The 72,089-nt window shown below is 39.6% G+C and overlaps 2 long non-coding RNA genes and 2 pseudogenes across 4 annotated transcripts; 3 read left to right on the top strand and 1 right to left on the bottom strand.

Moving 5' to 3' along the window:
• Nucleotides 1–15,976: 15,976 nt before the first annotated feature.
• On the bottom strand, nucleotides 15,977–29,133 carry LOC309860110. The gene is made up of 3 exons (XR_014309159.1): nucleotides 29,057–29,133; nucleotides 27,452–27,535; nucleotides 15,977–16,784 (listed from the first exon to the last, which is right to left on the bottom strand). It is a non-coding gene; the product is annotated as an uncharacterized lncRNA (long non-coding RNA).
• Nucleotides 18,573–18,840, top strand: LOC309860106 (meiosis expressed gene 1 protein homolog pseudogene; annotated as a pseudogene). The gene has a single exon. The product of its transcript is annotated as a meiosis expressed gene 1 protein homolog pseudogene (transcript).
• LOC309860104 (large ribosomal subunit protein eL31-like) lies at nucleotides 27,934–70,961 on the top strand (annotated as a pseudogene). Its single transcript, XR_014316669.1, has 3 exons — nucleotides 27,934–28,238; nucleotides 28,550–28,691; nucleotides 70,251–70,961. The product of XR_014316669.1 is annotated as a large ribosomal subunit protein eL31-like (transcript).
• LOC309860113 lies at nucleotides 28,723–58,707 on the top strand. Its single transcript, XR_014309162.1, has 2 exons — nucleotides 28,723–29,148; nucleotides 58,305–58,707. It is a non-coding gene; the product is annotated as an uncharacterized lncRNA (long non-coding RNA).
• Nucleotides 70,962–72,089: the final 1,128 nt, after the last annotated feature.

Here is a 72,089-nt window from a genome sequence, read left to right as displayed (position 1 = left end):
CATTTCTAACAAATTCCAAGTGATGCTGATGCTTCTGCTCCAGGCACTGCATACCTTGAGGGCAGAGGGAAAAGCCCTCCAAGTGACTAGGATAGGGGCGGTGTCCACTTAGTGCAGAGCCACTGGTTGATTTCCCCTCCCCCTGCAGACAACAGTATCTTTTGATAAGTTCCATCTTAAGAGCAATGCCAGCTAAGGTTGAAAAGGGCTATGAGAAAGTTTCCAGATGTTAGGAAACAAAGGTGGGCTCAAAAAAAAATTATTTATATATATATATATATATATAAGCGCACACACACACACGCACACACAAACACAACACTACAACTCCTATGCATTTCAGGTGCTCAGACAGGTGAATTTCTACCTGCATGGGCTTTCAGAGGGCTGTTTTGCCATGCTCCTTCCATGAAAGAAATAAGATTTGCAAGCTTACAGACTTACAGACATTTATTAAGCAAACGAATTGCATTGAGAGTTGTCTGAAGAAATAGAGGAGAGAACATGAGGCTTGGAGTGTAAACATCGGGGCTCTCTAGTCTGGTTGAATAATCTGGGCAAGTTACTTCATGGCATTTTGCAAACACTCAGTCTTATCTCTTAGATAAAGGACCTCGATCTCCTTCACAGTGATCGAGTGCTATGATTCTAGAAACTCTCTTCCTTATGAAGGAACCTTTTAAGATCCTGGCCCTGCAACTGGAACATACCTAACTCGATGTGACTGGTCTCCCTTGGTAGGCTCAAATGTCTCTGTCTCAAACCTAAAAATGAAGCAGTACATGCCATTTTTTTAAACATAACCACTCTGGTAGGCTGAGAAATGGCCTCAAAAGCTATCTCGATCCTAATTCCTAGAACCTGTGAATGTTACCTTACCTAATGGGAACTTTGCAGATGTGATTAAGTTAAAGAATTTTGAGATGGAGAGATTGCCCTGGATTATCCACAAGCTGCCCCAAATGTAATTACAGGTGTCCTTATAAAAGAGAGGCAAAGAGAGATTTGACAACAACAGAGGAGCCCAAAAGAGAGGGAGAAGAGGCGATGTGACTCAGGGCTGTCAATCAAGGAATGTCGGTAGCCTCCGGCATTTCTTGCTGGAGAAGGTAAGGGACAGGCTTTCCCCTAGAGCATCTGGAAGGAACCACCTGCTGACACCTTGATTTTGGCAACATAAGACTCATTTCAAACATCTGCCCTTTAAAACTGAAAGAAAATAAATTTATGCTCCTTTAAACCATAAAGTTTGTGGTAATTTTTCACAGGCAGCCATAGGAGACACCAAACTTAGGCCAGTATGACGTGCCCCAGTTCCCAAATTGGAAGCCTTTGGCAGAGCTGACCACAAGTGGCAAATTGCAGGCTTGTTCCAATGAATCACATCGCCTGCCTTTTGACATGAGAGCTGCCTTTCTTTAGTTCAGACAGTCTCTTGATTCCCTGTTCAAACGGCAATATCTCTGACAGGAACTCTGCCTCAGTCACTCACAGGCTTAGCCCCAGACATGGTATAGTGTGGGCATTTCTTACATGTTATTACATATAAGAAATGTAATGTACATGTTATTACATGTACAGGCTCCCAGCTGAGTGCCAAATACCATGAAAACTAGTGTTGGGGGCAGGGAGAGGGAATTGTCTGGAAGGAAGTTGAGTCTTTGTTCAAGCTCACTTCCTGCATTCCCTGAGTTCCTGCCAGGTCCACCCTCTGGCCAGGTACTCTTGTCAAGGCCCCAGAAGGACATTTTTTGTTTTTCTTAGGAGTAAGTGGGGGGAAAAACATATGCATGGAGAGGCCCTTAAGCTGAGCCCCTATTTACCTGGCATCCTGCCAAATTGATTCCCTGTCTCACTCCCTTTAGTGGCCTCATACTGTTTTTTCTTTTTATTTTTTAAGATCTTATTTATCCAATTGTCAGAGAGAGGAAGAGAGAGAGAGTGCAGCAGGCAGAGTGCAGCAGTCTCCCTGCTGAGCAAAGAGCCCCATGCTGGACTTGACCCCAGGACCCTGAGATCATGATCTGAGCTGAAGGTAGACACCTAACTGACAGCCACCCAGGGATCCCTTTAGTGGCCTCATACAGACCTCTCTGGCTGTGTTAGAGGCACAATCTAGAAACTTCCACATTCTCACCTTCAGCTACACACAACCTGCTGTCCAGGAAGCAGAGCAGTTGAAGGGTGGTGGACTTTGGGGAGAACGTGAAAAAACCCTTTCCTGAAAACAAACACCCATTCTTATTTTCTTCTCCCATCTTGGTAGTAGAACACCTCAGAATTGGCATAACTTAAGGAGAAGGTATTTTTATGTGAAAATACATAAAATTTGAATTGGGACAAAATGTTCTCATTGTGAGGTGGAAAAACAGGTCCCTGGGAGATGTGAGCAGGTAAGACAAGCGTGTGGTACACACGGTTCCTTTCCCCCTTTCCCCCGTCTCTGATCTCCTCACCAGCTGATTATGACAGTCTTCTCCAGTGAACCCAGACCGATCAGCTAGAGACGGCACTCTGGAGAACCATCATTTGGCGTGCCTATAGTACCCCATGGCTTGGAAGACAGGGCTGCCCTGTGAACTCTTTCCGAGTTGTGAATTCACTTAAACAATTTCTGAATTCTATTCCCCCTTTATTCTTTTTATATAAGTCTCATTCTGCTTTTTGTTTATGTGGGTTTTTTACATCTCACATATGACTGAAATCATATGGTATTTGTCTTTGTCTTACCTATTTCACTAAGCGTTAAGACTCTCTAGTTCCATCCATGTTATCTTAAATGCCACAATCTCATCTTTTTTTGTGGCTGTGGAATATTTCATTTTATGTATGTTGAGGGTTTCTTTTCCTTTAGTGCCCATGGTTCTTGGTCATGCCACTTTGTTAACATATAATGTATTATTCGCTTCAGGGATACAGGTCTGTGAATCATTAGTCTTACACAATTCACAGCACTCACCATAGCACATACCCTCCCCAATGTCCATCACCCAGCCACCCTAACCCTCCCCACCCTCAGCAACCCCCAGTTTGTTTCCTGAGATTAAGAGTCTCTTACGGGGGCACCTAGGTGGCTCAGTGGGTTAAGCCTCTGCCTTCGGCTCAGGTCATGATCTCAGGGTCCTGGGACCGAGCCCCACATCGGGCTCTCTGCTCAGCGGGGAGCCTGCTTCCTCCTCTCTCTCTGCCTGCCTCTTTGCCTACTTGTGATCTCTGTCAAATAAATAAAAAAAATCTTAAAAAAAAAAAGAGAAGAGTCTCTTACGGTTTGTCTCCCTCTCTCGTTTTGTCTTGCTTCATTTTTTCCTTTCTTCCCCCATGATCCTCTGCCTTGTTTCTCAAATTCCACATATCAGTGAGATCATATGATAATTGTCTTTCTCTGATGGACTTATTTCATTTAGCATAATATCCTCTAGTTCCATGCACGTCATTGCAAATGACAATATTTTATTTTTTGATGGCTGCATAATATTCCACTGTATATATACACCACATCTTCCTTATCCATTCATCTGTCAGTGGACATCTGGGCTCTTTCCATAGTTTGGCTATTGTGGACGTTGCTGCTATAAACATTGGGGTGCAGGTGCCCTTTACTCACCCTTTATTTACTTATTTATTTTAATTTAAAGATATTTTATTGCTAAAAAATGCTTACAGTGAATCATCATCTTTTTAATGGTATTTTACACTTTTATTTTTTTAATTTTTTTATTTCATTTTATTTTATTTTATTTCTTTTCAGTGTTCCAGAATTCATTGTTTATGCACCACACTCAGTGCTCCATGCAATTAGAGCCCTCCTTAATACCCACCACCAGGCCACCCAACCCCCCACCTTCACCCCTCCAAACCCCTCAGTTTGTTAAAGCCCACATCTCATCCTACCCACTCTGAGAAGCCTTCCCTAATTATACTGATGTTTGTCTTCCCTAAATTATTCTTCTACTGATAAATCCTGGGAAGAATCTAGATTTTGTGGAGACTGAACACTGACAACAGCTCTGTAAAATATTCTGTAGAGAAAATGGAAAGAATTCAATTTTTCCCCAGGTTGATCTGAATTTGTTTAGAAAAGTTTATGTTGATGTCCTGTAAATTTTTCAGGATGTTCTCTACTTTGGGAAAACCACTATCAATTTTCTTTCATACATGAGCTCTCAGATTTCAGGGCATTTCAAGCTTCCTGTGTGACGTCTAATCAGAAATAGCCTTATAATTGATGATGTTTGTTGACCAGTTGTCCCCATTGCCCTCATATCATTAAATTTCATTTCTAGTAAGGATACATCTAAATATCGAAGATGTTGTGGCTGATGCAATCACATCCTGGCAGGGGGAACTGGGCAGCTTCTGTGGAGTACCAAGTTAGGAATGTTTCTTTCTGAGCTCTATGGACTAGATCCAGGTGTATATACTCCAAGCCTTGTGCTTTCTTTCCTCTTTCTTTAGAAAGCTTAAAATGCACTGGGTATTTAAAAAATATCTCCAGGATTCATTCCTCTCACTACATCTAGAAAAATATCTGTGACATTTCAAAAATGTATGTCTGAAGGAGTGAATGTAGAAATGAGTAAATGAAGAATGGAAGTCCAAGTATCTTCAAATATTCTGATTGCTCTATTTTCCCCCTACATTTCTCATACTAATGTGTTAATGGCAATGTGTCTTATTTAGCTGAATCTCAGGCCCAACTTTTCAGCTGCTGGAATTAAAGTCTCGGTGAAATTGCAGAATGCTGACATTGGAAAGGACCGTACAGATTTCATAGTTTAATCCTTTTTCGTTTTTAATAGAGGCAGTCAAGGCTGAAAAAGTTATATCCAGGGCCTCAGAGTAGTGAAGGGAAGGGGTTCAGGACAGACGCCCCTCACCCCCTGCCCCAGTTCCTGGAATGTGCCACTTTGGCATGTGGATTATTTTGAGCTCAAGGCACTTGAGACCCTGTGGGCTCAAGGGAAATTTTGTTCCTTCCTTAACCACACAAAGAATCTAGTTTGGAGGTCTTTCCCAGAGTAAAGGCTATTAACCAAAAGATCAGTTTTATCTGAGTGACCCATCTGTACGGCAGGGCAAACGTCTAATTACCGAACATCTGCTCTTCTTATCACCCTGTGAAATGCATTCCTCTCCTCTGAAATCCCGGACCCCAACCCCCTTCTCCTTCAGGATGACATATATACCTCAGTCAGCCTGACTGTCTTTGGCATTTCCATGTCTAAGTGGATTCCCCGTCGGTATGCCTATTACATTTGATTTTTTTTTCCTGTTTTGTGTCTCATGTCCATTGGATTCTTAGTCCAGCCAGAAGGACCCATGAGGGAACAGGAGTTCTTGCTCCCAGCAGTTGGCATGGTTGGCAAGATACTTGAACTCGCTGGACCCTGCTTGCCCCGACCTTGCTGCAGCTGAGACCCTGGGACCTCTAGACATACAGCCGGCAGGAGGTGAGGTTTCTTACCAGGTCAGTCTCCTGGAATCTTCTCTTTGCGGAGCCTAATGGAGTGAGAGGGGTAAGAAGCTTTTCTCTCTTTCTACATTTAGGTTAGCAGGAGAAAAATATTTGTGGAACTAGTCTGGTGACTTGTTGGTTAAATCTGGCCCAGCACTCTGGATACTGATCCATTTCCTCCCAGAGAAAGTTTTTGTTTTTCTTTGTCTGTGTCTTTTATGTTGTTTGTTGCTAAGGGATAGCTTGGAAGCCAAAGCCACGAAATTGGTGGTCACAAGTTGGCCACTGTAAAGCTGTAAGAGGTCTCGTCACCTCAAGAAGACTTCCCTTCAAGAAGACTTAACCAACTTTAAATTGGTTACAGAATGGGTTAGATTGACACTAGGTCACTTGCTTATTTCAAGAAAACTTCCGTGCAGTGAGGTCCGCTGTAGAACAACACACAGCCTTCGAGTGCCTGGGGGGCTCAGGCAGTTAAATGTCTGCCTTCGGCTTAGATCATGATCCCAGGGTCCTGGGATCGAGTCCTGCATAAGACCACCCCCCACTTCCCCACTTGTGCACGCTCTCTCAAACAAACAAACAAAATCTTTCTTTTCTTTCTTTTTTTTTAAGGTTTTTTTGTTTATCTGTTTGACAGAGAGAGGTAGAGAGCGAGAGAGGGAGCACAAGCAGGGGAGTGAAAGAGGGAGAAGCAGGCTCCCTACTGAGCAGGGAGCCCTATGCAGGGCTCGATACCAGAACTCCAGGATCATGACCTCAACAGAAGGCAGATGCCCAATGACTGAGCCCCCCAGGTGCCCCCAAATCAAATCTTTAAACACACACACACAGTCTCCCACCCTGTGGTACCTCCCTTAAAGTATTAGTGTGGCTCCAAGAGATCCAAGGCTTAAATAAAGCTGCTAGACTTTTCCTTTCATCTTCTTCTTTGTGACCAATGAGAATATTCTTTGCCATCTCCACTATTCAGAGAGTGCACTTACTGGGGTGCCCTTTGGTGGTCAATCAAATAGAGTGGGATCCTAGTTTCTCTCTGCATTTGGCTACGCCAGCTCTCAGGGGCCTTTGTCATGAGAGTTTCCAGCCCATAGAAACCTTGGTTATCTAACCCTTTGTTACTTATTATTGTTAAAAATTCCAGAAGCACATGCCTGATGTCACAGATTAGTGGGTCTGTGACTGCAGACATCACACGTTTTCGTGGGAGACTGTGGACACTGATTTCATTGCACGGTCCTACTACCTGTGCAACGAAGGTCTTTGCTTTCTTAGACTCATAGCAGGAGTAAACTTTTGGATCACAAGGGCTGGATCATCTATGCCTTCTCTGGACACCTCTTACGTCTTTGGTTAAGCCTTTAAAAGGCTTAGTGGTTTGAGTTACTATTAAGAGATCCTACTTGTCAATGGCCAGAAAATGGATCCCTTAAACTGGTTATATTTTTTAAAAAATACAGACACACACATATATGTATATATATTACGAAGAGTTCTTAATTGTCTTATTAGTGTAATAGCTTGCCTCAGGGACTCCTTGACAAGATAAAAGAACAGAAATTAGACATTAGACAAAAAGAAATGTCCACATCCAATATAAATTCCCCTTATTAAAATCAGGTGGCGTCTGTCTGCTTGAACTTCTGTTTCCCTACAAGATTTACAGAGATCAGGGACGCCTGGGTGGCTCAGTTGGTTAAGCAGCTGCCTTCGGCTCAGGTCATGATCCCAGCGTCCTGGGATCGAGTCCCACATCAGGCTCCTTGCTCTGCAGGGAGCCTGCTTCTCCCTCTGACTCTGCCTGCCACTCTGCCTGTGCTCGCTCTCTCTCTGACAAATAAATAAATAAAATCTTTAAAAAAAAAAAAAAAAAAGATTTACAGAGATCATTCTGACCTAAACTCTAGGTTCCAAGTGTATAGGTTGCTCACATAAATGCTAAAAGCCAGAAAATGAATTTAACGAAAGCACTTGAAGCTGGCTCACTTTGCTCCTGCTTTCTGGGGCTCTAACATCAGGCTGTGTCTACCCTCAGGCATTCTTATACAAAGTCCTTTGCAAGAGTACCAGAGACCTCCCCACTACAAAAAAAATTTGTGTCCCTTGGACAACGGTAGAGCTTTTAAATTATAAAGCCCTTTTACTTTCCAAAAGATCCTACTAAATTTAGAGAGCAATTAGAATAATTATTTGGCCATATTCACTACCTTCCCTTCTGAGGAAATAGATAACCAAAATTCCTCCTGGGCCCTCCTACAACTGATTTGCCTAAGGTCAATATTCAAGGGCCAAGGTTAAATTGTGTACCCAGAAGAAGGGCTTTTAGTAAAATGCTCTATACAGACTTTACAGAGGCATAAATCTTTTGGCTCTCATTTTAGTTATAATTCTCCCTCATATAAAGAAGTAAATTTAGGGACCCCTGGGTGGCTCCGTGGGTTAAGCCGCTACCTTCAGCTCTGGTCAGGATCCCAGAACTCTGGAATGGAGCCCCACATTGGGTTCCTGGCTCAGCGAGGAGCCTACTTCTCTCTCTGCCTTTGCCTGCCACTCTGCCTGCTTGTGCTCTCTCTCTCTCTCTCTGATAAATAAATAAATAAATAAATAAATAAATAAAATATTAAAAAAAGAAGAAAGAAGTAAATTTAGTTTCAAAAATCAGGTAATCCTTTGATACTCATTGACATTCAAGGTATAATCCAGTTCTTTGGGGAATTAGGAACAACTGTCGTTATCTTATAAATCTGTACAAAACCAAACTACAACCTTAGAAACAAGTTAAAGCCCACCCATCTGATTAATCTCTAAACCTTGGCTATTTCTCTCAAGATGTTTGTGAATAAAATAATCCAGATAATGGATAAGGAGGATGTGGTATATACACACAAAGGAATAATACTTAGCCATCAAAAAAAAAAAAAAAAAAGAAACCTTCCCATTTACAAAAACGTGGATAGAACTATAGGTTATGATACTAAATGAAATAAGTCAGAGAAATACAATTATCATATAAACTCAATTGTATGTGCAATTTAAGAAATAAAACAGGGGATCATAGGGGAAGAGAGGAAAAAATAAAACAAGATGAAACCAGAGAGGCAGCCAAAACATATGAAACTCTTAATCATAGGAAACCAACTGAGGGTTGCTGGAGGGTTGGGGTGGAGGGATGAGGTAATTGGGTGATGGGCATTAAGGGAGCACATGATGTAATGAGCACTGAGTTTGGTATAAGACTGATGAATCACTGACCTCTACCTTTGAAACCAGGAAGGCCTTATATGGTAATTAATTACATTTAAATAAAAAAACCAATCAGGATATGGGTCAATGGGTCAAAATTGCCTGTACTTTAAGAAGAAGGGAAAATTTTAAATAGCTTTTACCCCAAAACTCTGAAAATTTTTTTTCTTTACCTTCTTTTTCTGTCCCTTGAAGTGATAAATCTTATCATATCTTTGAAATGTAAACACAGCCCACAATTTCCTGAGATTGAAGAAAAAAAAAAGAGGGAAAGACGTCTTCTAAAAATACAAATTGCCAAGAAGACTCTTATGCCCAGATTCTAGCACCTCTAATAACAGGCAGATAAGCTATAAGCATGCACCTTGCAAAAAATTTAGATTTTCTCTCTGTCTTTGATAACAATTTTGGTATAAATATCTTCTCTAGGACCTAAGAGTCAGTCTTTGATATGCAAACTTTAGGGAAAAGTTTTTCATAAAAATAAATAAATAAATAGAGGGACGTATTTAAAAATTGACCCTATACTGTCCTTTCCACAAATATTAGTAGAAACAAAATTAAGATTTTTGTTTACATCTTGTCTGAGTTTGTGTGTCTGTGTTTGTGTATGTGTGTGTGTGTGTGTATCTATGTATTTTGTAAATATGAGATATTTTCTCTACCTCTGGGTGGAATTGCTAAAATTAGTATGTAAAAGAGCTCTATTTAGTTGGCTTGAAGACGGGCACTTCTAAGGATTGGGCATTCTAAAATTCAGAAGGGTAGAAATTAACCCAAATGTTTTTCAAGCTCACATGATCTGGGAAAATATTTGGTATTAAAGCTCAATTAAGGATGCTGTTTTAAATAAAAAAGACATGTCTTTAGAGTTACCAGCATTAAGTACAAAACTTTTATTCTCTTTGTGTTTACTAAAAGTCAAGTAAGTTCATGGTATTTTTGTTGCAAAATTTGTCAGTAAAAAAGAAACTTAAAATAATGTTGACTTGCCTAATGCATCATGAAGTTTTTGTGGGTAGTCTAACTATTAAGAACAAATAAATTAAATAGATGTAAAAAGTAAAAAGGTTTGTAGCTAAGCTTTCAAATAGCTTCCAAAATCTTTGGTAACCTAAAATTTTAAAGTTTTGCCAAGTTAAATGAGAAAAGTTAAGTTTGTTGATAATCTAGATTATTTCTGAATAAGATAATATTTTATCTTATCTAAACATTAAGTACTGAACAGGGTTTATCTACTTTTGTCTTATTACAGAAAAACTACAGATAAATTTGGGTCTGTTAATAAACATATTTTATGCTTTAGTGGAATATTGTACTATGAAAAAAATACATGTTTCCAAAAATTACAAAATGAAGCATATCAATAAATCTGCCTGTCTAAAGAATTCTAATGTAACAGACAGTTCACAATTGGTTACTTCTTAGTTTTCACTGGAGACTGAGGTTTCTAAAAACAATATTCTTTTTTAAAAAATGTTATTTATTTATTTGAAAGAGAGAGAAAATGAGAGGGGGGAGGGGTTGAGCAGGGAGCCAGACAGTCTCCGATCTTGAGCCCCAGGACCCTGGGATCATCACCTGAGCCAAAGGCAGACACTTAACTGACTGAGCCACCCAGGTGCCCCTAAAAGCAATACGCTTATACATGTAATTGAGACTGCTAGAAATGATAAGGGAAGCAACTCTATGCAAGGAAAATAAGATGTGTTTTGACAAGAAAGGTAGGAGGTATGGGAATACATTTTTGTTGAAGGAAAGAAAGTAATTTTGTCTTAAAATGAGGCTGGTTATTTAGAGAGAAGGCTTAGGGCAAAATCTCAATGAAAAAGAAAGTTGTGGAAGGTTTGTCAAGGGAAATCTTTGAAAAAGAATTTTATGCATGATCAGGTCTAAGATTAGAATTGGAAGAGTTTTGAAGTATGCTGGTGTAAGATGGAGATTCAGCTTTTCTCTTCATAAGAAGTACAAAAGTTTTCTTAAACTATTGGTCTGCTCTTCATAAGACACTGTAAACAAAAGATTTTCTTTACTTTTTGTCTGCCTAAAAAACAATAACTCTAGGTTTGCCAAAATAATTTCATATATTTATCTGGTCTTTTTTTTTTTTAAAGATTTTATTTATTTATTTGACAGAGAGAGATCACAAGTAGGCAGAGGGGCAGGCAGAGAGAGAGAGAGAGAGGAGGAAGCAGGCTCCCTGCTGAGCAGAGAGCCCGACGTGGGACTCGATCCCAGGACCCTGAGATCATGACCCGAGCCGAAGGCAGAGGCCTAACCCACTGAGCCACCCAGGTGCCCTATCTGGTCTTTGATTACTTAAGAAAACAGAGTCTTAATATTAAAAGCTAAATTTTACTCACAATTATATGACCTTCTGTATTTGCCTTTGATATCCTTTATTGTCACTTTGATGAAATAGATAATTAAATATTGTTTCTAATCATGATTCTACTTAATCAAATGTTCAACTCTTTTGGTTTTTTTCTTTTTTTAGACATAGTTTCCAATCAAATTCTAGAAAGAAGTCTTTTCACCAAAATCTAACTGAAATTTTCCAGCGGGTCCCTGGAACATTTCGAGAGGAAAAAATTTGGTGAGAAATTAAACTAACTAGGCTTATTCGGTATGTTAAATAACTTGGAAGCATTGTCAAATAAGTGGTATCAAATACTGTTAGATTATATTTACAGAGGTATATTATCAAAACATGTGTTCTACAATTAAATGAAATTCCTAGAATTCTGATGTCCTGGTATGCTGCTGCTGCTGCTGTTGTTGTTCTTATTTTTTTTTTATTTTTTTAAATGATTTTATTTATTTATTTGAGAGAGAGAGCATGAAAGGAGAGAGGTCAGTGGGAGAAGCAGACTCCCTGCCGAGCAGGGAGTTCAATGTAGGACTCGATCCCAGGACTCCAGGATCATGACCTGAGCCGAAGGCAGTCACCCAACCAACTGAGCCACCCAGGCACCCCGGTTGTTGTTATTATTATATTTTTATATTACATTATTGTATTATATTTTTATTAATATATTTTATATTTAATCAAATATATCTTTGTAAGCAAATTAAAACATTTATCTTTTCTCCCTACCAGATCCTTCTAGAATTCAGAAACTCTCAGTGAGAATTCTCAGTGAGTACTTTTACGGCAATATATTATATTATATTTTTATTTTATTATTACTATATATTATATTATTATTTATATTTTATCATTATATTTTATTATACATATTTATATTTATATATTTTATTATAGCTTTATAATATATAATAATATATTATTATATTATCATTTTTATTTATCATTATATTTTATTTATTTATATATTTAATATATAATATTATAAATATTTTAATTATTGTATTGTTGATATAATATTATATTTATATTATTATATTTTTATATTTAATTTATATATATTTTTATTTTTATATATTATATTTTAGAGAGAGCACACACACAAGGTGGGAGGGAGGTGAAGGGCAGAGGGTGAGGGAGAGATGCCCAGGGTGGAGCCCTACATGGGTTTCGATCTCATGACCCTGAGATCATGACCTGAGTCAAAATCAAAAGTTGCAGGCTGAACCGACTGAGTCATCCAGATGACCGTATCCTGGTATGTTACTATCTTGAGGTGTTCTATGCCACAAAAATAACCATATTTCCTTGTCAGTTGCATTATAATGAACTCAAATCAGATGTATTTGTGTGTGTCTTTGTGTTCTATTTGTGTTCTTGTATGGATTGTGTATGGTATATGTGTAAATTGTACGTGTGTGCTGTGTATGTTGTCTGCTGTGTATGTTGTGCTTTTTGTTACTAAGTTTTTAAATTTTAATTCCAGTAGAGTTAAAATAATAATAATGTTATATTATTTTCAGGCATAGAGTATAGTCAAATCAGATATTTGGGGCGCCTGGGTGGCTTAGTGGGTTAAATAAAGCCTCAGGCTTCAGCTCAGGTCATGATCGAAGAGTCCTGGGATCAAGCCCTGCATTGGGTTCTCTGCTCAGCAGGGAGCCTGCTTCCTCCCCTCTCTCTACCTGCCTCTCTGCCTACTTGTGATCTTTGCCTGTCAAATAAATAAACAAAACCTTTTTTTATTTTTTATTTTTTTATTATTTTTTTAAGATTTTATTTATTTATTTGACAGAGAGAGATCACAAGTAGGCAGAGAGGCAGGCAGAGAGAGAGAGAGGAGGAAGCAGGCTCTCTGCTCAGCAACTGACTGCGGGACTCGATCCCAGGACCCTGAGATCATGACCTGAGCTGAAGGCAGTGGCTTAACCCACTGAGCCACCCAGGCGCCCTAAATAAACAAAATCTTAAAAAAAAAAAATCAGGTCTTTAACTATGGCTATTTTCAAGTCTTTTATCATTAATAGTTATACTTTTACTCAGATGCCTCTATTCCTGCAAGTCTGCTTCATCTTCAGTGAGACCCATGGAAAAAAAAACCTCTGAGTACAGTTTTCTGATAAGCTTAAGATCATAAAACTGAACCAGCTAAAAATTTCCAGAAGGAGTGAAAAAACTGGATTCACACAGAACAAGAATTAATAACATGAGACTCAATGAACTGAGGAAGATAATTATACTTCCAGTGACTTTTTGTTTGAGATTTTGCTGACCTTTTAAAAAAGGTTTTCTTCAGATTTAAGAAAATATGTTCTCTTAAGCTAACTCACTTATAGCAATTTAATCAAATATACCTTTGTAAGCAAATTAAAACATTTATCTTTTCTTCCTTCCAGATCCTTCTAGAATTCAGAAACTCTCAGTGAGAATTCTCAGTGAGTATTTTTATGGCAATATATTTATTTTATTTGTCAGAGAGAGGGGATGATTACAAGCAGGGGGAGCAGCAGGCAGAGGCAGAAGCAGGCTCCCTACTGGGCAAGGAGCCCAATGTGGGACTTGATTCCAAGTTCCTGGGATCATGACCTGAGCCAAAGGCAGATGCCCAACCAACTGAGCCACCCAGGCATCTTCTATTTGTGTAAGTTTCAATAAGAATCTGTTATCCTTATGACATGATACAAATGATAACACTGGTTATATTCCCAAGGCTTTGATTGGAAGGTCATATCTGAAGGACCTGCATAGGCTAAGATATAATCAGACAGTTTTAAAGAACTAAGATTGGCTTTATGGAGCCAATAAAGCCTCCTTAGAAATATCAGACTTATATCTTGCTTCTAGAGTTCCTAGAAGCCTTACTAGGGAAGTAAAGAAGGTCACTTCCTGGCAGGGCAGGAACCTCAGGATACTGGGGACTTCGAGAAGAGAGAAATTCACCCAAATCTGTAGGCATTGCAGGTGAAATCTGATGTCAACTATGTGGCTTGGCTTCTGGCCTTAAGAGGCTATTAAAAGCTCAATCTAGCAATTCCTTATGAAAAGTTCCAACAAAGCAAGTTCTAAAGCGTCTATATGGTCAATTACTGTTCTTGATACATTTATGTAAATAATTAGGCTGAGGTTTTTTTGAAACTAGACTTATTTTGCAAGCAAATTAGTGCTAATCTGGCTATCTTTGGTGAAAATGAGAGTGCTTATATAGAGAAAATACATGTCATTGGCACTTCTTTGTAGATCCTACATTTTTATTACAATTCATCATAAAATGGACTAGATCTTAATTTCTTCTAGTGTTCTTCAATGCCTAGCTACAAATCTCCATCTAACATTTTGATTTTTCTCCTACGTTTCTGACTTAGAATCAGTTGAGGACTAAAACTCTCTTTTTCCTGAAACCCTGCAAGCTAAATATAAACGGCTTGATGCGAAGCAATCACCGTAAGAACTCACTCATAGACAGTCTTTGCTCTATTGCTCTATGAGCCACTCAGAAAGATCACTGGAGACATTTGAACCATAAATCAGGAAGATCTGCCAAATTGCACTACCCACCCTTACTCTGTCTTAAGATTCTTCAAGTCTGATATCTAGAAGTCTTCTCAACTGGCAGCCCTCAGAACTCAGAAACTGTCTTACATTTGATCTGGTCATTAACCATTGTTTTTCTTTTGTTTTTCGAGAAATGCCTCTTTTTAAATACTTGAGTACTTGAACCATAGGTCTAACTTCGAGAATGTGCCTACATTGTGCCTCCCGAAATGAGTTTGTCTGAACTGATCTATTGTCAGAACTAAGAGACTGGATCAGTAAGATGAAACAACCTACCACCTCAACTTTTTTTTTTTTTAAGATTTTATTTATTTATTTGACAGAGAGAGAGAGACAGGGAGAGAAGAAACACAGCAGGGTGAGTGGGAGAGGGAGAAGCAGGCTCCCCGTTGAGCAAGGAGCTAGTTGTGGGGTTCAATCCCAGGACTCCAGGGTCATGACCTGAGCCAAAGGCAGATGCTTAACCAACTGAGCCACCCAGGAGTCCCCAGCTCAACTTTTAATTGTGAAACTCCTATGGAAGTTTCAGATGAGGGAGCTGGAGGGGTTCAGACCCTTCACCCTCTGAACGTGGCACTTGGACATGCACATTATTTCGAGCTAAAGGCATTTGAGACCCTGCTGGTTCAAGGAAAACTTTGCCCCTCACTTAACTACACAGAAGAATCCAAATTGGAGCTCTTTCCTCAGATAAGAGTTTTTAACAGAGATAAGTGTTATCTGAGTGACCTACTGGGGATCGCAGGGCAAACATCTAATTACCAAACATCTGCTCTTCTGTTGCTTGGAAATGCAGTCTTTTTCTCTGAGGTTCCAGATCCTTACGTCCTTCTGCTTAGTTCAGAATGACATGTATAACCTCATTTGCCTGACTATCTTTGGCATTTCCATGTCTGTGTGGATTCCCCATACGTATGCCTATTAAATTTGATTTTTTCCTGTTAATGTGTCTCATGTCAATTTGTTTCTTAGTCCAGCCAGAAGGACCTGTAAGGGGACAAGAATTCTTGCTCCCTGAGAGGGGTCCCTCTAAATCCTGATCCTAACTTTTTTTTTTTTAAATCACAACTATGCTCTTCAGTATCCCAAATCAAAGGGTTTTTGCTTCCTTTTAACAGGCTGGTGATTCAGAAGACTTTCGACTGCCTTGAAATCAATCACTTCCACTGTTTCCTCCCCTTCCTGATTTTTTATTTAAGACATTAAGTATTTATTAAATGTCTGTGTGTTGAACATTACAGGAATGAAATGAAATGTGGTCCCTACTTGTGAAGACCTGTAATCAAGTTAAGAATTGAAATACATATGATCATATTCATGGTAAGACATAATTATGGAAAAAAATTCTGAACTTGGTCTGAAATGAAAGTTTCTTTATTCCATACAGACCATACCTTTTTCATTTTTTAATGAGACCTTTGAAGAATGGCATTCTAGGGTTAAACTGCACAGAGAGGCTGCTTATCTAAACAATAGAATTTAAGCGCTATTAAGATGAGGCTGTCACTTTCAACAGTATTGTTCTTTAAAGGGAGCATAGCATCATCTTTGCATTGTACTAACTGGCCAATGTAGTTGGCATGGTTTGTTTTTGTCTGCTTATGTTCATGGGGTAATAAATATAAGTTAAGGAATATGGATGGAACAACACAAACCAAATGGTTTCCCAACCGTTAGAATGTGACTCATGAGAAATAGCCTCGGCCAGTCATGGGAAGTAGTAAATTGTGAGGAAGAGCATGGGATTTTTGTTAATAAACTTTCATTAAGCAGATGTTTATAAATATTTCTTGAGTCCTTAATAAATATCATGCACCACTGGATGTTCTAATCATATAACAGTGAATAAAAAGGAAAAAGACTATAGAACTTACATTCTAGAGGGACAGACAGGCAATGAACAGAGAACTAGAGAGTTGGCATAGGAATGAACACTGTACAAAGAAAAACATGATTGATGAGGAAGCGTAGGCTGCAGGATCCTGGAAGGCTTCTGGGGAAAACAATCTTGAGGTTAACATCTACTTGACAAGAAGGAGGAGGTAGCAGGAAGACCTGGGGGAAGGGCCTGGAAGATGCTTCCGGCAGATGGTGCATCAGGTAGAGAAGCCACGAGCCGAAGGGTTCTCATTTCAGAAACAGCATTTAGGCTGGTGGGGCTGGAGCCTGCAGAAGAGTAATAGGGCACTGGGTGAGGTCAGAGTGTCAGGCAGGCGCCAAGCCAATGGCAGGCTTCATAGGCAGGATAAGGAGTTTAGTTTTAATTCCAAAGGCAATAGAAGCCACAGGAGGGTTTTAAGTAGAGGAGTCATGTGTTCTAATTTACGTTTAAAAAAAGAACATTCTCGCAAGCTGGTGCAGCCACTCTGGAAAACAGCATGGAGGTTCCTCAGAATGTTGAAAATAGAGCTACCCTATGACCCAGCAATTGCACTACTGGGTATTTACCCTAAAGATACAAACGTAGTGATCCAAAGGGGCACATGCACCCGAATGTTTATAGCAGCAATGTCCACAATAGCCAAACTATGGAAAGAACCTAGATGTCCATCAACAGATGAATGGATCAAGAAGATGTGGTATATATACACAATGGAATACTATGCAGCCATCAAAAGAAATGAAATCTTGCCATTTGCGACAACATGGATGGAACTAGAGCGAATCATGCTTAGCGAAATAAGTCAAGCAGAGAAAGACAACTATCATATGATCTCCCTGATATGAGGAAGTGGTGATGCAACATGGAGGCTTAAGTGGGTAGGAGAAGAATAAAAGAAACAAGATGGGATTGGGAGGGAGACAAACCATAAGTGACTCTTAATCTCACAAAACAAACTGAGGGTTGCTGGGGGGAGGGGGTTTGGGAGAAGAGGGTGGGATTATGGACATTGGGGAGGGTATGTGCTTTGGTGAGTGCCGTGAAGTGTGTAAACCTGGTGATTCACAGACCTGTACTCCTGGGGATAAAAATATATGTTTATAAAAAATAAAAAATTAAAAAAAAAAAAAAGAACATTCTCGATGTTGTGACAAGGGTGAATTTTAGGAAGGAGGAGGGAAGCAAGAAGACCAGTTAGGATGCAAGGGCAGGTATTCTGGGTCAGAGATGGTGACTTCTGAGCAAGGAGAGACCTATGATCTAGACAGACCCAACTACTTGATTCACCAGCAAAGCAAAGCTGGTAAAGTCAGCTTGCTGAGCGCTAATTTCCTCACCCGTTTTACGGAGTTTGGAGATTTGTTTGGGGGATTACCTGAGATGAAACAAAGTGCCTACTACAAAGCCAAAGGATAGCATGCTGGCAGTCTAGATTGGGAGTCAGCAAACCGGCTCGTGTGGCCCACCACTTGTTCTCGTTAGTACATGGGAGCATAACCATGCCCACCTGGTAGGTATGACCGCTGTCATTGTACAACAGTGAGGTTGTACCCAACTTGTTGTATCAGAAATCACATGGTCTGTAAGATCTAAAATACTTAATCTCTGGCCCTTTACAGAAAAAGTTTACTAACCCTGGTCTACATTGTAACGAAGACTAGAAGGAATGTAAGACGGATGTACTCTATCTATATACCTCGGAAGCAGTGCTTTCAGAGAAATACTAGTGGCACGTCATGTGGTATATTTTTCAAGTACTCTGCCAAAGAGGAGACCCACCTGTAAAGAAGTGATTAACAAGAGCAAGCTTTTAAAATAACCTTCACATGTCATTGTCCTATAAACCAACAAATAACATCACATTATTTATATAATGTCTTTATTTTTCCATTCTATTTATCAATAGTTTTGTTGATACTAACAAAGACCAAGATGAGGAAGCCAGTCATGGGGATAACTGGAACATGACGATTCCAGGCAGAGGGAAGCAGTCGGAACTGAGATCTCGATGTAGAAGCTGGACCAGGAATAGCCAGGAGAAATAATTGGAAGTAAGACTTCTTTCTTTAGCCATGGCTAGTTCTGACGTGAAACCGAAACCAGTAAGTTGTGCCAAAAAATGGTCAGAAGACATAGGAAATCTGTACAGATTTCAGCAAGCAGGCTCTTGGGATGAAATTGAATACAAACAGGTGAAACAAGTTTCTATGGTAGATCAGTTGGCCAGAGACAGGATACGTGAAGAAACTCCAAAGAAGGGACAATACTTTCTATTACTACAACAAACAGAGGGAGTGTGATGACAAGGAAGTCCACAAAGTGAAAATGTATGCGTACTAGCCTTTGTTCTTTGTGTTACTTGTCATTATTTCTTAAGAATTCATGGCTTTGTTCTATATCATGTAAATGTCATTTTATACAATGATTCAAAATGCAGACTACAATGGAATGTTTTGAAACACAAAAGCCATGAAACCTGGTATCAATCATCCTGTTCTGTTCTAAAAGAGAACTGCAAAAGCATGAAAGTTGAAAAAAAACAGTCTTGTTAAAATCGTTCACTACAGATTTATAAATTCAGTGTAAGAGAGGATAAGTAATGGAGAGACCAAGTAATATATTTCTTTATTTTATTTTATTTATTTTGATAGAGAGAGAAGGAACACAAGCAGGGGGAGTGGGAGAGGGAGAAGCAGGTTTCCTGCTGAGCAGGGAGCACGATGCAGGGATCGATCCCAGGACCCTGGGATCATGACCTGAGCCGAAGGCAGGCACTCAACCAACTGAGCCACCCAGGCATTCCTACCAAGTAATATATTTCAATGAACTGGAAAATCCATATGGAAATAGAGTTCAGTCAGGCAGTCAACAAGTATTAATTTAGCATTAAGCCTGCGTTGGAGCCAGTGCTAGCTGCTGGGACCTGTGGGGATAGACATATACCTCTTCCTGCTTTCTTGGTACTTTGAATTTGATGTTCCCTTTTGGAGAAGACCTGCCGGACAGCATGTGAGTATCTTCGTGTGGAGAAAGGAAGACCCTGGGATGCCTGGGTGGCTCAGCTGGTTAAGCGTCTACCTTCAGCTCATGTCATGACCCAGGGTCCTGGGATAGAGCCCCACATCGAGCTCCTTGTTCAGTGGGGAGCCTGCTTCTCCCTCTGCCTCCTCCACTGTTTGTTCTCTCTCTCAAGTGAATAAATAAAATCTTAAAAAAAAAAAAGGCAGCCCCTCTTCTTTATAATACTGTATCTCCATCTGTAGTAAATATATTTAAAAAAAAATTTTTTTTTTTTAGGGCTGTCTGCCAAAACCATGTGATAGAAATATTCAACTCTACTCTGTGATGTGAATGGCTCCTGGGTGCGGCACCCTTTTGCAGTAGAGAAACTTGCTCAATTATATGTGGAAGCACCAGTTTTCCAAAGGGGAAACCGATGAAAATACTATAAAGAAGGGATAGGACTGAACTGAAGATCGTGAAGACTGTTTCAGTAGTTATCCGTTTTAACTAAGTCAGTGATCCCTGAGTCTGGTTCTATAGGATCCTGAGTATCCACAAGTATTTCATACGGCTCTCTAAAACTTTCAGTATAAAATTTAAGCAAGCTACACATACTGTTCTTGAAAGAGTGGACAAAGGGGAGAGTGGGCAAAATCAAATGATCAGTTACAGGATTGACCTAGTGACCAAAAAGTTTTGGTGGTCTCAGGAGGGTGCAGAAGTTGGGGACAGTGTTGGGGAGTTGTGCTGGTGTGTTTCCATTTTCAACAAATTGAGTTTAGTTATTTCCCTATTTTCTTTCTTTCTTTCTTTTTTTTTTAAGATTTTATTTATTTATTTGACAGAGATCACAAGCAGGTGGAGAGGCAGGCTGAGAGAGAGGGGGAAGCAGACTCCCTGCTGAGCAGAGAGCCCCTTGCGGGGTGGGATCCCAGGACTCTTGGGATCATGACCTGAGTGGAAGGCAGAGGCTTTAACCCACTGAGCCACGCAGGCACCCCTATTTACCTGTTTTCTTTTTTAAAGAAACTCAGATTTGAAGTGCAAGGTTTTATATCACACCGTGGTATACAATTAGAATACCTTGATGCAGAAGTCCCAAACGAGGCCATTAGAAAGAGTTTATAAAACACAGGTAATTCTAGGGGAGCTGGGAGCAAAGAGTGCATGGAGTAGGTCAAGGAGCTCCTTGGTTCTTTTTTCCTTTGGCTCAGGACAAAGATGAAAACACCTGAATTAAGAGAGCTTGGTTTTGATTTAGCAGAATCAGGACTGAGAAGAGCAAAGGAAGCGAGAGAGAACTAAAGAGAGAATGTCGGGGAAAGAGAAAACAATGTAAACGAAAGTCTGTTCCTTTTTATTTTCCCACATCTGGTTCTCAAGTGTCATTTCCTTTTTTTTCTTTAACTTACCTAATTCTTTCCTTCCTTCCTTCCTTTTCTCTTTCTCCTTCCTTCTGTCCTTCCTTCCTTCCAAGATTTTATTTACTTATTTGTCAGAGACAGAGAGAGCACAAGCAGGGGGAGGGGCAGGCAGAGGGAGAAGCAGGTGCTCCACTGAGCAAGGAGCCCTACGCTAAACTTGATCCCCTGGGATCCTGACCTGAGCTGAAGGCAGATGCTTAACTGACTGAGCCACCCAGGCGTCCCTCAGGTATCATTTTCTTTTATTATCTTCCTCTTGTGACCTAGATGCTACACCAATGAACAATTCAAAGTCTTCCTTTCCTTTACTTTCCTAAGCACCCTCAACTAGAATCAACACAGATCATTTCAGTGGGAAGTTGGGCAACAGTAATAAGGAAAGCTTGCCTTCTTAACATGGGGCTGAAAGTTACCAATTTATCTCCTACTGTTAATTAGTTTTGCTTTATGGAAACTTTTTCTATCTATTCTTTCTTTTAATTTTCAATTTTTTTATTAACATATGATGAATTTATTATTTGTTTCAGGGGTATTTCTATGGATTCTTGAGCAATGATGTTAGCATCATTCATATTACCATCACTTTATATGTTTTTGAAATCCCAGACCAAAGCTAAGAGGAATCGATGAAAAGTTGTCATACTCAGAATGTAATGAGAAGGTAGAATTTACCACACTGGTCTTTTCTCTTCTGCAACTCTACTATGAAGTTTATTATAATTATGAAACTTATTATTACTATGAAGTTTATTATCCCATTTTGTAAACTACTATGTAATTGTTTTTTTTAAAGATTTTTTATTTATTTGAGAAATTTATGTTATTTATTTATTAGAGAAAACAAGAGAGCACAAGCAGGCAGAGCAGCAGAGGGAGAGAGAGAAGTTGGCTCCCCACTGAGCAGGGAGCCCGATGCGGGGCTCCATCCCAGGACCCTGGATCATGACCTGAGCCGAAGGCAGTCGCTTAACCAACTGAGCCACCCGGATGCCCCAAGATTTTATTTTTAAGTAATCCCTACACCCAACCGGGGCTTGAACTCCCAACCCTGAGATCAAGAGTCGCATGCTTTACTGACTTGAGGCATCCAGGCATCCATGTGATTGGGTTTTTTAAATCAATAATTAGTTATCTCAAATACTTTGTTGAGTCAAACAGTATTTCTCATTCCATAGGGGATACCCAAATAATTTCTATTTCCTTTCAAATGTTAAAGAAATTTAAGGAATTAAGTACTGGAAGTGGACACTAAAGTAAGTTATTTAACCATATTTTACATGGGACTGCAAAACTTACTCAATAAATAAACATTGCCTTCTCATTCCAGTTGACCTTGATAAAAATATGGCTAACCCATCATCTTTATTGTATATTAGGGGGATGAATTTCTACACTGTTGAAACCATAAATAGGGAGAAAGGCCAAAGACCGCAAGAGGGAAAATATTTTGGTTCAACCTTGTGCTTGGTGAGCCACTTTCTCTCATAAAATTTACAAATTAAGGGACATATTTTTATACACAGTCACAGTCGCCATGGATAGCGGTAACCAAATATGTTTTTTATTTGAGAAATGTTTTTCTGTTACTTGCTAATCTTAGGAAACAAACACATATTCACTAACCATAATCGAACTTAAAAAAATTTTTCTCACAGGCAATAGTTTCCTGTAGTAACTCTTATTTCCCTGTTTGTTTGTTTGTTTTTAAGATTTTATTCATTTATTTGACAGAGAGAGACACAAGTAGGCAGAGAGGCAGGTGGAGAAAGAGAGAGAGAAGCAGGCTCCCTGCTGAGTAGAGAGCCTGATCATGACCTGAGCCGAAGGCAGGGGCTTAACCCACTGAGCCACCCAGGTGCCCCTCTTATTTCCCTGTTTATTGCAGATTTTGTAAAACCGTGTAAGAAATCAACTTTTCTCTTTTGCTAATGCCCAGGTGGGAAATTCCTACTGCTTAACCACAATTGTGAGTTTGAATCAAACCGCAGTAGAAATTGCTCTGGAAGGAACAGAGTGTCTAATTGAGGTTGTGGAGAAATATATAAATGTGGAAGCAGAGTGAGGATAAGAAAGTTCATATCATCCTTACAATGGTGGTTCTTGAGGTAACTTTAGGTGGCTTAAGGACAAAGTATTAAATAATGTCGAATTGTATAAGATTGTCCCTTTTCAGTTCTTTTTCACTCCTTCCATTAACATTGAGGAGAAAGTTGACATATAGTGCCAGTGTTTGTGTCCTCTTAACCCTTGTTACATATTTTTTTAATTGATGAGAGAGGGCCTCAGACAGAATATAGAATAAATCAGCAAATCTACAATATTTTTTTTTATCATATCTGTTGGGTGCAAGTGAAAGTGATTTTCCATTAATTCGGTAAGGTAATATTTCTTTTAAAAATAAATTTGTTATGGGGCGCCTGGGTGGTTCAGTGCGTTAAAGCTTTGGACTTCGGCTCAGGTCATGATCCCAGGGTCCTGGGATGGAGCCCCACATCGGGCTCTCTGCTCAGCAGGGAGCCTGCTTCCTCCCCTCTCTCTCTCTCTGCCTGCCTCTCTGCCTACTTGTAGTCTCTGCCTGTCAAATAAATAAATAAATAATCTTAAAAATAAATAAACAAATAAATAGATTTGTTAGATTGAAAAGTAATGATGTAGGGGACGCCTGGGTGGCTCAGTGGGTTAAGCCGCTGCCTTCGGCTCAGGTCATGATCTCAGGGTCCTGGGATCGAGTCCCGCATCGGGCTCTCTACTCAGCAGGGAGCCTGCTTCCTCCTCTCTCTCTCTGCCTGCCTCTCTGCCTACTTGTAATCTCTCTGTCAAATAAATAAATAAAATCTTAAAAAAAAAAAAGTAATGATGTAAATAAAAATATTAAATAATAAAGTTGATGCACAAATATGACAAATACTGTGACGTGACTGATGATCAGAATATTCTTTAGAGTTCTCTTAATAGTGATTAAATCATCTTCACCCAGACTTCTTCCAAATTCTTTTTCATCTTTCCTTCTTCCTCTCTCCTCCTTTGATTTTTTTTTTCCTACCATTTATCATTCAACAGCGTATTGAGCCAGGATGTAAAGCGTGTGATATTGTGCTGGTTACTGTGAACACAGAAATACAGAGATTAATACATCCTCATCTTCACTTTCAACCGGCTCCATCTCACTGCAGACACAGTTATGCAAACAATGATTATACAGGGAGAAATCTGATGTGCATGCAAGGTATAGTGTAGCCCAGAGTAGGGAAAGCCACGCGGGAAGCAAAGAGGGGTATCGGGTTTCGACCTTGGGAATCAGTCCTATGAAATACGGTCCAAGTTCATAAATATATCCTAGATTTATTCAGCAAACTTCTGTGGAGCCTGACATTGTGTTAGATACTGGAGATTTGGACATGAAAAACACACAGTTGGATGCTTCAAGAAGCTTTTGATTAAAAGGGGAGGCAGACAAGGAAAGCAATGCTTACATAGATCTATATACCTTATCTGAAACCTTTCAAGGCAGATGTGTTTCACAATGCTGAATTTTTAGAATGTTCATATGGTGCACATACAATATACCGCATAACACCCATAAAAGAGTCTGGGGTAGTACCTCACAATTAAAACCTGCGACTATTCATACTAAACAGAATGAAGACTATAAGTGGTTTCACATCAGTTTGGTATAGGTGCTTAAGATTAATCGTGCTTAAGATTTCTGAATTCAGAAAAGTGTGGGCCTTTCTTCAAAATAATTACAGTCACACTGCAGGGTGTTTTAGAAGAACAAAGAGAGGGTGATGAACATTTAAAATATTTTTATTTTATTTTATTTTGTTTTTTAAGATAATCTCTATGCCCAATGTGGAACTCAAACACAGGACTCCAACCAAGATCAAGAGTCATAGGCTCTACCAATTTAGCCAGCTAGGCCACCCCGAACCACATTTTAATTGAAAAGATGTCAGGGAAGGCTTCCTTAAAGTTTTATTTTCTGAATGGAGTCTTGCTGGATGAATAGTTCATTCCACAGAGACAATGGAGGCGACAAAGGACTGGAGGATTGGGTAGGGGTTTTCTAGGCAGTAGGGACAGCCAGTAGGAAGACAATGGACTTGGTGTTTGGGGGTGGGGAACTGCAAATAGTTCAGGCTGGCCGGCTGTACGGTGTGCCTGCGACAGAGATGGAGTAGGGCTTGCGGATGGAGATGCTGAGGGAGAACAGCTGAGATCAGGGGGAGGCAGCTGTAACCGTTACCCTGAAGCATAAAGAAAGCTCTTGCAAGATTTTAACAGTATGTAGTCATGTGAGGATATTTGAAGTTTTAGAAAAATCATAATATTGGGTGACAGAGATGACGCACTACACAAAATTCAGGCGACTGTAGTTATCTAGTGAGGGATGATGAGAAAATGCAAGTTGGCTTGCTTTGGCACGTAGTAATTGCTCAAGAGCTTGTAGCAGGTGGGAGGGTAAAGGTAGGGATGTGGTGGGCATGGATAAGAGGAGATGATTTAGAGTGATTATAAGGAATTAGGACTCAGTATCTGATTGGACTGGGAGGGAGGAGGTGTAGAGCCTTCTCCCCTCCAGGACATCTTAGCCTTCTCTCCTGGCTTCCAGGTCTGTGTTGCTTGGCATTCCCTTTTGGACATGACGAAGTATGAGTTTGGGGCTCAAGGAAATAACCTTAGTTGGACTTGAGAGTTTTTATGTGAGAGCTGAAGCCTTCATGTGGCTGAGATCACAGACAGTGCCTGGTATGAAAAGTAAGGAAGACTGAAGTACTAGAAAATACTTAAGGGGAAGGAAAGGAAACTCTGGACCATGCTAAGTGCCCTAGAAAGATCAGCCAAGATAATGTCTGGAAAGCTCCACAAGGGCCATGGCCAAAAGGATGTCAACTTTGATTTGAGAAGAGCAGTTTCAGTAAGTGAGGAGGGGCAGAGAGTAACTCTGAAGGAGTGTGCAAGGGACCACTGTCCTCTTAAGACTGTGAAAGGAGGAGCAGAGAGAAGAAGGCCAAAATTAGAGGCAGTCATGGGCGGTATGGAAAGTTTTTGTTTTAATTTTAGTTTTTAAAGGTAGGAAAGTGCTGCCAGACTTCCAGTCACTTCTTGTAGTTAGCTTTTTCACGGGTGTTGCAGCCTGCCTCTGGAGAAGTATGTTTTACCTGAACACAAGTGCTTCTCGGAAGCAGGCGGCCTGATAAGCAGACTGGACTGGAATAGCTCTACAGGAAAGCACGACTTTCTGGGCTCATCTCCCAGGTACTGCTTCTTGTGCTAACTTCCAGCCGGGTTTTTGTATCTTCCTCCTTTGTCTACCTGGTTGGCTGCTTGCCACTTGTTTAAGATGGCTCTTATGGCTGTGCGTGCCAGGGAGCTGGCTAGTAAAATACCCATGTGTGTGCAGGATTGACCCAAGCGAAGCTCTTCCCAAGCCGCCCCCACCCCATTCTGGTAGACTGAACTGTGTGCCTGATTGGGCTCAACTAATTCCCGAGTGGCCGAGGAGATAAAGCACTAAGCTGTGTACAGTAAAGATACAAGAAGACAGAGCATTTGCCGCCATGGACATTATAATCCAAGACATGGGAGTGTTTTGTAAATAATGATAACAGTGGCTCTTAAATTTTTAGAGTATCTCTGTGAAATCTTGAATTTGATATAAAATTACGGGGGGTGTGTGGACATGCTAAATTCTGAAGAGGTTTTTATTTTTTATTTTATTTTATTTTTAAAGATTTTATTTATTTATTTGACAGACAGAGATCACAAGTAGGCAGAGAGTGAGAGGAAGCAGGCTCCCCACTGAGCAGAGCAGCAGAGGGAGAGAGAGAAGCAGGCTCCCTATTGAGCAGGGAGCCTGATGTAGGGCTCCATCCCAGGACCCTGGGATCATGACATGAGCCAAAGGCAGAGGCTTAACCCACTGAGCCACCGAGGCACCCCTGAAGTGGTTTTTAAAAGTCAAGTTAGGAATGCTCAAACTTTGGAGTCTTTGGTGCTCTATTAGTTTGTGACCTTGGCCAAAATAACGTTTCTGAGATTCAATTTCCAGATCCTACTGCCCGTTCTGCAAAGATTTTGGGAGGTCTAAATGTGGTAATATGAATAAGATGCTTAGCACAGAGCCCAACACAGAGCTGGTGCCAATAAATACTATCTCAGCTTTCTGTGTGCTATGGAGGAAGTGAGCTAGGTGTTAAATCAGAGGTAGAGCTAACGCACTGCTTTCTGGTGAAGGACTTACTCCTGTGTGTAGCTGTCACTAGCTGATGAAAACACTGCTGTGCATTTCAGTGATTCCTCACGTACCTCTGGAATTTTGCTTTATCTCAGTCCCATCTGAATTATTACTTTATGTATTTTTAAAAAACTTACATACACTTGCTTAAAAAGGAAACTGTGGGTCTCTACCTTAAACAGAAAACCACTTTCACTTGCCCTAAATAGAAAGTAACAATAAACAATGAAACTAAACAATGAAAATTTAACAATGCTATAAATTCTGGTTAGATACCAGTGCTTACCTAGGGCTTTGAGCGTGGGACCCGCTCTTTGATAAACAGAGAATTTAGGGTCAGAATACTTTCTCCTTGTAGTAGTCAGAAGAACTGAAAGAGAATTGAAAAGGGAATAACTTTCTAGCCAATGTGATCCGCAGTCCTTTAGTGCCCTGGCCCTGTTGATGCGCAGACTGAACGCATCTCCCCTGACACCAAGGAGGGGCTCTCCTTTCGCAAGACATTAGTGAGGAATGGTAGTTGCCTTGCTTCACATCCAGATCTGAATAAGAAGTGTTGTGAGGGGAGCATCCGGAATCGAACTATCCCTCAGCCTGGTCCAGGACAGAAGCTTCGAAAGCCTTGCCCTTTACGCTCCTAGAAACAAGGACACTCAGAGGTCCTGTCCCCTATTTCCTTGCTAGATCAGGCTCAGTGCCTACCTCACATCCCGGACGACTCTGGAGTTTTATTTTTTAACTGGACACATAGCTGAGGCAATCTGCGAGCTGCTGGCATCTCGGTGGGGAGGAAGGGAGGCTATGGACTTTGTTTAGAAGCTATCTGCTTGGCAAACACTGCTTCTATATGGGTTGTATGCTATAGATTAATAATAATAAGGCAAAAGCAACATTGCTCAATGATTTTATTCCCTTGCACTTGAATAGTTCAATTAATCAAATAATCAGAGAATATTACTCTTATTTTGTTCTCATCATGAAGGTGGCTAAGGGAACTCTATTCAGCAGCCCGCGGGAACAAGGACGTGCCCTCCCGCCCTTCCTAGAGCTACCTCTGCTTCCCTCCTGCCCAGGTAAGACCGCCGCCCCCCCCCCCCGCACTCCGCCCCCCTCCCCAGCCCTCCGCCCCCGCTCCCTTGCCCGCCGCCGCGCAGACCCCCGAGCGCCCGCCGACTGGGCATGCTCGCCGGGCGGGCTTCCCGCGGGGAGCCGGCCGGCCCCTCCGCCGCGTCTCCACCTGGGCCGAGGCCCGCCCCCCGCGCACCGGCCCCGGGCGGGCACCTGGCGGGCGCTGCGGACACAGCAGGGGGAGGAGACAGCCGCGGGGCGGGCGCCGCAGGACGGTGCTTGGCGTTGCTGAGCCGCCGCCGAACTTTTCCCGCAGAAGTCCCACAGTGGGGGGCAGGAGGCTCAGGGCGGGGAGGGGACAGCGGAGTTCCTGGAAGGAGCGGCCGGCGCAGCTCGACAACATGGCCTCCTCCACCTCCTCCTCTCTGGCGGGCGCCGAGAGCACCCCTTCTGCGCAGGTGAGCGCCGCCCCGCCCCCTACCTGTGGCTTCCCTCGCGGCGGGGGCGGGCGGGCAGCCGGGGGCTGGGGGGGTGGGGGTCCCCGGAGCCGTGCGGCGCAGGGGGCTGCCCGGACGTCTGCCTTCCTGGGGGTGCCGGGTGGCGCCGGCAAGGCGAGCGGTGGGGGACCCGATGGCTGCGGGTCGCGGGGGTCCGGCTGCGCGGGACCGGAGTTGCGGCCCGGGGCAGAGGCGTGAGCTGGTGTTCTTGCCCCAGCGCGCGAGCATCCTGAAGAAGGAGCAAAGAGGGCCCAAGGATCTGGGGCTTCTGCTTCCAAACATTTGTCTCTAAGAAACGCGCGGCCCCGGGCTCGGGACGCCCTCACCTTTTCGGGCTTCCAGTCTTTGGGCTTCTGTGTTCTTGGCTCGCGCCGCCAACTCCGTGCCAGGCTGAACCCTTCCTAAGGACACGACCGAAGTAGGCTGCAGGTTTGGCGGGGAGGAAATCACCTGGTGCTGAAAGTTACCTTCAGAATTACGCCTTTTTTGGGGGCAGGGGGGTGAGTCGAGATACTTGATTTAATCGGGTCAGAATGGAAAATATACGTAAAGATTGGGGCATAGGTAAAAGGCAACCAGTAGGGATATAGTGGCTGTACCTGGGGAGTGGCTTGTGGTGTTTTTACCTCTTGCCCTCTTTGAGAGCCAGGAGTGCAAGGGAAACACACACGAAGTAAAAACCGGGTGCGTGATGTGCGAAACCACAGTTTCAAGATAAGTCTCTTCCACACCACACCCTGGAGCAGATGGCCACCTTTACGCCCAGAGGCGTTCAGCGGCAGTTTTGCGGCTGCCACTGGGTGTAGAATGGAGGATAATTGGTTAAAATACTTGATTAGGTTTGCACGTTCATAGAATGTCTACGGAAGGGGCTTCAAGAAATAGCAAGTTGTCCTTGGGGAGGGTCCTGGAGTGAGGACGGGTGGAAGGGAGACTTACTTTCCCGTTCTTCTTGGGACTTTTTAAATTTTTGTTTTTATCTTAAAGATTTTATTTATTTATTTGACAGAGAGCCAGCACAAGTAGGGGGGTGGGGAGCAGCAGGCAGAGGGAGAGGGAGAAGCAGAACCCTGATGTGGGACTGGATTCCATGACCCTGGGATCATGACCTGAGCTGAAGACAGACTGAGCCACCTAGGCAGCCCCCCCCCCCCCCCCCCCCGCCTTTTTAAAAAATCATAAGCTTGCATGATCTATTTTTGGAAAATAAGGAAACTACTTTAAAAAAATCAGGTATGTTGGAGTAGCCTTGAAAGCAATGATCTACTTGGTTTCAAGTTAGGTAGAATTGTGCTTGAAACATACAAATCTTCAAGCCTTTTTGTCTTGAGTTGTCAAAATCCTCAAGGAGTCAAGGAGAAGTCCTCAGAAGAAGACTCTTCAGTCTTGCTTGGCAAAGTGAATTGGTGGTTTTTATCACTACCTTGATTCTGAATTTTAATTTTGCTTGTTTTAGAATAAATGTGGCCTGTCTAATTTTGGAAGAGACCACTTTCTTTTCTATTTTTTTTTTAAAAGATTTTATTTATTTATTTGAGAGAGACCCAGTGAGAGGGAACACAAGCAGGGGAAGTGGGAGAGGGAGAAGCAGGCAGGCTTTCAGCCCAGCAAGGAGCCTGATGCAGGCCTTGATCCCACTGGGATCATGACCTGAGCTGAAGGGAGACACTAACAACTGAGCCACCCAGGTGGCCCAAGAGACCACTTTCTATTAAAAGCATGGCTGGGAGTCACCCTAGGTTTATAACCCAAGTTTATTCAAGGAGGGTACACTACTGTAGGTAGGCTATAGTAGGAAAACTGGAGGGAGGCAGTCTCAGAGTTGACATGGATTGCTGCCTTAGCAGTTCTGGCTTCCTTGTAATCTGCTGACCTGGGCTCAGTTGGATGCATCTTTAAGGAAGCAGATTTTCAATATTGAAAGTGAATGTAAAATGAAAATCACAGCTCTGAAACAAAAACTAAAATAAAACGATCTATTGAGTATCTTCAACACATCTACTAATATCTCCAGGACTGATTTCTTAGTTCTCAAATCAGTGGAGGATAAGTAAGTGAGCTGTGAATCTGGGCTGTGGTTAAAGAATGTTTATTTATGGCAAACCATTTATGATGGTTCTCAGTGTTCTTTTTGTTAAAGCATAAATAAATATCTGTTTCGTAACCTGCACAGCTATGTGTTAGGCTCCATAGTAGAGAATGTGGCTCAATGTCCTTCAGACAATATAAAGACCAGTGGTGTGTTTTGGAATCCAAGGAAACTCTGTGGATTCTGAATTTGTTTGCATTTTTGTGGTGGTGGTTACATTAGGACTGTGGTTTTCCTTTATTCAATATTTCAAAAAAAATTTATTTCCCTTTTACAGTGTTAATGGAGCAAGTGAGTCTGCCTAATTCTAGAATAATATTTTGGTAATTGAAAAGAATATAATTGTTCTGGACTCTCAGTGGTTGTTTGTAGGATGATTTCCAATTATTATTTGTTTCAAAGTTACCCATTTTTTTATGCATAAAATGTTTGTATATTTTTGTAGAATATGTTACCGAAATTATAGGATATCGACATAATTCCAATTGGAGGTCATGTGAAATTCTAGTCTATGTAAGTGGCGTTTTTACATTTTCAAATAAACCAAATACTTGAAATTGATTAGATCAGTTAACTAACACTTTTATACAAGAACGTTTATGAGTTAACAAATTCTAATTGAAATGTGTAACCTTGCTGCAATGTCTCCAAACTTACCAAAGTTTACCCTTCTGAGAAGATCAAGGTTACTAATGATCTAATCAGATCTGAAGTAACCTTTCCCTGTATGTATTGACTGGACTGTTGATCACCTAACTCTACTCTTAGATCTCACAATGTGAAGGCCCATAAGATGTTGGGTTAGTGCTGGAACAATAAAAGTACCTGGAATAGGGCCATTTAATTTTGATTTTTCATTCATCCTTTGTTAACAACTTAATTTGTGAAAACAGCTTAAATTTTAACATTACCTTCTGTGATATAATTTTTTAAAAGATTTTATTATTTATTTGAGAGACAGCGAGTGAGAGGGAGAATGAGTGGGGATAGGGAAGGGAAGAAGCGACTCCAGCTGAGCAGGGAGCCTAATGCTGGGCTCAATTCTAGGACCCTGAGATCATGACCTTAACCGAAGGCAGGTGCTTAACTGACTGAGCTACCCAGGTGCCCCTCCATGATATAATTTTTAAGGTTAATTAGGTATTATCTACTTTCTTCGAGACATTTTAAAATCTTTATTTTTATTTTTATTTTTTTTTTAAGATTTTATTTATTTATTTGACAGAGAGAGAGAGAGAGAGAGATCACAAGCAGGCAGAGAGGCATGTAGAGAGAGGGAGAAGCAGGCTCCCTAATGAGCAGAGAGCCCGATGTGGGACTCAGATCCCAGGACCCTGAGATCATGACCTGAGCCGAAGACAGAGGCTTAACCCACTGAGCCACCCAGGCGCCCCCAAATCTGTATTTTTTAATATAAATTTTAATTATTATTTTTATGTATTAGATGTATTTTTTAAGTACTAGAAACCTTACTGTGGTTTGTTATAACTTTCAAGAACTTTCAAGTTCTGTCAAAGGTAAGTGCAGGCTTTGAGTATTTGTTCTGATCAGACCCTAAATGGTTATGGTAACATCTTCAAAATCTTTAGTCATGGTTGAAGTGCTCCTGGACACTTGTCTCAGAGTGTGTGAAAAGGCAAACTATATCTTGAATATAAATTTATATTCAAAAGGACAATGATTTGTCCAGGAACCAATCAGGTTCCTGTTTGACTGGAATGAGATCAATGACACTAAGATTGAGTCAATTCTTTGACATTTTATGGAAATCACTCCTGAATTTCCTCTCTTGGGAAGGTCCTGTGTGGAATAATTAGCAAGTATCTTATGTTAGGCTTGCAGAAAGCAGTCACAGGAAAGTTAACATGATTTCAGATCTGAGTAGATGGTATTATTATTATTATTATTTTTTAATGAACTGTCTTTAGTACTTTGTAATGTATTAGAGGACGGGAGATGAAGTGCACTAATATTTGGACTTGGAGTTTTAAGATGAGAGAAATCATTTGGTATTTCATCAGATGATGCTTAGTTATTGTCATTTTCAGAAATTACCAAGGAATGGGGAATATTGAAAAATTGCACCTAACATTGATTTTGCTTTCTGGGTAGGACATGAATATTTGGATGTGCCTTTGTAGAGGAAAGCTGCAGAATGGAAGTTAATTTAAATGCCATTGTGGCATAAAGAACTGCATGTTGCCAAATTGGAAAGGATGCTACCAAAGTGTTTTCAAGATAATGCGGTCATTCATTAGTAGGTATTTTGTCCCTCTAGCGTGGAATTGCATTTCTGTTCTGTGCAGCTCCTCTGGGTAACGTTAAGGCTTGATGCCAAGAGTCTGCCATACAAGTGTGGGGCTACTGTCTTCCCCCTTGTTCATGAAATGACACTTTCTGTGGAGCCTGGCCAAAAGTTCTGTGAGTGCAGCTTTGCTCGTGAGCTTCGAACACAGGGCTTGGCATGCAGTTGGCGTTCAATTAATGCTTGCTGAATATATGATCAAATGAATGATGAAAATGAAAAGGATTTGGCATTCAAATTTAGGAGCAGCTTTAACCGTTTGAACAATACTTTTGAGCTCCTATCCAGAAAAGGCACCACAGTCTTGGTTTTTACTCTCAAGAAGTTCATAATCCAAGTTACCTATCGTTTACACAGTACAAGACTCACACAGAGCCGGTAGCAGTTTCCCATGCCTAGGTTTTCACTTAATCATGTGCCTCAATTTAGTTTGGGCTTTAGTGTATAAACAAGAAGAGAAAATGTAGACAAAAGCACCTAAGAATTTTAGGAGAGGTGCATCAGGAACGTAGAGACTTCTTATACTTCCTTGTTTCTCCACTGAAGAATGCCTCAGGATGGAAACACGTGAAAAGGCACAGAAAACTGTCTGGAAAGGTGCTCTAATTTATTTTTGTTAATGGCTGCCTAATATTCACAGTGTGGGGAAACCATAATTTATTTCCTGTTTTCCCTATTAATAAACATTTACCTTGCTTCCAGTGTTTTGAGCTCTATAGCCAATGGTGCAAATAAATATCCTTATACATAAAAAAGTTCATAATCTGGGCATCTGGGTGGCTCAGTCAGTTAAGTGTCTGACTCTTGATCTGAGCTCAGGTCTTGATCTCAGGACTGTGAGTTCAAGCCCCTGGTGGGGCTCCGTGTTGGGGAAGGAGCCTACTTGAAAAAAAGTTCATAGTCTAGTGGGACAGAGAAGATATATCCATCTTTAATAATAATAGCCATGATTTCTTGTGCCTCTCATAATGGAACTGTCTACTTCCAAATGAACCATAGGGTAGAAATTATTACGTCACCCCATTTTATACACAAAGAAACTGAGCTTTCATGGCTTTTCAGGAAGGCTATGCATGTTGTAGTTGGGTAAGGGCTGCAACTGGATTGGAACCCCTGTCTGCTCCAGCAGTGAGCAGGCCATGATGATGATGAAATCATGACTGAAGTCCCCACTCTGGTCCCCATACTCTTGTTGTAACCGCAGAATATTACCACCTCTTGGGCTTTGCTTTCTCTCCTGGAAAGAGAGAGTGGGAATATAAACAGTTTCTAAGGTTCATTCCAGATCAATTAGCCTATGATTAAAAAAAAAAAAAATTGAACTCTGGGAGAGAGGTATAGATAATTAGTAGTCAAGTGATACATTTCTTTACTTCACAGAGCATTTCCCCCCTCACATTTTGGCATTCCTGATGTTAAAATAGTTCTTCAAATGTTAGGGAGAGGGCTCAGAGCTTCCAGGGTCTCTTTGGGTGCCACTCTTGCCACAGCTCTATGTGTTCACCAATCTGGAACCTTTCTCTTTTTGGGTTTGAAAGGAGGCCTCATTATTACACAGGCATGATTGATTAAGTCATTCGAGGGTGGTTAAGTGATTCTGCTTCCAGTACCTTTCTCCTCCCTGGAGGCTGGGGAGGGGTCTGGCGGGTGGGGGGTGGGGTGGAGCATTCCAACCCTCTAATCCCACAGTTGACTCCACTGCCTGCCCATCCCCAGCTTTTGGAGCTTTCTGCGAGTCACCTCATTAACATAACAAGACACCTTTCCTTCTCTTATCACTTAGGAAATTCTAAGAGTTTTTAGGAGCTTCACGCCAGAAACAGGGTCAAAGACCAAGTATCTGTTACTTACAATAGCACAGAGTACTTCCATCAGGGCTGGTTTAAAGCTGCTAGTGGGGGGGTACCTGGGTGGCTCAGTGGCCTCTGCCCTCCTCTCAGATCATGGTCTCAGGGTCTTGGGATCGAGCCCTGAGCCGGGCTCTCTGCTCAGCAGGGAGCCTGCTTCCCTTCCTCTCTCTCTCCCTGCCTGCCTCTCTGCCTAGTTGTGGTCTCTGTCTGTCAGATAAATAAATAAAATCTTAAAAAAAAAAAAAAAAGCTGCTAGTGGGAAGTGAACATGGAGGTGGGAAGACGTGTGTTGAAGCTAGTATTGGCTGGTTGCAGCCCACCATTTACATGCAGTGAAGTGTACTGCATTTTTTGGGTTGAATCAATGGTTTGTTTATCTGTAATGTATTTGGCCCAGGCACACATACGGACACATGGGTGAATGAGAACTAGTTTTTATTCTCTAGGGTGTCATAGAATTTGTAAGTAAATAAAGGGCTCTTGTACTGAGGTTGGTTGATCAGCTCTCTGTTTCCCACTGAGAACAAAGTAATTACCAAGTGGATCCTCAGATATCTGAGTTAGAAGAGAGAACTGAGGTCTGTAACTGGATTATTAGATGTTAGAATGGTGAAACAGGATTTTGAAGACTTTGTGTCTTTGGAAGTCAAGTTCAGCCCAATAGATTTTTCTTCCTCTTGTGTATGTGTTGGTGTACATGCATGTTTATTTATTGCATTTATTGAGATATAATTTATAATTTGAGATCTAAAATTCACTATATTTAAGTGTACAGTGAAGTGTCCAACTTTCCCAGTTAGTGTCTAACTTTCCCAGTTAGACTCACTCCCATCCTCCAGGCAAATGCTGCTCTGATTTCCTTCACCGTGGATTCATTTTGTTTTCTTTCGTACCTGGTCTCTTTCCCTTAGTGGAATGGTTTTTGATATCCTTGCTGTTGTGGCTATTAGTAGATTATTCCTTTTTTATTGCTGAGTAGTATTGCATTGAATAGAATGTACCACAAATTGTTCATCTGTTCATCAGATGTTTGCATTGTTTTCAGCTTTTGGCTAGTACGCATAAAGGTGCTGTAAACATTTTTGTATGTATCTCTTTGTTGACACATGTATATCTCCCTCCACCCTTTTTGTGTATGTGTGAATGAGGTTAAATACCTAAGAATAAGACTGTAGAGTCAAAAGGTGGTATATAATTGACTGAACAAGAAACCACTCATGTCTTACTTCACATCCTAGGGAAGGATGGATCTCAGATCAGAAGGGGAGAAAAGGGGAGAGTACACAGAAATTGTTTGTTTGACGTGTTTAATATAAGAATTTTTGAAAGTATGATTTTAACTAGGTGCATATTGAGAAAAAAATTGATGTGAAGTAAAACTTTATAAGCTCATAAAAGAAAGCATAGTTACAAAGAGAAAACCATAAGTTTAATAACTTCATTGAGATATAATTTATATACATAAAATTCACTCACTAAATGTATACAATTCAATAACTTTTAATATGTTTTTTTTTTTTAAAGATTCTATTTATTTGCCAGAGATAGAGAGAGAGAGTACACACAGGCAGGCAGAGAGGCAGGCAGAGGTAGCGATGAGAGAAGCAGGCTCCCCGCTGAGCAAGGAGCCCGATGTGGGTCTCGATCCCAGGACCTTGGAATCATGACCTGAGCCGAAGGCAGAGGCCTAACCAACCGAGCCACCCAGGTGTCCCAACTTTTAATATGTTTACAGAGTCAGAAAATCATTGCCACTATCCAATTTTAGAACACTTCTATTACCCTCCAAGAAGTGCTCACTTATGGTAAAAAAAAACCAACAACACAACATGGTTTTGGAGTTAAAAAAGACCTGTGTTTTAGTCTCAGTTTTACTTACTAGCAATTGCATGACCTTGGTAAGCCAAATTTCAGTTTCTACACCTTTGAAAGAGATGGAGATACCTCTTTTGCAATGTTTTTAATAAGGATTATAAGTAGTGCCCACAGCACACTTTATTAAAATTTATTTAATAATTATTAAAATAAATAAAATTAAATTATTAAATTAAATTTAATAATTTTTAAATAAATGGTAGTGTTTATTGTTGAACTGTGTCTGCATGTTTATAATTTTGTATTTGTAATTTCTGTGGTATTTTGTTCATATCCTTATAACAGCTTTAGTAGTCTATTCTCTACTAAGAATATTTTTGAACATATTTTTAGGAGGAGGAAATAAGGTGGAGAGGAAAAAGGATGTTGGAGTAACATGCTGAGGTTTTCTGGCTCTTCCATTTAATTGCTCTTTTGGGCAAATCACTTAACTGTGTCCGTTTCCTTATATGAAGAGCTAGAGCAGTAACATCTACCTGGCAGGATTATTCTCAGTCGTTGGGGGAATATACGTGAGATATTGATACAGTAGGTGCTCAATAAGTAGGAAGTGTTATCCTGTGATATCAGAAGCTACCGTCTTTGAAGTATTCCTATCTAGAGGTAAAAATTTATGTACAGAAATCTATGCCTTAAAGATGGAAAATTTGCTCATGTACGACATGCATATTTGCTGTATAAATTTTTGTATTTTAGTACTAGTGGAGTGCTAGGTACATAGTCCTTAGTAAAATGTTGAATCAAATGAATGCATAGATGAATAAATAAAGACGAAAAAGCATTTTCTGCATACTGTTTTAGTCTCCCTGAATGTTTAGGTATCTAGGAGAAAGCTTCATTTCCCAAGCTTCAAGTTTTTTTTTACTTATCACCTCCTATTTGGCAGGATGGGGAAGGGCATTGGGGAGCACGCTAATTAGAAATAGTCATAAAAACAAAAATCACAACAGTAATTGCTGACATTGTAAACTGCTGTTTATCTTTTTAAAGGACTTTCATGTTCTTTCTTTAAATTTGTTTCTCAACAACCAGGGTAGGCAGTGGGAATAAATAGTGTCATTTTAGGGAAAAGAAAGGGAAGGTTCGGAGGAGGACTTGCTCCGAGTAGCAGAGCAAATGAGGGGAGGGGGCAATAGATAGGGAAGCCTTGCATGTTGCTGATGGCAGCTGAGACTGGGGCAGCTGTTTGGGAAAGCATCTGGCATTTCTTAGCCAATTAGCTGCTTACTCTCAACCATTTCATTACTACAGGTGGGCACTGGCATGTGTCCGGTAGGTCCCCCAGAGAACACGACTCAGGTTTTTCGCTGGGTGACTGGTGGTGGTGGGAAATGGGAGGTAACTGGGAGTCCGCTGGGAAAGGGAGAGGGAGAGCCCTGGATGCACAGCATGGGGTTGTCTGCAGCCATTAGAGCCAACAGATTAGATAAAAGCAACCTGAAAGGATTCTAAGAAGAGTGCTTGGTGAAAAATGCAAGAGTGAGAGGTATATTGTTCATATGAATTAAATATTCATAAGCATTGCACAGTACACATCTTGCAAGAACACTTACATAAAATGCTTATTAAGTGCATTAGAATGACTGCCTGTAGGACCCAGCTCATGGGGTTAGGCTATGGAGAGAAAAAGGAACCGATCTAAATTAAGAGAAATGATAATGTGCTATGAACTGTTAAGGGTGGCTCACTCGACCTGCTGTATGGTGAAGTTAAAAACAGAAGAAAACAGTATTTGATAGAATTTGAATACCTTTTCTGTGATCTCTGTCTGTTACCACTAGGCTTGGCCAGAGAGGCCCTGCTGTCATGCTACTGGATGCCGATGGGTATTCCAAATGAAATAAAATTTGGATTGGTTTCTGAAGTTTCAAGTAAAGTTTCTCACAGAGAGCAATTTTTTTTTCTGTAATAAAATTTATAATGTGGTACACTTGGTATAATTTAAAAATTAAGTTCTTTTTAAATTTTGTATTTTGGATAGTAGAGACTGATGTATCATATGGTACAGTTTTTACAAAATTAGAATGTTATCTACTAAATGTTTGATTCTAAAATGATAAGCTGGCCTTCTCATTCTTTTTTTTTTTTTTTAAAGACTTTATTTATCTATTTGACAGAGAGAGAAATCAAGTAGGCGGAGAGTCAGGCAGAGAGAGAGAGAAGCAGGCTCCCTCTGAGCAAAGAGCCCGATGCGGCGCTCGATCCCAGGACACCGAGATCATGACCCGAGCCGAAGGCAGCGGCCTAATCCACTGAGCCACCCAGGCGCCCCTGGCCTTCTCATTCTTTATGGATTATCTACCTGTTTGTTTTTTCCAAAGGATTGACATGTGATTTATTTTTTATTTTTATTTTTTATAGACATATCTCCTATTGTCATATTTGTCTTCCAGGTTAAATTTGAAGTATGGTAGATCTCTTTTCTGGTGGGGTGGGATGGCTTAATACAGTGCAGATTTATTCCATTGCAGTTCTGGAGTTCAGAAGCCCAAAATGAGTTGGTAAGCTTTCATTCCTTCTGGAGGCTCCAGGGTGGAATCCTTTTCTTTACTTTCTCCGGCTTCTAGAGCCCATCTGAGGCTCTTGGCTGTGTATCATGTTGACCTCTGCTTTGATCATCATTTTTGAATAGGTTGCTTTTTAGTTTACCTCCCCTCTCTATTCACTATTGGTGATATTTCTGAAAGAGAGTTATATAAAATGGCTAGTCTTATGTCTTGCACATGTCGTAGGGTTTTCTAACAACTATCCTTACTATTTAAAGAAGTCATTATTGTTTCAAATTCAGCTCAAAATGATCAGCCTTTCAAAGTGTTGATCTATCACTACTGTGAAGGTGTTGCTGGTATTCAGTAGGCAAACTCTGCTAAGACAAGAAGGACACCCAATTATTTTAATGATAGGTATAGAAGCTGGAGAGAAATTGATTACATCCTTGGTGCTCCCAGTGTCCACATGTTTGTGAGTGGTGTGCAGACGAGAGTTTCAGGTTTACCAGGAATATGCAGAGGAAGGCCTAGTTCTTGTGTAAGAGTTTCATCTACAGTACCGTGTAATAAAATGTTGACAACCAAGAATTGATTTTAATGCTGTTTTGTCTTTCTCAGCAACATAAATAAAAGAGTAAGAAAGGGGAAGCATTGGTAATCAGTAGGAGGGAAACAAGCTCAGTGACAGGTTACGTGAAAATGAGATTTGTAAGTGTGATTTTGAGCTGTCTTGCAATTTAGTTTTGTCATCTACAAAATGGGGTTAATGATAACGCCTACTTTATCCACCTTGGAGTTGTAAGGATCAAATTATATGATTAGGTAATTTATTTAATTCAAATTGCTTAGTGCTATGTGAACATATATATATATTTTTTCCCTAACCTATTAGCTTTTTTCAATGTGTTGCTTTTCATTATGATAGCTTGCCATTGAACAAACTTAGCATCCTGGCAAATATGATAACTTATAGCAAATAATATCTCGGTGATGGTTTGGTACTTTAAAGATGATCTCTTAAGAAATTTGAGATTTTTAGCATCTCTGAGATGTTGGCAACATTTTTTTCTTTTTTCTTTTTTTTAAGATTTTATTTATTTATTTGACAGAGAAAGACTCAGCGAGAGAGGGAACACAAGCAGGGGGAGTAGGAGAGGGAAAAAGCAGGCTTCCCGTGAGCAGGGAGCATGATGCCGGGCTCCATCCCAGGACCCCAGGATAATGACCTGAGCCAAAGACAGCCACTTAAGGACTGAGCTACCCAATCGCCCAAATTTTGGCAATTTTTAATTAAAGCATTAGGTGTGACTGGAAGCTGCTATTTTAGTTTGCTGGTCCCACAGAACAGGTATATACAGAATAATTAAAATCTTGGTACTCCATGCTGCATTTTGCAAATTTTGGTTAGATTGCAAAGCTGGTACTGAGTATGAAATGGCATGGCTTCAATTGGTGTGGAGATCTACTGAAGTCTCGTTGAGTCCCTCAGTATGTGGTACTTACCAGCCTGAAATTCTCTAGGTGTTTGAAGAGTCAGTGTAACGAATTGCCCTCTATGTTGGGAAATTTGGTTTTAGTCTATTATTCAGTGTAGATGTGCTTGGTCAGATCACGTCACTTCTACAGAATGTCCTCTTAACTGGTAAGATTTTTCTTGCTTAAACAGTCTCCATGTTCTGAAATCCAGACTGTGGTGAGGCTCTCCATCAAAATTAGTACATACTGGAGGTGCCTGGGTGGCTCATTGGGTTAAAGCCTCTGCCTTTGGCTCAGGTCATGATTCCAGGGTCCTGGGATCGAGCTCCGCATGGGGCTCTCTGCTTGGCAGGGAGCCTGCTTCCTCCTCTCTCTCCTGCTTCTCTGCCTACTTGTGATCTCTCTCTCTGTGTCAAATAAATAAATAAAATCTTAAAAAAAAAATTAGTCCATGCTGTTTTGCAGAACCTCCTAGCGCACTAATTCTAAGCTGTAGGTTTGCTCAGACACTGATGAAGACTCTAGAGGGCTGAGTAAATGCCTAATGTACAGGGATTCCTGAAGAAGCCTTTTATTTGTTTGTGATCGTTGCTTAAGTTAGAAATCTGAGTCATTAATGAGACCTTTCTCCCCTTCTCATGTAATGAGGTACAAACACTCTCAGTTCTGCCCCACACATATGCACCCCCTTTTTAAAAGTGATTTTTTTAGACAAAGATTTTATTTATTTATTTGACAGAGAGACAGACAGTGAGAGAGGGAACACAAGCACGGGGAGTGGGAGAGGGAGAAGCAGGCCTCCCACAGGGCAGGAAGCCTGATGTGGGGATCAATCCCAGGATCCTGGGACCATGACCTGAGCTGAAGGCAGACACTTAACGACGGAGCCACCCAGGTGCCTCTAAAAGTGATTTTTAAAAATAGATAGAATTAGCTGATGATAAAATAAAGCTAATAAACTTTCTTTCTTGCTTATGAGAGGTAGCAGCTGAAATCTGTGATGTTGGCTCAGGTCATGAGATCAAGTCCCACACCTGATTTTCTCTCTCTGCAGCTTCTGGGGACTGTGTCCATAGGCGTTCACAGTGGTCCGGCGTTTGACATTCCGCAGCAGGCTGTCCTATAATATAGCTTCTAATAAAAATAGGCTGTCTTGAGCCCCTGGTAATAGGATCATTTACCTTTATACCAAAGAGGTTGGGAAAACACCAAAATCTGCATGTGGTGTGTGCCTAGACCTACTTTGAAGAGGAGTTTGTGCTGGGAGAACTCAAGTCCTTATGAGGTTGTCTGAAAACGAGAAAACACCTCAGCAGGACCTACGGTGGTTCCTTGTGTGTTCTTGACAGGATCAAGTGTGCTTTTCTTACTGAGGAGCAGAAAATTGTTGTGAAAATGTTGAAGGCACATCCACAGAGTCAGGAAGCTAAATAAAAAAATGAAGCTTTTTTGAGTAATAAAAAAAAAGCAAAAGGCAAAAAAAAAAAAAAAGATTCTTTCTGCTTCTCTTCTCTCTCTCTCTCCCCCACCCTTTAAAAAAAAAAAAAGAAAAGAAAGGAAAAGAAAAGAAAAGCAGCTGGCCAATAGACATATGAAAAAATATTAAATTCACAAGCCTTAAGAGATTAGAAGGACTACTTCCTGTTTGATTGCACTTTACCTACTAGATGGGCCAAAAAAAGTCCTCTTTAGGGTGTTGAGGATATGGGCCCTTCTGAGTGCTGCTGATTTGAGTGTCTGTTGTACAGCTTTTTGTGGGGAGGATGAGAGGAGTTTAGGTATACTATTTATCTGCTAAAATAAAACATGCTTAGGGCACCAGGTGGCTCACATAAGGTCAAGCGTCTGCCTTCAGCTCAGCTCAGGTCAGGACCCCAGGGTGCTGGGATGGAGCCCTGCATAGGGCTCCCTGCTCCTCGGGGAGCCTGCTTCTCCCTCTGCCTCTGCGTGCTTATGCTTTCTCTCTGTCTCTCATGAATAAATAAGATATTTAAAAAAAATAAATAAAACGTGCTTACCCTTTGGTTTAGCAACCCAATTTAGGAACTTCCGCTATGGAAGCTAAAACCTCAAAAACCTCAAAAATCAACAACAAAGTATGTGAGGTCATATTTACAGGGATATTTATTCCAATTATATTTGTCAAGCAACAATACTGGAAACAAATTTTAAACCTTAATGGGACGCGTTGCACGGATTATGGTTCCTCTATTATATGGGATATGATTAAGGTAATTTAACATTAAGTTAGAGCTACACATAGTAAACTGGAAGGATGTGCTTTATTTCTTAAGAGTGTAGCATGATCCAAGTTTGAAAACAGAAAGAAGAAGGACAGTCATAATATTTGAGCATAGGTCATTGGTTAATTTGGTTACCTCAGGGATGGAATTTTCAGGGAAGGGGAATTATTAAATTTTCTTTTCACATGGTATGTTAAAATGAGGATATACTTTATAATAATAAAAAAAAATCCAATAAAGCAAAGCCAAAATCAAGTAAAGAAAAATTTAAGGTAGAGGAGAAGCAGAAACCCTTGTTCTCTTGGACTTCTTTTCCTTGCGTACATTTTTACACTACCATTTATTGTACATTTGATCTTAGGAGTGTTCCTTATTCACAGTCACAGAACTTAATTCTCTAAAAGCCATTGGTATCTGCTTGGGGAAATTTTCTCAGTGCTAATTAAGATTTATGGTTCCTTTGCACAGGCCTGTGGTTTAGAAATTATATTTCGAACTGAGCTGAAGCTATAAAGAATTTTTGTTTGGATGTTGGTATCATAATCATGTTTTTAGAGGGTGGAATTAAGAATGCTAATTTTCTTCTTTCATGCCCCAAATTAGAGTAGTCCTATCTTCTTCATCCTTTTTACTTCCAGGTAAGTTGATTTCTTGTCTTATTGGGTCCTTCTATTTTTAATTCCTGCTTTGCTTTTGATTAAAGTTGAAGTTTCTTTAACTTTTTTCTTTAATTATAAGAACAAATGTTATTCATTCCTGAAAAATCAGAAACACAGTCAAATAAATACCAAACAAACCCAACTCCTTGCCTCCAAAGCAAAAAATCATGCAAATCCTACTCATTTGATATCAATGTCTCAATCCATTGATAACTTCCTTTCAGACTGTTCATTGAGAGTATTTTCTGTAGAGTAATTATGGAGATCAGACTGCGTTGTAAAGAATAGTTATGCTATTTGAAAGTGGGTTTTTAGATGATATATTGGGCATGGTTATGGAATAACACTGGAGAGGCTGACGAAAGTGAAAGATTTCCTTACCTCCATGGTCCTCTGGGGCACAGCAGAACATACAGGGGCTTGGAGAACACAAGCCAGAGACAGGAGAGGATTTCATTAGTGCGTTTGAATATCACTAGTTTACAGTCAGGAGAGGACAAGTAGGGGAATTTGTGCCTGGTTGTCTGGGTCAGGTCTTCATGGTCTGTTTGTGGAGATGTTGATGCAACAGGTAAATAAAAAATTTTAAAACATTTGCAGTGCACAGGCAAATCTGAATATCCATCCCTAGAATTTGTCGGTTTACATCTTCATTTTATCTGGAAAATGGGCATAATAATTAGCACCATAGGGTTGCTGGTAGCACTGCCTTGTAAACGTCAGTGCTTGGTTCACAGTAAGTTCCTTTTATTCTGTGTTTAAAGGTTTCATATGTAATATTGTTTTTATTGAGCAGGTAATATCTATATTTAACGTGTACGTTCAATGTCAGTCATGATGTTCTGAATCTTTTTTTATAACAACGGCACCCTGGAGTCGAAGTACCTGGCTGCTCCCTGATGTAGGTGGCACTAGGGGGCTGTGGGCACCCTTGGCCCTTCTTCATTGCCCTAAAGACTGAGAGATGAATAACTGCTTACTTATGACCATGTTGGGCTTATCATATGTTATCAGAAGTAGAACATACACAAACAATGTGGACATTTTTATGTCCCCTTTATTTTTTGAGTACAGCCCAATCTGCCTTCAGATGACAGGTCGTACCAATTGACATCCCACCAAAGTGTGCGGGAGTGCCTATGTCCTGAGCTTCCTAGAGCACAGCGTTATTTTTTTTCTTCACCTTTATGAACATGATTGGTGAAAAGCGGCCCCACATTGTTTTTCTTTGTGGTTATACACTTTTGATCAATGTAAAAGTAAAATATGGAGTACTAGCTTTCAGAAAAGATTGTGCTCCTCAGGGGTAAGTGTGGAGGCACTAATACCCGGCAGCCTTGTAAGTCACTGGCTGGGCGAGAAGAAGTTGCTCTCTGCTCTTTATTTACACTTGTCCTAGCAGCCCATTACATTGCTGTGCTTTGTGTTTCTGGTGACAGTTGTGTGATCTGTTATTACATTGAGACTCCATGTGGGAATCTCCATTCTGAAAAATTTTTCCTTTTAATACTGCTGAGTGTGAAATTGCAAGAGAATATAGAGGACTACTCATGACTTGAGTGGAACGTTGAGACTTATTTTCCTGGCTGGAGATCCAAAGAACTGTCCTTACTATGTTTGACATTTTCTTTCTTAGCAATATTTAATCATATAGTTTACTTTGGCAACACAGAGTTTGTTTCTCCAAATGCTTGCTTTATTTTTGAGAAGCTGTACTTAGGTTACATTGATCACTTTTTTCACACCTCTTTCCCCCCCCCCCCCTTAGTTTTCCTGGAGGGATGGCAAGGAAATTAGTAAAAATGTGAATTCAATACTTAGAATGACATTTTCTAGCTTTCTTGGATTTTGGTATTAAAATCCAATTTTTGTTGGGTATGGTATTGATGATTCCTTGATAAAATTTGTTATTTTCATGTCGTATTCATTTCTTGTAACAAAAAAAAATTGAATACATGTATTATATGTATTTTAGGAATAGTGTGTGATTCTTTAGAGGAATACATGATATCCCTAACTAACCATCTGAAGTACATTTCCTAATGTTGGAGCTAGATTTATTTTAATTTGTACATACATTTTCCTAGTTTTTCTTGTACTGGGGACAGTTGTTTGTTAAGGGATAGAGAGACATGATGATGTGGTCAACATTGTCCTCAAATTTCTAATCTCTGATCTTCAGGTCAGAACTTTAGTATCTTTTGGCTGAAAGCCATCATAAAGTTTGAATTAAAGAAAAAAAAAAGAAAAAATCATGAAAACATACCGTAACATTCATGCTAGAACAGAGTTGCAAATATATAAAACTACCATTTAAGAGGTAATTTCTTAAACCTTTGTTAATCTTAAAAGTAAAACAGTCAGGAGTGCCTGGGTGGCTCAGTAGGTTGAGTGGCTGTCTCCTGAATTTGGCTCAGTTCGTGGTTATCAGGGTTATGAGATCAAGCCCCACCCTGGGCTCTGGGCAGGGAGTTGGCTTGAGAAGAGCCCTCTCTCTCTTCTTGTGCTCTCGCCCTCAAATAAGGAAATAAATCTTAAAAATAAAAGCTGTTATTTTACAGCAAAAATGAGTTTACTCAAGAATAACACAAAATTGCGATTCAGGACATGCAAGCTACAGTAAAACGATGGACAAGTCTAACAAACAAAGGAGAGGTAGAAAAAATGCAGGAGTTCAGGGTGATGATGGTTTCTCATTGGCGGAATTGCTGAGCAGTTGATTTCTTGCAGGAGGTCCAAAGTGCATCTTTCCCTTTTGGGGCCTGTAATTAGTGATTCTTTTTGTTGACTATTCTTCTGTCGGGGTCTGTGATGACATGGAGTGATCCAGGCTCTCTCTTTAAGCCGGCGGACTCCACTTCCCATGAGATTTCTCTTTATCAATTTTCACGTTTTCAATACAGCTCTTTAGTTATGGTATCTAAAACAACTTTTATGCTGGCTTTAGAAGGAAATCCAAACAAAAACTCCCCAGAATTTACCCTCTTACCATTATCCAAACACACAGCCTCTCCCTATTTCTGTGCTTTTGTTCCGATGCTCCTTTGTGTGTTCTCCCACCCTTTGCAACTCTGGAAAGGTCTCCTGTAATTTATGCCTATCCTTTGACTATCACCTCTTTTGTAAAGGCTTTTTGAACTGTATCTCTGTCTCTCCCACCACCAGATGTGTGCATATGTGTTTTCAGGGCTTGAATGCCTTTATGCATTATACCTTTAATTTGTCTGATACTGACACACTTCTTCATGCCAGTCACTCTGCAGAGACTGGGGTTACAATGGCCAATAAAGCACTGTCTCTGGTCTCAAATACCAGTGTATATTTTTAATTAATAGACTTTCTTTTCATTTTTTAAAAATATTTTATTTATTTATTTGACAGAGACATCACAAGTAGGCAGAGAGGCAGGCAGGGAGAGGGGGAAGCAGGCTCCCTGCTGAGCAGAAAGCCCGATGCGGGGTTCGATCCCAGGACCCTGAGATCATGACCTGAGCCAAAGGCAGAGGCTTAGCCCACTGAGCCACCCAGGCGCCCCTAGACTTTTTTTTCTTTCTTTTTTAAAAAAAAATATTTTATTTATTTATTTGACAGAGAGGGAGAGATCACAGGTAGGCAGAGCAGCAGGCAGAGAGAGGGGGTAAGCAGGCTCCCTGCCGAGCAGAGAGCCTGATGCGGAGCTTGATCCCAGGACGCTGAGATCGTGGCCGGAGCTGAAGGTAGAGGCTTTGACCCACTGAGCCATCCAGGCGCCCTTAGACTTTATTTTCTAGAGCAATTTTAGGTTTACAGAAAAAACAGTTGAGTTTGAGTTTGAGATCTTCCATATACTGTCCTGTCTTCCAACCCCACACGCAGTTTCTTCTGATAGTTGCAGTGATACCTTTGTTATAATTGATGAACAGTTTTGATACATTGTTATTAACTGAAACCCATAGATCACATTGGTGTTCAGGTTTTCTGTTGTGACAAATGTGTAATATCTGTCATCCCTATTGCAGTATCATACTAAACATCCTTCGTGTTTCACTTATTGATCCCTTTTCCCTCCCCCAGAGCCTTGGCAACCACTGATTGTTCTATGGTCTATAGATTTGCTTTTTCTCAAATTTCATATAGTTGGAATTATGAAGTATGTAGCCTTCCAAGGGGCTTCTTTTACTTAGTAATATGCATTTAAGTTTCCTCTTTTTTATTTTGTGTGTGTGTGTGTGTGTGTGTGTGTGTGTCTTGATAGCTGAATGAGATTCCATTGTCTGGATGTACCACAGTTTATTTATCCATTCACCTGCTGAAGGGCATCTTGGTTGTTTCTAAGTTTTGGCAATTATAAATAAAGCTGCTCTAAACCTTCATGTGTACTTTTTGGGTGGACATAGTTTTTAACTTATTTGTGTTAGGTGTCATGAAGCCTAATTGCTGGACTGTATAGTAAGGCTATAGTCAGCTTTGGGTGCCTGGGTGGCTCAGTTGGTTAAGCGACTGCCTCCGGCTCAGGTCATGATCCCCGAGTCCAGGGATAGTCCCTCATCAGGCTCCCAGCTCTGTGGGGAGTCTGCCTCTACCTCTGACCTTCTCCCCTCTCATGCTGTCTTTTTAAAAGAAACTCTTTAAAAAATGAAAGAAAAAAGACTGTAGTTAGCTTTGTAAGAAACTACCAGTTGTTATTGTAACATTTTGCATTCAGCCTTATGGGAGTTCCTTTTGCTCCACATCTTTGTCAGCACTTGGTATTGTCAGTGTTTGGGATTTTTACCTATTTTAATAGGTATTTGGTGGTTTCTCATTGTTTTAATTTGCAATTCCTTGATAGCATATGATGTTGCTCATCTTTTCATGTGCTTATATGCCATTTATATATCTCATCTGGTGAAGTTCCTGTTCAGATCATTTGCCCATTTTTATTTTTATTTTATTTATTTATTTTCCTGCATTTTTTTAAAAAAGATTTTATTTATTTATTTGACAGAGAGAGATGACAAGCAGGCAGAGAGGCAGACAGAGAGAGAGAGGAGGAAGCAGGCTCCCTGCTGAGCGGAGAGCCCGATGAGGGGCTCGATCCCAGGACCCTGAGATCATGACCTGAGCCGAAGGCAGCAGCTTAACCCACTGAGCCACCCAGGCGCCCCTATTTTCCCGCATTTTTAAATTGGATTGTTTATTTCCTGTTTGTTTAGTTCTAAGAATTCTTTGTATAATTTGGATACAAGTCCTTTATCAGATATATACTTTGCAAATATTTTCTCTCATTCATTTATTTTTATTTAATTAATTAATGTATCTATTTATTTTTAAAGATTCTATTTATTTGTCAGAGAGCACAAGCAGGGAGAGTGGCAGGCAGAGGGAGAAGCAGGTTCCTTGCTAAACAAGGAGCCCTGATGCGGGACTTGATCCTAAGATCCTGGGATCATGACCTGAGCAAAAGGCAGACACTTAACTTCTCTCATTCTTTTAATAGTGTCTTTCATAGGGTAGAAGTTTTTGATTTTAATAGAGTCCAACTTAAATTTTTCTTTCATGATAATGCCTTTGGTATTGTATCTAAAACTCATCACCAAACCCTGTATGTCTAGATTTTTTCTTAAACTTCCTAAAAGTTTTATGGTTCTATGTTTTGTGGATTTACAGTTATAGGGCCACAATTCATTTTGAGTTAATTTTTGTGCCAGGTGTAAGGTCTTTGTCTGGATTCATGTTTTTGTATATGGATGTCCAGTTTTCTAAAACCATTTGTTGAAAAGACTATCCTTTCTCCATTAAATCAGTTTTGCTCTTTTGTTAAAGAAGACTTGAATATATTTGCTTGCGTCTATTTCTGGGTTCTTTACTCTGTTCCATTGATCTGTTTGTCTATTTGTGTACCAATAATAGCCTGTCTTGATTGCTGTAGCTCTGTAGTAGGTCCTCAAGTCGGGAAATGTCAGTTTGTTGATACTGTGCTGGTTTTTTTCTGGGTCTTCTGCCTCTCCATATAAACTTTAGAATCACCTTTTTGATATCCATGAAATAACTTACTGGGGTTTAGAAGTACAACATAGTGATTTGACAACTCTATATCTTGTGCAATACTCATGAGAACTGTAGTTACCATCTGTCACCATACAATGCTATTACAGTGCTATATACTGTCGCCCTTGGCCCGCAAGAACGACAATCAACCTGGTATGGTGTTAATGCTTCATCTGTTTATTTTGTCAACTTCCTTAGCTTATATGCGGCAGGGTGACCAATAGGGGCCAAGCAATGGGGAGAGCCAATGAGAGTCCTGTTACTATGCTGATTAAATTTGAAACAGCCAATGACTATGTCCTTTAGGCGGGCTTCACCAGAACGTTCGTTGTTTACTTGCTGTGTATTTTGCTGGTAGTGAGCCAAGCGCCATCTTGTAATGGCGGGGATTTTCCCAGCTGGAGGCGGTCCCCGACAATATACCATCGACTGCATTCCCTATATTCATCCCTGTGACTTACTCGTTCCAGAACTGGAAGCCTGTGCCACTCCCCTTTACCTATTTTGTGTGTCTCCCACCCTCTTCCCTTCTGTTAACTACCAGTTTGTTCTCTGTATTTATGGACTTGTTTCTGCTTTTGTGTATATGTTTTGATTTTTAGATTCCACATATAAGTGAAATCATATGGTATCTCCTCTATTTCAGTTAGCATAGAGCTATACTAGGTCCATCCGTGTTGTAATGGGTGGTTGTAAAGTGTTACAAATGGTTAGATCATATTCTTTTTAGTGGCTGAATAATATTCCTGTGTACACATATAGGTATGTGTGTGTACAATATCTTTTTTATCCATTTATCTGTCAGTAGACATTTGGGTTGCTTTCATGTCTTGGCTATATTAAGTAATGCTGCAGTAAAAATAGAGGTGCATATATCTTTTCATGTGGTGTTTATGAGTTCTTTGGGTAAATGCTCATAGTGGAATTACTGGATTGTGTAGTATTTCTATCTTTAATTTTTTTTATAAAGATTTTTATTTATTTATTTGACAGAGAGACACAGCGAGAGAGGGAACACAAGCAGGGGGAGTGGGAGAGGAAGAAACAGGCTTCCCGCCAAGTAGGGAGCCTGATTGCGGGGCTCGATCCCAGGACCCTGGGATCATGACCTGAGCTGAAGGCAGACGCTTAACTACTGAGCCACCCAGGCGCCCCTCTATCTTTAATTTTTTGACCCTATACTGTTTTCCACAGTGACTGTACAGATTTACATTTTCAGCAACAGTACATGAGGTTTTCTTTTCCTCCACATCTTTGCAATACTTGTTATTTTTTGTCTTTTTTATACCAGCCATTCTGGCAGGTGTAAGGTGGTACCTCTGTGGTTTTGATTTACATTTCACTGATAATGAGTGATGTTGAGCATCCTCTCATGTGTCTGTTGACCATCTGCTGTGTTCTTTGGAAAAATGTCTCTTCAGGTCCTCTGCTGGTTTTTAAATTGGAATATTTGGTTTTTTGGTGTAACTTGCTATGATTTTGATTGAGATTGTATCAGATCTGTAGATTAGGTTGTAAGAATTGACATTCTAATAATATTAAATCTTCTGGTCCATGGGGGTGCCTGGGTGGCTCAGTCAGTTAAGCATCCTACTTTTGATTTTGGCTCAGGTCATGATCTCAGGGTTGTGGGGTCAAGCCCTGTGTTGGGCTCCATGCTGGTAATGGAGCCTGCTTGGGATTCTCTCTCTCTTTCCCTTACCCTCTGCTTAGTTGCTTAGTTGGTTAAGTGTCCTACTCTTGATTTTGGCTCAGGTCATGATCTCAGGGTCATGAGACTGAGCTCTCCTTTGGGCTCCACAATCAGTGGGGAGGCTGCTTGAGTTCTCCCTTTCCCTCTTCTCCTTTCCTCTCCCCACTCTCTCTCAAATAAGCACATACGTTAAAAAAAAAAGAGAGAGAGAATGATGTTAGGGGTGTTGGGATGGCACAGTCGTTTAAGTGTCTGACTCTTGGTTTCAGCTCAGGTCATGGGCTCAGGTTGTGAAATAGAGCCCTGTGTTGGGTTCTGCACTCAGTGGGAAGTCTGCTTGAGATTCTCTCTCTCCCTTTTGCCCCTCCCAGTTTCCCCCACTTGCTCTCTCCCACACACTCTCTCTAAAATAAATAATAAATCTTTTAAAAAGTGATGTTAGCTGTAGGTGTTTTGTAGATGCTTTTAAATCAAATTCGGAACTTCTTCTCTATTCTTAATTGTCGAGAGTTTTTTAATCATAACTGAATTTTGGCTGTTATCAAATGCTTTTTCTGTTTCTGTTGATAAAATCATAACTTCTCTCTCTCTCTCTTTTTTAGCTTGTTGATGTGATGGATCTCAGTAAATGATTTTCAAATGTTAGAACTGCCTTGCTATTTGGAATAAATCTCACTTGGTTGAGATGTATAATTATTTTTTTACATTGTTATACTTGATTTGTTAATGTTTTGTTAAGGGTTTTTGTGTCTATGTTCATGAGAGGTATTGATTTATAGTTTTCCTTTTTTATAATGTTTTGGGTTTTGGTACTAGAGTAATCCAGGCCATTTGTCCTCCCTCTGGGGTGCCTAGATGGCTCAGTTTGTTAGGTGTTAGATCTTCAGCTCAGTTGGTTAGACCTTCAGCTCAGGTTATGATCTTGGGGTTCTGGGATCAAGCCCCACGTGGGGTTCTCTGCTTGGTAGGGAGTCTGCTTTTCCCTTTCCCTCTGCCCCTCCTCCACACTTGTGCTTTCCCTCTCAGTCTCTCTCAAATAAATAAAATCTTTAAAAAAAATACAAAGGAAATAAAAAGAAATATTCCCTCTGGTTATAATTTCTGAAAGAAATTGTAGAAAACTGGTACAGTTCCTTTCAATAATGTTTTATAGACATCATCAGTGAACAGTTCTGGAAGGTTATTATTTCTGTTTATGAATATTACTAATTATTGATTCAGTTTATTTAACAGATACAGGCCTATTCAGAGTAGCTATTTCTTCCTGTATGACTTTTGGCAGATATAAAAGTATCTTTTAGGGCGTCTGGGTGGTTCAGTGGGTTAAAGCCTCTGCCTTCGGCTCAGGTCATGATCCCAGGGTCCTAGGATCGAGCCCTGCATCGGGCTCTCTGCTTGGCGGGGAGCCTGCTTCCTCCTCTCTCTCTCTGCCTGCCTCTCTGCCTACTTGTGATCTCTGTCTGTCAAATAAATAAATAAATCTTTTAAAAAAAGTATCTTTTAAGAAATCAAAAAAAACAAAACAAAACAAAAAGAAATCAATGCATTTCATCTAGGTTCTCAAATCTGTAGGCATAGAACTGTACATATATTCTTTTATTATCCTTTTGGAGTCTATGAATCTGTACTGATGACTTTTCTTTTATTTGTGATATTAGTGACTTGTGTTTTCTTTTTTCTTGCTGAGCCTGGCTGGATCTTGATCAACTCTGTTGGTCTTTTCAAAGATCAGCTTTTGGTATTGTTGATTTCCTTTATTGATTTGATTTCAGTTCATTATTTCCTTTTTTATGCTTTAGACTTATATTGTTCTTAGTTCTCTAGTTTTTAAGATTGAAGCTTAGATTATTTTAGATCTTTCTAATTATGCATTTAATGCTACAAATTTTTCAAGAAGCAGTGTTTTCATTATATCACTTATATTTTGATCTGTTGTATTTTCATTTTGTTCACTATATTTTAAATTATTCTTGAGATTTCTTCTTTGATTCATATAGTATTTAAATGTGTGTTTAATTTCTAATTTGAGATTTTTAAGCTATCTTTCTGTTATCGATTTCTATTTTAATTCCATTGTGATCTGAGAGCAAACTTCATATCATTTATTTTGTCTAAATTTGTTAAGGTGTGTTTTATGGTTTATCAGAATGATCTGTCTTGGTGAATGTTCCATGTAAGCTTGAGAACAATGTGTATTCTGCAGTTGTTGGATGAAGTATTCTATAAATGGCAGTTAGATCCAATTGTTTAAGGGTACTACTTGGTTCAACTGTGTCCTTCTTGATTTTTTTGCCAGCTGAATCTGTCAATTACTGATAAGAGTATTGAGGTCTCCACAATAATAGTTGATTCTTTTTTTTTTTAATCTCTTTTTCCTTGTAGTTCTAGCAGTTTTTGCTTCACATATTTTGACATTCTGTTGTTAGACACATATACATTAGTGTTTGTTATGTCTTTTTTTTTTTTTTAAGATTTTATTTATTTATTTGTCAGATTGAGTGAGCACAGGCAGACAGAGACAGGCAGAGGCAGAGGGAGAAGCAGGCTCCCTGCTGAGCAAGGAGCCCGATGTGGGACTCGATCCCAGGACCCTGGGATCATGACCTGAGCCGAAGGCAACCGCTTAACCAACTGAGCCACCCAGGTGTCCCTGTTATGTCTTTTTAAAACATTGAACTTTTAAATCATTATGTAATGCTCCTTTTTATCCTTGGTATTTTCCCTTGCTATGAAGTCAGGTTTTTCTGAAATTAACATTACTATAACTAGTTTCTTTTGTTTCATGTTATTAGTGATATGTCTTTTGTCATCCTTTTATTTTTCATCTATGTGTACTTTATTTTTTTTTTAAAGATTTTATTTATTTATTTGACAGACAGAGATCACAAGTAGGCAGAGAGAGAGGGGGAAGCAGGCTCCCTGCTGAACAGAGAACCTGATGCGGGGCCCTATCCCAGGACCCTGGTATCATGAGCTGAGCCGAAGGCAGAGACTTTAACCCACTGAGCCACCTAGGCACCCCTCTATGTGTACTTTATATTTAAAACGGTATTCTGGTAGACTTTTTTTTTTTTTTTTTAGTGCATTCTAATAGTCTGTCTTTTAGTTTGTGTTTTTAGCCCATTCATATTTGAAGTGGGTATTTAAATAGCTGGATTAATATCTACCATATTTTGATTTCTTTTTAAATTTTTTGCTCTGTTCTTTTTTGCTTTCCAGTGAGTTTTCTTTTTTTTCCCTTTTCTGGTTTTAACTGATCATTTTATACAATGATTCCATTTTCTCTCCTCTCTTAACGTATGAATTATGCTCCTTAAAATTTTTTTTCATGTTTGCTGTAGAGTTGGTTATATTAATTTACAGATAATGCATGCCCACTTTCAAATAACATCATCCATTACACAAGTAATGCAAATAATTTATAATACAATGTTCCCAATTCCTCCCTCTTATCTCTTATAACATTGTTGTCATTCATTTCATTTATCTCTAGACTATAATCGCTGTATATATTGTTGCTATATTTAATCAACATGAGTTGTTATTGAGCAAACTCTTATCTTCTAGATAAGTTAAGAATAAGAAAAGTAAAATATTTTACTTTACCTTAATTTATTCCTTCTCTAATCTTCTTTTATTAATATGGATCTGAGCTTCTGATTTTTATCATTTTCCTTTATTTCTCACTACTATTGTCAAATAATCTCATTGGATACAGAATTTTTGGTAGGTTTTTTTTTTTTTCTTTTAGGACTTTAAATATTTTATGCCACTCACTTGTTTGCATTGTTTCTGAAGAGAAATTGGATGTAATTCTTATTTTTGTGCCTCTTTAGGTAAGGTGTTTATTTCCTCTTGGTTCTTTCAAGATTTTTCTCTTTGTGTTTGATTTTTTGCAGTTTTGGATATGCTATGTCAGGGTGTAGATTTTTAGTATTTATCATGTTTGGTATTCTCTGAGCTTCCTGGATCTGTGGTCTAGTGTCTGTAGTTCATCAGCTATAATCTCCTGTTACCAGACAGGAGCCAGACTGATTAGGTCTTAGTCTTTTAAGGAGCCCTTGGACCGTGACCTTCAAAGTACTTCTTAGCCTTTCTTTTCCACCTTAGGAGAGAAAGGAAGCCCCAGACATGCTGGCATTGAACGTTGTGCCCAGGTAGGTTAGACTTTTGGTAAAACCCAGGGGTCATTCAGTCTTTTGCAAATTAGTTTTCCCCAAGGGCATACTTTTGTTAAGGAAAACAGAGCTCTGGATCTGTTTTAAAGTGACTGCCTGTCCCCTCTCCCTCCCAGAAATGTGAGGGGAGTTATCCTCAGAACCTGATGGAATTCCTGGAAGTGAAACTCATGGAGGGATGGGGGCTCTATTCAGGCTGGGACCCTTAGAAGTTTAAACTCTCAAACCTGCCCAGAATCCTGACTAAGGTGTGGCTATGACTATATTACGTGCCTAGATTAGGAATACTAGAAGGTAAAAGCATCTAATTTGTAGCCATTTGATAAGTTTCCCAGGTTTGTGGTTGTCTCCTTTTGCCCCATCCTTTCAGTACAAAATTTGGGCTACTACGTTGCTAAGGGTTGGTTTTACTGTAGGTCCACCAAGTAACTGTATTTTGTGGATTGTTTTCATGGCCTCTCATGTTCCTTGAATGTAGCATTTCCTTTCTTGTGTGCTTTCCCAGGAAAGAAAATAATTATCCAGATATTTAAATTGCTCCAGTTGAGAAAAAGGATTTTAACAAATAGCTCATTGGAATTTACCACATTTTCCTCCCTCTTTTTTTGGATGATAAGAGCTCACATTTGCTGAAACTCTACTATGTGCCAACTGTAGTTTTAAAATCATTAGTTCTATTAACTCATTTGATTGTTATAACACTGCTGTGAGATAGGTGTGATTACTGATCCCATTTTATGGATGAAGGAATTGAAGATTAGAGAGATTAGAAAAATGGGTTAAGGTCACACATTTAAAAACAGAGCTCAACTTCAATCCTAGGCAGTCTGGCTCAGATTCCAGGATTTACGATTTTTCTTTTCTTTACTATATCCACATACTACTATATTTAAGTAGTATTCTTTAAGTCAACTCATGTTTTACAAATATAAATTCTTTTTGAAAGGAAACTTGACAGCCCTGTTGTAAATTGAAATGGTTTACTGAAACCATAGTTTACTGAAATAGAAAGTCAATATAAAATCTTGATGAAAATAATACAATGCTGCAAAAAACAAATTTCTCAAAACTTTGATCCAAGAGTGCCTGGGTGGCTCAGTCAGTTAAGCATCTGCCTTCAGCTCAGCTCATGATCCTGGACTCTGCTTGTGTGCCCTTCAGCTGCTTGTGCTCTCTGTCTCTCTCTCTCTCTCAAATAAATAAATAAATAAAAATCTTAAAAAACAAAACAAAACAAACTAACCCAAAACTTTGATCCAAGAACTGCTTTTTTCTTTTTTGAAAGGCAAGACTGCACTTGTCAAAGTGTTAGTCTCCAAATTAAATTACATTTCTTGATGTAGTAAGAATGAATCAGAGAATATTGACAAGAGAAAAAGTGATTCAGTTTTTGTAAGTCTCCTTCCTTCTGTTTGACTTTCTTTGGAGAAACTACTCACCTGTTAACTTAGTTCTAAAAATGCAGCAGTGTATTGTTCAGCACACAGAAGAAGCATGAGTGAGTGGCACATACATAAACAGGTATTTATTAAATGGTAGTTATCATTATTGTTAAAATCCAGATATCCTATTACACATAAGGATTGACTTATAAAAATAATTTTGTTAGGATTTATAATTCTTAGGTTAACCTAGCCCAGAGGTCCTCATTTTTTCTCTTTTGGATGACACATTCTTCTTCCATATATACAACAGATATTTCTACTTCCCCAGATAGAAAAAAACGAACAACAGACCTTAAAAACACCCGGTTCTCTCTCTCTCTTTTTTTTATTTACACGTGCCTAGGTTATTTAGCACTCCTCTTCACTGCTTATACAGTACCACCTGGAATTAACAGGACAAAGGGGAAAAGGGATGTGTGGATGTGTAAGATGTGGTCTCATTTATGCTGCAGGCGACACTCAGTAGGGCTTACGTTTCCTGTATTGTATATCCTTATCACCCTATTTCTTTCTTTTAGTCACAACTGTTTAAAAATATTTTCCTTCCTTCCTACGAGTAAACTAACATATTTCACTGTGGAAAATGTGGCAAGTACATAAAGCATAGGCTAAAGCCTCTGCCTTCAGCTCTGGTCATGATCCCAGGGTCCTGGAGTTGAACCCTGCATGGGCTTCCTGCTTGATGGGAAACCTGCTTCCTTCTCTCCCGTTCCCACTGCTTGTGTTCCCTCTCTAGTTGTGTCTCTATCAAATACGTAAATAAAATCCTTTAAAAAAAGAAACGGGGGTGCCTGGGTGGCTCATTTGGTGAAGCTGCTGCCTTTGGGGCTCAGGTCATGATCCCAGGTCCTGGGATGGAGCCCCGCCCCACATCAGACTCCCTGCCTGGCAGGGAGCCTGCTTTTCCCCCTTCCTCTCCCCGCCACTTCCCTTGCTTATGCTTTCCCTCTCTGTCAAATAAATTAAAAAAAAAAAAAATCTTAAAAAAAAAAAAAAAGAGAATTTAGATTTTAAAAGTGGAGTAATTGATTGTAGCCTCCTAATAATTTTACATTGGAACTCCTGTAGTCTAAAATTAGATTTTACACGTTCTGAATTATTCATAACAGTGTTGTAATTATTCTGTTACAATAATGATTGTGACTGGAAGGTTAGCAGTTACTTTTTGTTGTTTTTTGTTTTGACAAAGTGGTATTATATTAAATATTAATTGTGGGGTGCCTGAGTTGCTCAGTTGGTTAAGCTTCCGACTCTTCATTTCAGCTCAAGTCCTGATTTCAGTCCTGAGATGGTGCTGCGCTGGACTCCATGCTCTGTGGAGGGTCAGTTTGAAGACTCTCTCTCCACCTGCTTGCATGCGTGCATGTGTTCTCTCTCTCAAATAAATAAATCTTTAAAAAAATACTGTGAACTCCTAGAATTTACAGTGAAGGACTTCATACCTACTTGAACACATTAATCAGGTGTGAAACATATGTGAGTATGTGTATATGAACATACACATGTGTGTGTATTCATGCTCAAGAATATTTACTGCCATGAATACTGCCTTTGTTTATGTCTCCCCAGCATTGTAACAATTTTTATTTGCTTTGGTTTCAAAATATATAGTCAAATTATGTTCAGCATGTTTCTGTATCCAATATAAATTCGTTTACAGGCCTGAGTTTATTGTGCTTTAAGTATTTGTGACATGTTCTACAAGTTGTTGGACTTGATTTTGTTAATTAAGTTTAGTAAATTTGAACATTTGGTCCACCAGAAACAATGACAGCAATTGTGGCAGTTTCGAGAACAAACGAGTCTGTCCAAAAAAAATTAATTTACTATTCATGAGCACCTAACATTTCATTAAATCAATTATATCCATACAACACTTACAATATAAGGAGAGTAAAGCGGTGTTCAGACTCTTGCAGTGTGAGGAAGGAAGAAGCTCTATTAGAAAATAAAACTGGGAAGATTCCATGTACCGGAGCTACAAACCGTCATGCCCCATGATGGCACTGGTGATGGCTTGTCATTGTGACCCACGTGCTGACATGGGTGGCTGCTTGCTCCAAGGAATGCACTGGTGTTCCTTGTAGTTTCCATATTGTGGGGAAAATGTCTGTCTAGCTGGTATCCACACCCTCCGAGTTAAAATAAATTGGAAATCTGAGTGGAACAGTAACTGTTGGATACATCTATATTCCTTCTTTTACTCACGCTCATTTCCTTGAATGACCTTTGTACTTCCTTTTTGTAGAGTCTCTTTGTTGGAGAAGGTCAGGAGGACAACATTATTAAAATTCTTTAGATCTCTCTCTCTTCACCACTATAATATGTTGCTTTTTCTGAGGTTATCTTTTCTTTTGAGTTTCAGGATAAAGGCCTTTTGCTCTAAAATCTCTGGTTTTTTGGATACTTGTTTTTTGTATAATTGCACTAATCTTTCAGAGTTTAGGCACATGATGATTGCTGCTACTTATGCAGGGTAAGTATTCAGTCAGCCTGGATTAAAATGTGTTGTAGAGCTTAGGTTTTTTATTTCTACTGGTATTAAATTAAGATAGTATATAGAGAGAAACAAAACTAATACTGAAGAGAAAAGAAGCGATAAAAATAGTGTATTTGACATTTACCTGTAGTGACTTTAAACTTCTTGGATGCTGATGGCATGTTGTTTGATTTTGACTCCATATGATTAGGAGTGTACTAACGCTATTATGGTTAACTTTTGAAGAGGCAGTAAGTCTTAGGGGTTGAGAGCACAGCCCTGGAATCAGACTGTATGGGATGGAAGACAGGCTCTGCCATGTGTTTGTTCTGACTTTGAGCAGGTACTTAGTTTTGCTAATCCTCAATAAATGTATAAACTGTATTCCCGTTTTTACCATTGTTATTACTTTAAACTTCTACAACATCTTCATTTTCTTGTGGTTTTTTGGTCTACACATCAAATTCCCAAACCAAAGCTAAGTTTAGAGCTTTGCTTGAACCTCACAAGAACTCATATGAGAAATGTCAACCTTTAATGGTGAAGAAACAATCAGGTATTAAAGGTAATGTCTGTCCTACAATTACATGGACATAATGGATATAAATGTTTGGAAAACTGTTGGTACTTAAAGGCTTATTACTCAGCTGCAGAGTACTTCATGCATACAGTCATTTTGTAAAACTTAGGAGGCATGTTTAAAATGGCTTTTGTAAAAAAAAAAAAAAATAATGCCTTTTCTGCAAATAATGATTTCCAGTGTACCTCTCCCTCCCCAGATTTCTTACCTCCATCTCCCCACTTACCTGCCCACTTGAAGTCATTCTGCTCTGGGAGGAAACCCTACTTAGCACACTCTGTAAGACCCATGCTGACGATTATCTTCCCATGAATAAGGAGTTCAAATGATCTTGAAACCATTTTCCCTTTACCCACCTTTTAATCTCTTCATAAATTTGCCTGGTGATAGGGTAATGATTGTTTTTTCTTACCAGACTTTGTTTTAGGTGGTATTTTAAAGGCTCGTATCTCCTTTGTTCTTGTGAGTCCATTTCAGGTTCTCTGACTTACTTTCTTCATCTTCTTTAATGAGTTTTTCTTCTGCGTGGGAAGCATTTGATAAGTAAGTTTATGGCAAGGGTTGGTGAACTTTTGGTAAAAGGGGCAGGTGGTAAATGTTTAGGTTTGGCAGGGTCTTTATCACAACTACTCAACTCTGTTGTAGCTTGAACAAAGCCAGAGATAATGCACACAGATAATACATAAAGGAATGAGTATGCTTGTGTTCTAATCAAGAGTATGTGTGTGTGAGGGACACCTGGGTGGCTCAGTTGGTTAAGCAGCTGCCTTCGGCTCAGGTCATGATCCCAGCGTCCTGGGATCGAGTCCCACATCGGGCTCCTTGCTCCGCAGGGAGTCTGACTCTGCCTTCCACTCTGTCTGCCTGTGCTCGCTCTCGCTCGCTCTCTCTCTGACAAATAAATAAATAAAATCTTAAAAAAAAAAATAAGAGTATGTGTGTGTGTGTATATATATATATACATATATATAATATACATATATACATATATATATATAAATTGTGATATTTAATAATCCCAGCCCCCCCAATGAAGTTTTATTATGGACACCGAAATGTGAATTTTGAATGATTTTTGTGTGTCATAAAGTAGTCTTTTTGATTTTTCCCAATCAATTAAAAATGTAGACTTATTCTAAACTTGGTGGGCTATACAAAAGCAGGTAGATTTGGTGCCTGCATTGTTGCCTGTGGACTTCTGGTCTGGTGTCTTACCTATATGACAAGGGCAGTGTTGATAAAGTATCCATAAATGCTACATGTTATTTCTATTATGAGCTTTTGCTCCTTTGAAGTACTTTACTTTATTAATAAGTAATAAAAGTATGACGTGTGGTATTCTGGTTATGTATTGCTGTGTGAAAAGTCATTCACTAACTTAGGGGCTTAAAGCATCAGTTTTTTCTTCTCTCTCCTATTTCTCTTGGTAGACTCAGTTCAGCTCTCTTACTTAGTGGCCAGAGCTGGGCTGGAGTCATTGGAAGGCTCAAGTGCACTGGATTTCTAAGATGACTTGCTCTGGTGGCTGATGGTTGATGCTGGTGCAGGGAGCTCTGTCTTCCATGGCCTATCCCTGTGGCCTGGGCTTCTCACAGAGTAGCAGCTGGGCTTTAGGACGGGGTGATCCAGGAGTCCCAGGTAGAAGTGCCAAAGCTTCTTAGGACCTGTCCTAAGAAGTCACACAGTATCATTTTCACCACATTCTGTTGACCAAAAGGAAAGTGTTAGGGCCAACCCAAATTCAAGGGCCTACACAAGGGCATGAACACCTAGGGGTGTCATTCACTGGAGAGCTGTCTTTGAAGACTAGTTACCATATGGGGTGTTCTTTCATGAATTCAAGGTAACTGGTCCCGTTTGGAGAGGGTAAGGATAATTAGAAAGGGAAATATAATTGGAGAAAAATAAAATTTCTGATACATATTTTGTCATATGTAGCTATACATAGCTCCCCCCGCCCCTACTTTTAAAATATTTCATAATAGGGAGTGCCTGGGTGGCTCAGTTGGTTAAGCGTCTGTCTTCCGCTCAGTTCATGATCCCAGGGGCCTGGGAGCAAGTCCTGCATCAGGCTCTCTGCTCAGCAGGGAGTCTGCTTCTTCCCTTCCCTCCGCTGCTCCCCCTGCTTATGCTCTCTCTCTCTCTCTCTGTGTCAAATAAATATCTTAAAAAAAATTTTTTTTTAAATATACAAAATTAGGAAGAATAGTAGAATGGACTCTTGTTTACCTATCACTCAACAAACATGGAGTCATGGCTAATCTGATTTCATTTACACCCACCTATTTATTTTGAACACTATAATGGGGGCGCCTGGGAGGCTCAGTGGGTTAAAGCCTCTGCCTTCGGCTCAGGTCATGATCTCAGTGTCCTGGGATCGAGCCCTGCATCGGGCTCTCTGCTCGGCAGGGAGCCTGCTTCCCCCCCCCCCCCCACTCCCACCCCCCGCCCCCTGCCTCTCTGCCTACTTGTGATCTCTATCTGTCAAATAAATAAATAAAAAAAAAATCTTAAAAAAAAAAAGACACTATAACGTTTCAGATCTACATATTTCCCTTATATCTCTGAGAGATAAGAATAAAAAAAAATAATAACCTTACTAACCTAACCATAGTATCTAAATCTTAAACAGTTCCTAAAACTTCAGTAGTGTAATCCTTTTATTTAAGGGATTTATTTAATTAAATAACCAGGAAGTTCAAATTTCTAAATTGTCTATTAAATATCACAATTTTTTTATTTATATTTTTTTAGATCAAGATCCTATAAAGAGTCACACATTGTAATTGGTCAGTATATCTCCTGACTCTCTTTTGATCTATCATTGGTTTCTCCTTTTTTTTTTTCTTTTCAATTTATTTGTTAAAGAGACCAAGTCCTTGTTTGCTGGTTGCTTTCCCCTGATTGCATCACAGTCACAATAATATCATTGAATTGGTTTTATTATTCCTTATAAATTGGGAGTTAAATTTAGCAGCTCCATCAGATTCAGATTTGTTTTTGGATAGAACTTCTTAGGTTGTGTGGTATTTTCTTTCATGTGGATGCAAAATAATGAATGCTTGTCTCTTTATTGAAGAAAAATGCACATATCCACTAATTTTTAGAAAGTGCAAAATGGTGATATTGTGATTCTAGAATCCGCCCTCCTTTTCTAAATTTCTAATTCATTTTCTTTTATTGTCGGAAATGCTGCCATAAAGAGAAAAAGCCTTAAATCCCCTGTTTGCTCATCTTTTGGTACCATTTACATAGGAAATTTTCAGAATCATGAGTTAGTTTACTTGTCTCCTTTGGTCTCACATGTATATCCTCCTTTTTATGCCAAAATTCAGTTTTCTAGGCCCCCAGGACTAGACTATCAAATAATTAGTCTTTTGATTTTTATCATAGTATGCACTGAGTCTCAAAATAATACAAGTACTATAACCAACAATGTGATTTCTGTCAAGTATGTTTCCTTCCCTGGTTCTTTTTATCTTTATGTGTATCTCACATAGAATATATAAATTATTTGTTTTAAGTCCTTTTGTGTAGTCTCTGTGTAGTTAGGCCTCTGACTGACCACACATTTATTTTTAGGAATTCCTGCATCAAAATTTAATCCAATTAATTAATTAATTAATTTAAAAGATTTTATTTATTTATTTAACAGACTGATATCACAAGTAGGCAGAGAGGCAGGCAGAGAGAAAGAAAGGGAAGCAGGCTCCCCACTAAGCAGAGAGCCCGATGGATGTGGGGCTCCATCCCAGAACCCTAAGATCATGACCTGAGCCGAAGGCAGAGGCTTAACCCACTGAGCCACCCAGACGCCCTAATTTAATTTTATAATCACACAAATTATTTATCTTCTTTCTACCCTGTACCTTCTCTTCTCCTTTATTATTTCCTTTATTATTTGTTTATTTAAAGATTTTATTTATTTATTTGGCAGAGATAGAACACAAGCAGGGGGAGCAGCAGATAGAGGGAGAAGCAGACTTTTCGCTGAGCAGGGAGCCAGATGCAGGACTTAATCTGGGACCCCGGGATTATGACCTGAGCCGAAGGCAGACGTCCAATTGACTGAGCCACCCAGGTGTCCCTTTTCTCTTCCCCTTAATTAACCGTTTTTAAGTTTATGGTTTAGTTTAATCTTTTCATTGTTTTTAACATTATAGGCCATTTTGGGTATATTACCCATTTATTAGGTAAAGGGCAGCAAGCTATACATACTTCCCCCACCTCTCTTTTTTTCCTTAACAACCTTACCAAGATATCCTTGAGATTTCTTTAGAGCTGCCGGGAACTCCATTGTGTGAATGTACCTTTTTATTTAGTTTCTTACTTTTTTTTTTTTAGATTTTATTTATTTATTTGAGAGACTCAGAGACAGAGATAGTGACAGAGAGCATGAGTGGGGAGGAGAGGGAGAAGCAAGCTCCCTGCTGGGCAGGGAGCCCAACTCAGGGACTTGATCCCAGGACCCAGAGTTCATGACCTGAGCCGAAGGCAGATGCTTAACCGACTGAGCCACCCAGACACCTTAGTTTGCATTACTTCTTAATGAAGTAGCAACTGGGATTATTCCCAGTTTTTGATTCTTATAGTCTTCTATGAATTAGCTTGTTTTCTCATAGTATTTTGTTTTGTTTTGTTTTAACCAATATATGTCTTTTTATCTTCTTGCTAGTGTATCCTTGAAATAAATGTCTAAAAGCAAGTTAATGGGTCAAAGGGCAAGTGAATATGTAATTTTGTTGAATATTGCCAAATTTCCTTTTGTAGAGGCTGCTGTATTTTGCATTTTCTCCAGCATTTGTGAATGATATTCTCGTAGCTTCATCTACAGAGTATATCATCAAACATATTTTTACCAATATAATGAGGAAAAAAAATCACATGTCTATATGGTTTAAATTTCTGTTTTCCTATGAGGAATGTTGAGCTTTTTCCCCATATGATTAAGAGCCATTTTCAGTCAGCTGTTTATTTCTGTAGTCCATTTTTCTATATCATCATTGGTCCTTTTTTTTTTCCCCCCATTTTTTAGAAATTCTTTATAGATAACTGACATTCCCATCATTTGTGGTAAAAATTCTAAATGTTTTTGTCATTTTACTTTTGATTTTTCTTGCTATATGGTTTTTTTTTTTTTTTTTTGGTCTGTGTGTAATCAAATTTATCTCTTTGTTTCACTGCTTTTAGGGTTTGACCATAATTAGAAAAGTTTTCTCCATTGGCTATAGAGGAAGTCACTTAAATTTTCTTCTGGTGTTTACATGATTTCATATTTTTAGTTTTAAATTTCTTATCCATTTGGAATTTATCTTCATGTATGATATATGGAATGGATCTGATTTTGTATATTTTTAATCCAATTATTGAAATGCCCTCCCCCAAGTAAGAGTGTCTTTATCAAATATCATATTTGCATTTATAATTGGAAGTAATTCTGGATTTTATTTTGCCTGATTGGTCAGCCTATTCATGTGTCAATACCAACAATTCATGTTTTTTCTTTTTTTTTAATAGATTTTATTTACTTGAGAGAGAGAGCTAGCCGCCGGGAGGGACAGAGAAGGGAGGAGAGGGTCGGGAGGAGGGACACGAGGACACCGTGCTGTGCATGGAGCCAACATGGGTCTTGATCTCATAACCCTAAGATTATAACCTAAGCTGAAACCAAGAGTCAGATGCTTAACCAACTGAGCCACTCAGGCAACCCCCAACAATTCATACTTTAATAGTAGTGACTTTATAATGTGTTCCAGCTTACTCACCCCCAACTCCCATGTTCTTTTGCAGGATTTTTCTGGCTTTGTTGTATGTTTGCCCTTTCAGATGAACTTCAGAACTAACTTGTCTAATTCCAGGAAAAAACCAAAGTGGTATTTTTATTTAGATTGCTTTAAATTAATACATTAACTTGGAACTGAACATCTTTGTGATGCTGAATTTTCCTAATCAAGGCATGTTTTTCCATTTCCAGTTCAAGTTTGGTTTCCTGACGTTCAAGTGTGTTTTGTGTTATTTTCTTATTTAAGTTTTGGGCATTTTTATTTTATTTTTTTACAAAAGATTTATTTACCTATTTGAGAGAGAGAGAGAGAGAGAGAGTGCGCGAGCATGTGCGTGTCGGGGAGGCAGAGGAAGAGAAGCTTCAAGCAGATTCTCTGCCCAGTGCAGAGCCCAACATGGGGCACAGTCTTGAGCTCATCACCCATGAGATCATGACTTGAGCTGAAACCAAGATTCAGCCCAACTGACTGAACCACACAGGCACCCTAAGTTTTGGACATTTTAAATTATGCAAAGACTTAGTCATAAGACATCTCAAAACACTTACTATAGTAAGCAGAAAAATTGAGGATTATTGCTGAAGGGACCTGCATTTTTTCTGTATTGGAATTATTAATGCTATTGATATTATCTGCAGTAGTAGATTTTTTGTATTTGTATTTAGTTTCTTTACTTCAGGTCATTTTTAATGAACCTGTCTTTAGGAGGCAGAAAGTTGTACACCTTGGTGCAGTAAAAGAAGAACAAAAATAAAACCAAAACCAAAGGCTGACTAGGGAAGGTGATGGGTAGGGGAGGGGAGAGAGCTGTCGAGAAGTTTAGGCTGTGGATGGTATCTACAGTTAAGTTCAACATTTATATAAATTCCTAAGCCTGTAGTGTTCTTATCCCCTAAAAGAATTTTGAAAAACTATTTGCCTCCTCACACATTTTTTAGTTGACATCTAACATTTTTACCATAAATTTAAACTGTTGCAAATAATGTGATTTCCTGTTTGTGGTAAGCAGTGTCATTTAAAAATGATATCATTACATCATTCTTTTGAATGTAGCCAATGGAATTGGAAGAACAGCATTTTTAAGACCTCTGGTCATGCATTAAAGAAATATAAACAGGATCTTTGACAGCTAAATTTGACATTATTTTTCTCTTTAAGTGTGCATTTCCTTCCCCTTCCTACATAGAATTACATTGTATTGAAATACACTTTGGTGCTGGTTTCTTGTTGACCACTGTATCGTATGTCTTGGTAATAAAAATGCATATAAATTTAAAATAATTGTTTAAAATTTTTCTGTGATCATAGGCTTTAAGTGCTAAGACATTTTCTACTGGATTGTTACTATTACAATTATGAGCAGTATAAAATTTATCCAACCAGCACAAATGTATTAAAATATTTGAGAATCATTATTTTTTTTAAAAAAGCAAAGTTTTATTGGAAATGCCATTTCTTAGATGAATAAGACTGGTTTTATTTCTTCTTGTTTGAATAATACTTCTCACCAGAATAAGTAGGGTTTAGTAATAATTCTGCTTCTATTTTTGTTTTTATAGCTGTAATCTGGAGAAACTTGGTTCACATGAGTCATAAATGGTAATAAAAAGAGGTTTTATTAGAACCAGTCATTCAGTTCTTTGACCTGCTTCCATGTCACATGCCAAAAGCACAAAGCAATTTACTATCATTGCTTTTAAGGAGCTGCTGGACAACTAGATGATGTCTTTCTCTGGTTTTGTTCAAAGTAAAGAGTTGGAAATCACCTCAATTGCCAAATAATTTGTTAATCAGGCAGTAAGGTCATTTACTTTCTGGAACTGACAGCAGTAGAATTTGAACTGTGCTTATACTTGGAATCCCCCTCATCGTGCTCTCTCTCTCCTCTCCCTTAAATAAATACATAAAATCATTTAAAAAAAAAAAAAAGATGCTTGAGAGCGCACCTTGAGGTCCTTTCTTTGTTTCTTTCTTTCTTTATTAAGGAGTTAAAAGCCTACACAAAAACCTATACATAGATGTTTAGAACAATTTAGCCTGCCACCATGCATCCTAGAAAGATACAGAGTATGAAAATAGTTTGCCCTTTTTTCTTTTGGAAATTGGGAGGGGAGGGACTTTATGTGAAGGGAAGGAGAAAAGGAAGAGGCCTGGTACTCTCTCATATTCTGCAGCAGATCAATTTTAGGTAAGAGTAAAAATGGAAATTGAGGATTTGGATATTTATGTGTAAAAATATCCCCATTCCATTCTGAACCTCGTAGAGTACATAGCCCCACTTTGAAGACCCCCCACTCCAGGCGGCCCACGAGAGAAGGGACAATACTTGGGGCTACGTTGGTCTAACAAAAAGAAACACAACAGCCAGAAGTCAGCAGGAGTGGTGTTGCTATGCTCAGGAGAACTTAAACATACCAGTATTGCTTACACAGGAGCACCACCTGGTGTATCCATATTGTCTTCACAAGATGTTTTATATGTGGTCAGTGAAAAACAAAACAAAACAAAATGTTTAACATGGACACTCACCAAAGAAGACACGCAGATAGCAAATAAGCATGTGAAAGATGCTCCACTTCATGTGTCAGCAGGGAAATGCAAATTGGAACAATAATGAAAAAAAAAACCAATAACACGGACATACAATGTATCTATTATATATATATTCTAATATATCTATTAGAATGGTCAAGATCCAGAACACTGACAACGCCAAGGGCTGACAAAGATGTGGAGCCTGGGAACGTTCATAGAGTGCCAGTGGGAATGCAGAATGGTACTGCCACTTTGGAAGACAGTTTGATGGTTTCTAGCAAGATGAAATATACTTTAACATATAATCCATCAGTTGTGCTCCTTGGTATTTACCTAAAGGAATTAAAGACTTGGGGTGCCTGGGTGGCTTTGTTGGTTAAGTGGCTGCCTTTGGCTCAGGTTGTGATCCCAGGGTCTTGGGATTGAGTCCCACATTGGGCTCCCTGCTCAGTGGGGGGCCTGCTTCTCCCTCTGTCTCTGCCCCTCCCCCTCATTGTGCTCTCTCTCTCTTCTCTCCCTTAAATAAATACATAAAATCATTTAAAAAAAAAAAAAAGATGCTTGAGAGCGCACCTTGAGGTCCTTTCTTTGTTTGTTTCTTTCTTTATTAAGGAGTTAAAAGCCTACACAAAAACCTATACATAGATGTTTAGAACAATTTTATTTATAATTGCCCAAACTTGGAATCAACCAAGATATTCTTCAGTAGGTGAATGGATAAGTAAACTGTGCTACATCCAGAACAAAATATTACTCAGTGTTAAGAAGAAATGAGCTTTCAAAAGGCATGGAGGAAGCTTAGACATATATGACTAAGTAAAAGAAGCCAGTGCAAAAAGGCTATATACTGCCTGTTGCCAACTATATGACATTCTGGAAGAGGATGGAGGCAATAGAAAGATTAATGGTTGCTAGGAGTTGGGGGTGGGGTGGCCAACAGATGAACAGGCTGAACACAGAGGATTTTTAGGGCAGTGCAAGTACTCTGTGTGATACCATGATGATGGATGTGTGCCATGATGCCTCTGTTCAAACCCATAGGATTTGTGAAACCAAGAGTGAACCTTAATGTAAAGTATGAACTTTGGGGGATTAGCTTGTGTCCATACAGGTTCACCAATGATAACGAGTGTTGGAAGAGACCACGAATGTTGGAATCTTGCCTGTGTGGGAACAGGGGGCATTGGGAAATCTCTGTACCTCCTTCTTCATTTTGCTCTGACGCTGAACTTAAAACTGCTCTAAAAACTAAAATCTTGAAACAAACAATATGTTGATTTTGAATTCTGTTGAGTAGCATCTATGTGGACCTTCAATAACCTGAATTAGCTAAGTTTGAAGAATAGAGGATTCATTGGCCTATTTTTTTAGAGCCAAGGCCATCTGTCTCGTAATGGATTGAGCCCCTTTCCTGGTGGAATGAATTTGTGGTGCAGGTCTGTGAGTGCAGGTATGTGTATGTTCTGGCAGAAGAAATTTCAGAAGCACTGCCTTAAATTATGTACTCTTCAAAGCCTCAGCTGGACTCTTGAGAGGAAGAAAATAGCAGATGAAGGCCTAGGGTTAGGGACTGAAATGCAGCATGATATTTGCTGGGTGTGAGCAAAGCCATTTGTGGGGGACATGCAAAAGGCATCATCATTGACATCGTATAGTGAAAAGTCAGGGAACCGGACCTACATTTTGGCACGCAGAGTGGTCATCTCACTTCACCTTTGAGAATACCTCTCACTGCACCTCTCTGTAGGGCAAAATGTTCCTTAAGAATTTGCTTTTGACTTTCCCTCTCCCACAATACCTTGCGCTCTTCCTTTCCAACCCGGGCCCGGCAGAATGGCTCCCACGAAGAAGGGTGGCGAGAAGAAGGGCCGTTCTGCCATCAATGAGGTAGTGACCAGAGAATATACCATCAACATTCACAAGTGCATCCATGGAGTGGGTTTCAAGAAGCGTGCCCCTCGGGCACACAAAGAGATCCGGAAATTTGCCGTGAAGGAGATGGGAACTCCAGATGTGCACATTGACACAAGGCTCAACAAAGCTGTCTGGGCCAAAGGAATAAGGAATGTTCTGTACTGCATCCATGTGCGGTTGTCCAGAAAACGTAATGAGGATGAAGATTCTCCAAACAAGCTCTACAACACTGGTCACCTATGTACCTGTCACCACTTTCAAAAATCTACAGACAGTTAATGTGGATGAAAACTAATGGCTGATTGTCAAATAAAGGTATAAAACTGAAAAAAAAAAAAGAATTTGTTTTTGATCTGCTGGTGATTTATATAAGTGAAAATTGGCGCATTTCCTCTATGTCAGGTACAATTCTTGATACATTAGTCCTTTCATTGGGTGTTTATAGCTCTGTGGAGTTCATACTAGTTCTGTTCTCTCCATGTTACAGATAAGGACACTGGGGCATGGTGTGATTAGGTAATTTGCCCACGGTCACCCTCAACCCGGGCTGTCAACTCCCGAGTCTCCTCTTAAACCTTGTATTATGTTGCTTTTGGGTATTTGAATAGAACCACATGGAGCAGGGCTTCCAGCTCTGTGTGCGGTGAGGTAGGGAACGGGGTTCAGATATACTGTTCCTCCTGGTCTCAGAGTTGTAGGTGCCCAGGCCAGTTTGCCCATCTCAGGGAAAAGCCTTTTGTTCTTACCCACAGTGCTAGTTCGAATACTCCTCTGTATGTGTCAAGGTATGGGAACGACGGGAAGGCTCTGTCACAGAACGTAGCAGGGCCGACTTTGATCTAAAGGATCTGTGGGCAGATGCCATAAAATCACTACCTACCCACCCCAAAGAACTAAAAACACACAAAAAATGGACCCATTGAATGAAATTGTTAATGTAGTTAGTCTGAAGGGTGAAGCAAATCTGTGTGGATTTATTTAATCCAGAGGTTATTAAAAGATGGGCTTGTGGACAGATTTAACCCAGGACTCTCTATAAACAACCTTAGTTTATTTCATTTTGATTGGAATTATTTTGAATTTATAGACCAATTTTGGGGAGCATTGATAATTCTATTAGATTTTCTCATCCATGAGAAAATTTTTACTGAGGTCATTTTTCTGGCTCTATTTATATCATAATTTTCTTTGTTCTGCATTTTACAAATTCTGTTTATATAATACTTGTCATGTTTATGTGTTTGGAGCCAGAGTGGTTAGTTGGGTTTATGCCTTCATTCGAAGTTCTCTTCTTTCCTTACATTTTCTACTTGACAGATCTCATTAGCTGTCAGGTTCCGGCCTCTTTGTAAGTCAAACTTCAGCCTCTTCCGGGCTTCTGCAATCCTTCTCAGGTCATTGTTCTAGGCACTGATTTTCCAGACCCATTTTCAATTACAAATAACACTGTTCATTCTAAAATGTCCAATCAGTGCTTTTTAGACTGGCTAGAGTTTTGCCAGACTTCTCTTCATTAGTGTGGATCATTTTTATGTAATAAACGTGTAGTAGATGTTTAGCAAATGCTAATAACTTCAGATTGACTTTACTTCAAAGCCTCTTAGACTTAAGTTGGTACAGTTACAAGGTCTTTTAGCAAGAGAAATGAAAGCAGTTGCACATCAGCTGTTGTTGGGCCCTGCCTTTTAACTGGCTTTAGAAAGGGTGTTTGGCCCTTATGTATCCTAAACAGATTAAACTTTCAGACCCATCTCCAA

Source organism: Mustela nivalis (genome assembly GCF_964662115.1).
Source record: "Mustela nivalis genome assembly, chromosome: 2".
NCBI classification, from domain to species: Eukaryota; Metazoa; Chordata; class Mammalia; order Carnivora; family Mustelidae; genus Mustela; species Mustela nivalis.
This window is presented reverse-complemented; position numbering and strand designations above follow the sequence as displayed.